The 72,089-nt window shown below is 42.2% G+C and overlaps 1 pseudogene; it reads left to right on the top strand.

Moving 5' to 3' along the window:
• The first annotated feature begins 42,235 nt into the window (after window positions 1-42,235).
• Window positions 42,236-54,638, top strand: LOC148032043 (uncharacterized; annotated as a pseudogene).
• The last annotated feature ends 17,451 nt before the right edge of the window (window positions 54,639-72,089 follow it).

Genomic DNA, 72,089 nt, shown 5'->3' with positions numbered 1-72,089 from the left:
CCTTGCACCCAAGCGTCCTCCCGCTCCAAGCAGCACCCACGGAGAGACCTCTCGCGGTGGGTTCGGTCCATATACCCGGCACGGCTAACAACCCCCTGGGATAGGGCCAGGCAAGAAGTCGGAGGTAACTGAACCTACCTCTCCCTCTAGGATTTTAACCTGAAGCATAAAGTGTTTTTCCTTGAATTAGTTCCTTGAGCGAAGAAGTTCAAACAATATACCTAAATGTACAATCACCATCATTTCAAAGGTCATTTGTACGACCAACTGATAAGGTGTGATTCCTTTTTCTCGGATGCTCCCAGCATTCGATCTTAGATCATTCGCAACTTGGCAAGATTCCAAGGGCTTGACAAGCTAGGTTGCTTGTTTCCCCCTTTTCCTTTAGGTTAGTGTTTGTACCCTATCGACCCTAATTATCCTTACCTTAGGTCTCCTTGCAAAATAGATCATGGTCAACCCCGTTGTCCTTGGTTGGTCAACTTGCTAGTTATCTCCTAGATCCCTTGAAGTACCTATGTACCTTTATCTTTGATCTTAATTGATCAAGATTGTCTATCCCCTTGACCATGGTTAGTCAAGATGGTTTTATTTAGAACATTCCCTACTCTGTCTTAAGTATAATCTTCTTAAGCCCTGTAATGGGCCATAGGAACCCTCCCCTAAAAATTTAAAAGAAAAAGAATTTTTTTTAATCATTAGTTTAAATTTTTTTACTCCCTCCCCCTCTCTCCCCGTCGATAGCACGTCAGGGAGAGAGAGAGAGGGAGTGACGGTGCTGGGGGGCATGCAGCCCCCCAGGTGAGAGGGGTGGCCATGCCACCTACCTTCTCCTCTCCCCTATATAAGGGGAGGCTTCTCACCTCCCCTAGCAGAGAGAGGAGGCTACACCACCACCCTCCCCCCCGTCAACTCTACTATACCACCCTCCTGGCCGTCCAATCGAAGTCCCCCCTGCAATCTGCTGCAACACTAGCCTCTGCCGACGTGCTGCTCCGCCACCCAGCCTTCCTCATGTCACCCCTTCATCTGCGCTGCACAGGGCCACAGGGGTTCTTTGACTATAGCCTCCCTCCCAGGTTGCCACTCCTGGGCCCTCCAAACAAGTCGCTTCCCTCCTTGGTTGCCATCCAGACCGGCCCGTGAGGAGAGAAGGAGAAGGAGAAGGAGAGGATAAGAAGGAGTGAGGAGAGAGAAGAAGGAGTGGGGGAAGAGAAGGGAAGAAGAGGGAGAGAAGAAGGAGGGAAGAGAAAGAAGGAGGGAGAGAGAGAGAAGAGGAGGAAGAGGGAGAGAGAAGGAGAAGGAGAAGGAGAGAAGAGAAAGGAGTGAGAGAGAGAAGAGGAGGAAGAGGAAGAGAGAAGGAGAGAGGTAGAGGAAGAAGAGGAAGAGGTAGAAGGAAAGAGGAGGGATGTAGTAGTAGAAGAAGAAGAAGAAGAGTAGAAGGAGAAAAAAAAAAGAAGAGGGAGAGAAGGAGAAGGTGAGAAGAGAAAGAAGGAGGGAGAGAGAGGAAGAGGAGGAAGAGGAAGAGAGAAGGAGAGAGGTAGAGGAAGAAGAGGAAGAGGTAGAAGGAAAGAGGAGGGAAGTAGTAGTAGAAGAAGAAGAAGAGTAGAAGGAGAAGAGAAGAGGAAGAGAAAGAGAGGGAAGGAGCAGAAGGAGAAAAGAAGTGGGAGAAGGAGAAGAAGAGAGGGAGAGAGAGAGAGAGTAGGAGAATAAGTGGAGAAGAAGAGAGAGAGAGAGAGAGAGAGAGAGAGAGAGAGAGAGAGAGAGAGAGAAAGTAGGAGAATAAGTGAAAAGAAGAAGAAGAGACAAAGGGAGAAAGAAAGAAGGAAAGGGAGTGAGAGTTGGTAACCGCAACAAGCCACACCCAAACCATTCCCTCGGAAAAGGACCCCATCCAGCGATCTTTCCCACCCGAATGTGTCAACCCAAAACCCTTAAGGTCTAGACTGCCCAATCTTCGCGAGGTGAATGGCTCCCAAGAAAAAAGTCGCGGGAAGCGTAGGCATCCAGGCTACCGGTAATGCTGGAGAGGCGAGCGGAGCAACCAACGCAACAAACACGAATCAAACCCAAGTTCTAAGCTTTAAAATCAATTAGGTATTATTTCTCATGGATGAGATGAATGGTTTGTGACGTGCAAGGTACAAGAATGAGTCTTAGGGTTTTGTTTACTCTAAGTACTAAGTTGCATGCGCGAAACGGTAGAGTTTAGAATTCACATAAAATGATAAGGTTATCGCCTTACCTCACATGAAATGATACCTTTACCCACATAAAATGATAGGGTTATCACCTTACTTCACATTAAATGATAGCTTTTTAACCAGTTCAGTAGATGAATAGTCATTTAGAATTCACGTTTCGCAATCATGGTTAAAAGAAACACATGAAATGTTAATTTCTGTTCATGAGATGCACTTGCAATGTTAGACAAAACCCTAGACTTCATATACGCAAATCACATGTGATCTGGTGCATTGGAACTAAGAACTCATTGCCAGAAATAAAGAAATATAAAAGTCATTTAGGAGGTACAACTATACTAAAACGCACAATGTGCATGATGGTTAAGGTTGATTGGGAAATCCTACATAGAACCACACTAAGAAAATTGGAAGGATCGCATGCATCTAGACTACATCTTGAAGGTCTAAATGAAGAATCAAGTGTTGCCATGTATGTTCACTTAGCTTGGTTGGAATTAGAGATTAAAAGAACCTTGGTCGAGTTGCGAATAAGGCATGTCCATTGCCTTGACTAACCAGCTAATGCTTGAGTTAGGGACTAAGATACCCTAAGGTAAAACCCAAGGGAAAACAGGCAAGTATAATTCAACTTATGAAGACCATTTGCTTGCATAATCTTATTTGAAATTATTGGGTTCCTGTCAAGTCGCAAAAAGACCCAAGATCGGATGCTGAGAGCATCGGAGGAAAAAGATGAGTCACACCTTAGTAGTCATTCATACAAACGACCTCCAAAATGTCCGTGCTTGTACTTAGGCACATTATTTGATCTCTCTGCTCAAGGAACTAATTCAAGGAAAGCACTTAATGCTTCAAGTTGAAAGCATGGAGGGAGAGGTAGGAACAGTTACCTCCGACTATTTGCCTGGCCTTATCCAAGGGGGTTGTTAACCGCGCCAAATATATGGACCTAACCCACCACGAGAGGTCTCTCCGTGGGTGCTACTTGGAGTGGGAGGATGCTTGGCTGCCAAAGGGAGGCTCTGGCTCTAAATCCCTTGCCTTCGGATCCCGCGCAAGAGGCCGACGTGACTCGAGATGGGATCTCGAGGCCCGTGTACTAGTCAACGAGCAAAACTTGGAGCAACAATCCTGTAGATTGCTGGGATAGCCTTCAGGCATGATATTGGATGTACTCCAGGATTTTTATAAATAAAGTGCAGTTATTAGAGAAAAAGGAACTTGCTTGGCATTGTTTTTGTGTCAGTGCCTAAGTTACGTGAAGGAACCCGTGATTAATTTGTATAATTAAGAAAGCTGATTTTGCATGTCAATACGTAATGTGTTAGGTAACTAAATAACTAAAGCAAACTAAGAAAAGTGCGATGGACATGACTTGGGTCCATCCTATGGAGGGTGGTCCCGGTTAGCTGTGTATTTTTCTCAAATGTTGGGATAATAAGACAATGAAGACCTAGTATTAGTAGATGTAGAATTTGCGGGTTATTCTGTTTTAGAGAAAAGGAATGGGACTATGCCATAGGGTAGAGAGGTTGACCTTCGCATCCCTCTTCCCATTCTCCATGAAACAAGTGCAGCATGAATCCACTTCAACTCTGTTGTTCCTATGAAAGGTGGTACAACTAGAGCTCGACATTAGCTTCTTCCTAGAGACTTTGCTGATAGGAAAGGAACCCTCACCTCAGGTCAATCCCAAGTGGAAATGGCTAGACACTTCCACTCAGGGAAAACTTGGGAAGACCTGGATCGCAAACCCTGTATCATTCCTTGTGAGTGTCATGCGGAGCCTTCTAGACCCTCCTCCCGATGGGCTGCTAAGACGTGTCCCACAAGCGGACACATTACAGTTGGTATCAGAACGAACCAACGGGATCTAAGATTTACAAAGGAACTTAATGGAGGAAAGTATAGTGAATCAGGGCATAGCCAGGGAAGGTGAGTGGAATAGAGCAGTGTTTTCTATTGAAAATAGTTCCTTACTCACTTATGAATGTTGGGGTTGCAGAGTCACGAAGCATGGAACAAATTCTTGGTGTTCCAGGTTATGTTTATGACTGCAATGCATGCTTCGGATTATCGTCAGAGGCTAAGCATGATGAATATTCTAGACCGCATCTACAACCCTTCACCCCTGTATACGAAATGGAGATGGACGGGAAAATCAGGAATATACTACATAGCAGCCCACCGACTTGCGTACCTTCAGACCAACCTAAAGAGAATCAAGTGGATGGAGGATTTAAATATTGTGAAGCTATTCACCTTTGTCGAAGCTCATGCAAACGCAACCCTGCATGTTGGCGGTTAGCAAGTCATGCAGAACAAGTATGTGTATGAAGAAGTGACTTGGGTAATCCCTGCCGACAGAATCAAAATGCTAGGGCGTTATGAGAAGAACGGATATCAAAGGAAGGGATACCCCAAGCTTCCTATAACTTATCGATTCCTGAAAATCCATGACCCCACTCCATATTATTACTCAATCCCTGTAGCCGATTGTAACACGATCCTATTTTTCCTAAACTGATGAACCAATCAACTTGTTCTACTTTCCCAAAATAAATGTACTCAAAGGGCTATACCCTCATGAATGAATAAGACTTTTTACTATTTTCTATCCTGATTGTAAATGTTGGAAAAGGAGTTAAGTGATTAGGTCACTTGGCTAAAAGATGTGCAAGTCACAATAATGTGATACGAGGAACGAGTGATAAGTTGTTAACATAAAGAATATTATTGCCTAGGTGCAACCCCAAGTGCAGGTTCCAAGTTTGACCCTTGCACTAAGTACAACTGTGATTCAAGAGAAGAAGTTCCTTCTCAAACAAATCAAGCCACCTGAGTTCGATGGCAAGGGAAGGACTGTTCAAGCTGATGCCGAGATCTAGATCGAGTCCATGGAGGACTATTTTGAGGCAGCAAGAACTGCACTTGCTAACTAAGCTATGCTTGCCAAACTTAAGCTTACAGGCGAAGCAAGACTTTGGTGGAAACAATGGTGCAAAGACCAAGCGATCTCGGAAGGGACAGTCACTTGGGAGAAGCTTAAGGAAGTTGTGCGAGGGAGGTATCTATCACCTGCCTACCGCACAGAGAAGATGAACGAATTCTATGAATTGAAACAGCTCATACTATCCCTTGATGCATATTATTCAAAGTTCAGTTTTCTCTTAAAGTACACGCTAGGAATGGATATGAGACAACAGGTGTCGAAGTTTTGTGCTGGGTTAAATCCACCCATAAACACCCGCTTAGAATCAATGCACCCAACGGACCTACAAGACGCACTCATTCAAGCTGCACCAATAATACAGGAGATGCAGACCAAGCCCAATAACAACAGGACTTGGCCTTACAAGGGTCAGAATAAGGGAATGTATAGGGCTTAGACTAAGAGAGTATAGGGTCAGAATCAGGGACAAAGGAAGAAAGCTAGGACCAATGCTATCAACAACTTTGTTCCTACATGAGGTAATGACCGCAATCTACGTTGCTTCCATTGCAACGAGCCTGGACACTTCAAGAGGCAGTGTCCCAAGCTTAGCAGGGGACATCGCCAAGGGCCATTCCAAGGAGCCGCCCATGGCCATGGAGCCACCGTCATGGCCAGAGGGAGAACCTCCAGTGTTGCCAACAAGGAGCTGGGCAATGAAGAAGATCCATCCATGGATGATGACATTGAGAGGGCAACAGTTCATGCCGCTCTTCACAAGAAAGGTCCGAATCACCAATTCTTCGTGATTACAAAGGTAAAAGCTTCAAAACCCTATTTGATTGTGGCAATACACATTCCTTCATTTCACTGATCTGTGCAAAAAGGCTAGGGATAGCCACAATAGATGCACCTACTTTACTTGTGGAATTGGCCAATGATCGTGAGATCTCTTGTACTGGGCAAACTACTAAGGTGAAATTCCTACTGGATGGGAAATCGACTTCAGTGAGATTTAGGGTAATGAACCCAGGTGTCCACGAATGTTTGCTCCGAATGGATTGGCTAATACCCAATGATGCCCACATCCACTGTGGAAAGGGCCAAGTCTCCTTCCGAAATTCTGAAGGGAAACTAGTTACAACTCAAGGAGAGGCTGGTAAGCCAAAAATTTAGCTGGCAAAAGCAACACGGATAATAAAAGGAGTTAGGAAAGGCCTACCGGTCTATTTGATTAAATTGAACAAGCTAGATGACAGCAACCCTCCCACGGCAGGAAATAAACATGAAACCAAGGTAGAAGCATGCAAAATCTATGCACATGGCTGAGCCATTAATCTCAAAACTGAAAATAAACCATAAATCTTCCACTTAATAATGCACTGATTCGTTATCTTCATCATCTTCATCCATAGCTTCAACCATTATACAAGAACAAAAGGGAAAAGAAGAATTTCTACACAAAAGACAGAGGAGAGAGAACAACTTTTTTGCACCACCAAAAAGAGAATGTGCAATTGGACAAGAGAGAGGGAAGGGAAAGAGGCACATAACCACTCGTGCACTCCACCCCACCTCTTCCCCAAAAAGCACATCCCTTTGTATTTTTATTATTTCTTTGAAACTTTGATACATTTGATATTATAAGACCTTTGGCCTTTAATTTTGAGTATTCCGACCCTTCACAAATGCATGCACGTAACACTTTTGTGTATATCATTTATTTATGATGAATGCATGTGTGTGTGGATGTGGATGTGGCCCCCTCATATAGGTGTGTATTTTAGTGATTTTGTAACAATGTACTTGTTATCTTTTTTACAAAATATGAAATTATGATATATGCATGGACATTTTTGTGCCTTGTTTTTATTCTTCTTTTGGTGTCATCATTCCTCCCACACTGAAATGTGAAGCGTCCTCGCGAACCTTGCCAAAGAAGAACCATTGTCTAACACAAAACAACTTCCAAAATTGTTAGTAAAACAACTTCGATCATAAGGCCTAGCCATGGTAGGGTATGGGACTCCAAATCCATGACCACCAGAGTAAGGGAACTCCTGCCTCCATCACTCCCACACTGAAAAACTTGTATAGTCTTCAAAGGATAGGCTTTTGTCTTCAACAAGGAATCACAAGCACAACTTTCTCCATCCCAATAGAGAAAGAAATAAAACTCCATCATGTAGCCCCAAGGGAAATTCGTTAACAGGAGAAAGAGGAAAGCATGAAAACATGCTATTGTGAAAATGGATTTTTTATTATTAAAGGATATATTTTAAGATTCTAACTTTTATGTTAGAATGTGATTTCACAAAATGTAGTTGCAAGTGGCCCTTGTAAATACAAAGATGGGGAAGGTAAAAAGAGGTTGAAGTGGATAAATAAAAGCATACAAGCTTGAGGTTAATGAGAGAGATAATGAAAAGAAGGCAAGGCTAATGAGGGTCTGTAGTAGTAGGGGCCTCTCATAAAGTTGTATAGGCAGAAAGGGAGAGCATGGAAACAACCCTTACTCAAATAGTATACACTAGTTCCTTAAATGTTATGTTTTCAATTTATCCCTCATTTTTTTAAAGGGTAGTTTATTGAATTAAATGCTTATGTTTAAGTTAATGGTTTTCTCTTTTTATAAAAATGGTTGAGGGTTAAGAAAAATAAGATATTGCGTTAGGGCTAGGGATAAGGTAAGCAAAAGATATGATGCGATGTGTTGGGGCACAGGGGTGGGATGGCATAGAAGTTGGGTGCCGAGTCGATTGTGGTGGGATAACTGGCAAGGCTGGAAGGCATCGAGGGGTTGGGTGTTTGGTGGAGAAGGGAAGGCCTCCGCAGACAACCACACATCTTCTTCTTCCATTCTTCCTTCCCTTCCATCTTCTTCTTCTCTTCTCTTCGACCTTGTGCTCTGATTCTTCTTCTTCTTCTTCCCCGTTTGATGCATTTTTTTCCCTTTGATTTCTTTCTTTCTCTAGTCCATGATAGTCATGGTCTCGGCCAAGTTGATTACACGGCTTCTCAAGAGGTAGGGGTTTCTATGAGGGGGCACTGCCTGGCCTTGTCCTTCTTTTGGCTGTGGCAAAAGTAGAAGCACATCATGCAAGGGGTGTGGATAAGCCCTTTCATCCTGTCGGTTTGTGTGTCGGGATTAAGGTTTGAGTTTGGGTAGCGACACTGCGCCTTCTCTGACGACTGCAGGAATGTGGATTATATATGATGAGCAAGGCCCCTGATGATGAGTTAAGTACACCAAGTGATGCGACACCCGACGATGGATTATTTTAAGATAAGGGATGATGGCACGTGATGATGGAATACGGCTATTAGATATGCGACAGTGATGGCTGCGGACTGTTAGACTAGCTGTGAATTAGTGATGTTGTAGTTATTGCTAGAAGCTCCAGAAGTTTTGTAGCGTCCATCGGTGAAGGATGTGTCGAGGGTTGTTGAGGATGTGAGGGGGGACTTGTCTCTGAGGGAGCTGAGGGTTTCTCTTCAGCCGCTTTAGGAAACGGTGCTTCAGGCGAATGTGCAGTAACCCGAACGGCATTTAGTATTTGCACTAGAATTGGCCACCTCCCCCTATTCAAGATGCCATTCGTATACTGGGGAAGCCCCTCTCCATTTCCTTCCTCTCTCTCTCTCTCAATATCTCTCATCGTTGTATGTGTCCGTATGGTGGCTATTGCCGTTGCTTGGGATTCTCCTTCCCTTTTTTTTTCATTTTCATCTTCATCTTACATTGTTGATCCCCCTTGTGGTGTGGCGGCTGCTCCTCTGTCATCATCATCGATTATTTCACATCCTCGCTCCCTCTCTCTTATTCTTCTTCTACCTCTTTTTTCTTTCTTCTTAGAGGTATGTAGGCTACGTTTTTATTAAGCATCAAAATTGTTGGTCTTCTTTTAACCAGATTTTGTGGTTGCGCCTGTGAGAAGGGTGCCAAACTCTCCCTTCCCTCCTTGAAGATGGAGGAGGGAGCACAGGGCTAGATCCCATCATAATCATCAGAGAAGGCAGCCCGAGTTGATGTCAAGGAGATCTCATTCTTCTGGGGAGCTTTCCAAGCAGGCTGTGTCTATGGGCACCAAGGCCATCACCAACTTCACGAGCACCTCTTGGCCTTCTTCTTCTTCTGCTTTATTGTTGCTGCTGGTAATTTGATGGAAAGCACTGATGTAGGCAGCGATGGTGAATGCACGGACAATGGTGTTGGAGGCCGCATCACTGATGACGATGCTGATGTCGATCAGATGTTGAAGTGTGCTTATCTTTAACCTGTTTTGATGCTAGATGGTGAAAGGGCAACATTTTTCTTTGTTTCTCTTTGTCTCTTTGTAGGCGCATAGTACATATGAGAAGGAACTCCAGTGCTTCGGCACTTTTGATAAGCCTCAAAGACATGAACCTCAAGGAGAAACAATGCACCAATGAAATGATTGCAATGACTGACGGAAGACAAGAACCTCTCTCTCTGTGCTTCATGTTGTTCACATGGTCCAGTAGTGCCACGCTCTTTCACTTGAAGCCATCAACAATGTCTAACGGCATCAAATTGTCCTCTGAGGCCTTCCCCTCCGATTTCGACAAAGGGTTCCCCATATCAAATGAGTCTCTGATACTGCGACTGTTATTGCTGCTCTGCCTCTCCCATATATAGATACACCAGCCCTCCCCCTATCATAGCCCCTCTTTATTTTTTTCTGCACCAATCCTTCTCCTTTCCCCCTTTCCCCTTCTCTCTGTCTCTCTCCCCTTCTCTTTCTCTATCTCTGGCACAATGTGGTAATGGCCACCTTCTCATCCCTCTCCTTCTCTTATGTTCCTTTTCTTCTTCTTCTCGTTCCTCTTGGAGACATGGAGATGCTGCACTGCTATTTCTGCTACACGTCTTCTTCATCTTTCCATCCTTCTCATGGGCTTCCATCTCATCCTGCACCTTCTTGTACTTTGGGACACACAATTTCTTCATTGCTTTGTATCATATCTTTAAGTCTTTTTTTTTTCTCTTCCTTTGGTGTTTTGAGATCATCTTCTTCCCCGGCTGCGCACCAAAAATGACAACAACCCTCCCACTGCAGGAAATAAACATGAAACCAAGGTAGAAGCATGCAAAATCTATGCACATGGCTGAGCCATTAATCTCAAAACTGAAAAGAAACCATAAATCTTCCACTTAATAATGAACTGATTCGTTATCTTCATCATCTTCATCCATAGCTTCAACCATTATACAAGAACAAAAGGGAAAAGAAGAATTTCTGCACAAAAGACAGAGGAGATAGGAGAGAGAACAACTTTTTGCACCACCAAAAAGAGAATGTGCAATTGGACAAGAGAGAGGGAAGGGAAAGAGGCACATAACCACTCGTGCACTCCACCCCACCTCTTCCCCAAAAAGCACATCCCTTCGTATTTTTATTATTTCTTTGAAACTTTGATACATTTGATATTATAAGACCTTTGGCCTTTAATTTTGAGTATTCCGACCCTTCACAAATGCATGCACGTAACACTTTTGTGTATATCACTTATTTATGATGAATGTATGTGTGTGTGGATGTGGATGTGGCCCCCTCATATAGGTGTGTATTTTAGTAATTTTGTAACAATGTACTTGTTATCTTTTTTACAAAAGATGAAATTATGATATATGCATGGACATTTTTGTGCCTTGTTTTTATGCTTCTTTTGGTGTCATCACTAGATCAAAATTAAGAATCTGGGGAAGAACCTTCATGGTTAGAGGAATACGCAAACGTATTTCTTGAAGAGCTAAAAACTTCCTCCTCAAATGAAAGTCGACCATGAAATCAAGCTGGCGCCAAGAGCTGCACCAATCACAAAGAGATCGTATAGGATGTTCATCCCAGAAGATATTGAACTAAAAGAGCAACTCAAGCAACTGTTAGACCAAGGCTACATCCGTCCTAGCAGTTCACCATGGGGAGCTCCAGTACTGTTCCAAAGGAAGAAAGATGGAACACTTCGGCTATGCATTGACTACAAAGGTTTGAATCAATCAACCATTAAAAACAAATACCCCATTCCAAGAATAGATGAACTACTTGACCGTCTTCAAGGTGCGAAGATCTTCTCTAAGATAGATCTCAGATCTGGATATTATCAGATAAGGATTAAGGAAGAAGATATCCCGAAGACTGCATTCAGCACAAGGTATGGACACTTTGAATTCCTAGTGATGTCATTTGGGCTCACAAATGCTCCTGCTACCTTCAATAGGTTAATGCAAGATATCTTTAGGCCATATCTTGATGACTTCCCCTAGTCTACTCTAAACAAGAAAAAGATCATGAACCCCAGCTTCGCATTGTTCTTGAAACAATGAGAGCACACAAGCTTTATGCCAAGAAGAAGAAGTGTGCATTTTTCAAGAGACAGATTGAATATCTGGGATTCATTGTATCAGCGGAAGGAATTTCAGTAGATCTAGCCAAGGTCAGAGACGTTTTGGAATGGCCAACACCAACTTCTATCAAAGAAATACATAGCTTTCTTGGATTGACAAGATGGTACATGATCTTCATCAAAGATTATGCTTTGATTGCTCCGCCTCTGACTGATCTACTAAAGAAGCAAGTAGCAATTGTATATAGTCACCTACCGAACAGACTAGCTTTGACAAGCTAAAGCAAAGCTTAGTATCAGCACCCATCTTGAAACTTCCTAATTTTAGTAAGGAGTTTGAAGTGGTAACTGATGCTAGCGCACTTGCCTTAGGATGTGTGCTTATGCAAGAGGTCATCCAGTAGCATATTCTTCAAGGAAATTGAAGAGCCATGAAAGGAATTATACTACGCATGATCTGGAGCTATTGGCTGTCATCCATGCTCTCAAACTTTGGAGACATTACTTGCTAGGTAACAAATTTTCCTTAGTGACGGACCACAAGAGTCTTAAATGGATCTTCATCTAGAATGAGCTCAACATGAGGCAACGTCGATGGATTGAAGTGCTAGAAGAATATGACTTTGAAATCAAATACAGGCCTGGAAAAGAGAATGTGTTGCCGATGCACTCAGTCGCAAGGCATTTCTAAACTCTCTTATTTTGCAAGATCCATCAACAGCAAGGTCACTAGCCACAAAAGTATCAATGCCAAACAACCCAATTCTTGAGCTAGCTAGAGAAGAGGTGTGTCATGTCCCAGTCTACCAGAAATTTCTAAGGGAGATCCCCGTCAAGGGTCAAGACTCGAAGCTAAAAATGAAGTATCAAGAATTCTCTATCAATAGTGGACTTGTCTACTTTAGGACAAGATTATGTGTCCCTGTAGGCCAATCTCTTAAGCAGAAGATACTTTGGGAAGCCCATGACTCCCCTTTCTCAAGACATCCTGGCTATGCTAAGAACCTTAATGCGGTCAAGAAGAGCTATTATTGGGATAGGCTCAAGGGTGATGTTATCAAATATGTCATGGAATGTTTGTCTTGTCAACGCATTAAGGCAGAACATGTCAAAATGCCTGGGAAATTGCAACCACTTGGCATTCCCCAAATGAAATGGAAATTCATTAGTATGGACTTTGTTGTTGGCCTACCCCAAGTTCAGGGAGGATACAACTCTATTATGGTTGTAGTAGATATGCTCACCAAGGTTGCATATCTCATCCCTGTCAAGACACACTATAAAGCCTCAGACATCGCAAGATTATTCATCAAGGAAATATTCAAACTGCATGGGTTACCAAGAAGAATCATTAGTGATCGTGGCTCTCTCTTCACATCACACTTCTGGAGGGCTATCTTCGAGGCCATTGGGACTCAACTCTATTTCAGTACAACTTACCATCCCCAAACTAATGGTCAAATGGAACGAGTCAACCAAGTCATTGAAGATATGCTTAGGGCATACTGCTGTCGCAAACCTAAAAAGCGGATTCAATATTTGCCACTGGTTGAGTTTACTTACAATGCTTCTTACCAACAAAGTATTCAGATGACCCCTTTTCAAGCATTGTATGGGAAAGATTGTCATACTCCTTTAAGCTTCTCGGATCCAACTTTGAGGGTAGAAGCTGTAAGGCAGATGGTGGAAGACATGGATGACCAAATCAAATCAATAAGACAGGACATTCAAGCTGCCAAGGATAGACAGAAAGCTTCTGCGGACTTGAAATGGAAAGATAGATCCTTCGTTGAAGGTGATATGGTCTTCATCCGCATACGCCGTAAAAAGAGTTCATTGTCCTTGGGTGATGCCAGGAGGCATATTCCACGGTGGATTCCGTGAGGTTTTACGGTGGATTCCGTAAACTTTGATGACCGGGGCTCATACACAAAGAGGATTCTTTGTGCGAGAAGTTGATGGGGATGCCTGTCCTTTTCGGGCGTTTCATTAATTTAGTGTGTACATGGGTGATTCCATAGCGGGTGATTCCGCAAAATGCATATTAAATTAATAAACGTTTATGAGTTTAGAGTGTGCACTCGTAATAAATTAAGGTTATGATTTATTTCTAACCAGTTGATTTATTTGCGTAGCTGAAGACTGCTAGGTATTCACTTTTGTCGGTTTAATTGTATTATTTTACTAACAATTGTGAATGCTCCAGTTGATGTGTAGAGATAGCAGCAGTGGCGGAGGAAAGCATTGGAGTCTAGCGAGTATTCGACCTATGGATTATATTTTGATAGGCGCCACGCCTATATTTTGTTATGTCTATTGAGGCATCGATTATTTATTATTATTTTGTATGCGCCTATGCGCACGGATATGTTATTTCTATTTGGGACATTGTGTTGGGCGTGCCAGACTCTATGGGCACCGTCCATTAGCTTTATTTCTATTTTTTGTAAAAGCAAACTCAAAAGCTAAAAGCTTGTCATATTTTTGTAAATTGGGCTATTATTGAGCATGAAGATGGAAATATACATAAAATACATGCTTTGTGAAGCGCTCACACAAGGCATGGGGGGAGATTGAACCCAATTGGTCTCTTGCTCTTGTCGTTCATGCTTTTTACATTGTATTTTGTGCAAAAAGTAGAGTTCATTGTTCTTGGGGACCTTCCGGGATTCACTATGTGAGCATACTGCGACCGATCTGTGCACCATTGGGAGAATACAAGAAGCTAAGTCCAAGGTATTGTGGACCTTATAAGATCACTAAGTGCCTAGGACCTAATTCTTACATACTACAACTGCCCGCAACCCTAAAGGTTCATAATGTATTCCATGTTAGCCTATTGAGAACTAATCCGAATCATATACTTGATGATCAGCAAATTGTAATGCCTAGCCAAGGAGTCCTTGAGCTACGGCCTGATAGAGTCCTAGATGTGAGGGAGAGGCATTTGAGGACAAGGACCTTGAGAGAATACCTTTTCCAAAGGAAATATTATCCCGAAGAGGATGCCACCTGGATGGACGAATATACTCTCAGCCAACAATACCCCCAGGTCCTCTCGAGATGAGGACATCTCGATTCCTCTAAGGGTGAGAGAATGTAATGGGCCATAGCAACCCTCCCCTGAAAATTTAAAATAAAAAGAATATTTTTTTAATCATTAGTTTAAAAAAATTTTCTCCCCCCTCTCTCCCCGCTGAAAGAATGTCGAGGAGAGAGAGAGAGGGAGTGATGGTGCTGGGGGGCATGCAGCCCCCAGGTGGGAGGGGTGGCCATGCCACCTACCTCCTCCCCTCCCCTTATATAGGGGAGGCTTCTCCCCTCCTATGGTAGAGAGAGGAGGCTACGTCGCCACCCTCCCCCCCGTCAGCTCTTGTACCACCCTCCTGGCCGTCCAATCGAAGTCCCCCCTGCGATCTGCTGCAATGGCAGCCTCTACCGACGTGTTGCTCTGCCACCCAGCCTTCCTCACGTCACCCCCCGTCTGCGCTGCATAGGGCCATCTGGGTCCTTCGGCTCTAGCCCCACTCCCTGGTTGCCACTCCCGGTCCCTCCAAACAAGTTGCCTCCCTCCCTGGTTGCCATCCAGACCGGCCCGTGAGGAGAGAAGGAGAAGGAGAGGGTAAGAAGGAAGGAGGGAGAGAGAAGGAGAAGGAGAGGATAAGAAGGAGTGAGGAGAGAGAAGAAGAAGTGAGGAGAGAGAAAGAGTGGGGGAAGAGAAGGGAAGAAAAGGGAGAGAAGGAGAAGGAGGGAAGAGAAAGAAGGAGGGAGAGAGAGAAGAGGAGGAAGAGGGAGAGAGAATGAGAGAGGTAGAGGAAGAAGAGGAAGAGGTAGAAGGAAAGAGGAGGGACATAGTAGAAGAAGAAGAAGAAGAAGAAGAAGAGTAGAAGGAGAAAAAAACAGAGAAGAGGGAGAGAAGGAGAAGGTGAGAAGAGAAAGAAGGAGGGAGAGAGAGAAGAGGAGGAAGAGGAAGAGAGAAGGAGAGAGGTAGAGGAAGAAGAGGAAGAGGTAGAAGGAAAGAGAAGGGAAGTAGTAGTAGAAGAAGAAGAAGAAGAAGAGTAGAAGGAGAAAAGAAGAGAAGAGGAAGAGAAAGAGAGGGAAGGAGCAGAAGGAGAAAAGAAGTGGGAGAAGGAGAAGAAGAGAGGGAGAGAGAGAGAGAGAGAGTAGGAGAATAAGTGGAGAAGAAGAGAGAGAGAGAGAGAGAGAGAGTATGAGAATAAGCGGAGAAGAAGAGAGAGAGAGAGAGAGAGAGAAAGTAGGAGAATAAGTGAAAAGAATAAGAAGAGAGAGAGGGAGAAAGAAAGAAGGAAAGGGAGTGAGAGTTGGTAACCGCAACAAGCCACAACCAAACCACTCCCTCGACAAAGGACCCCATCCAACGATCTTTCCCACCCGAACATGTCAACTCGAAACCGTTAAGGTCCCAACTCCCCAATCTCCATGAGGTGAATGGCTCCGAAGAAGAAAGTCGCAGGAAGCGTAGGCGTCCAAGCTACCGGTAATGCTGGAGAGGCGATCAGAGCAACCAACGCAACAAACATGAATCAAACCCAAGTTCTAAGCTTTAAAATCAATTAGGTATTATTTCTCGTTGATGAGATTAATGGTTTGTGACGTGCAAGGTACAAGAATGAGTCTTATGGTTTCCTTTACTCTAAGTACTAAGTTGCATACGCGAAATGGTAGAGTTTGGAATTCACATAAAATGATAAGGTTATCGCCTTACCTCACATGAAATGATAGCTTTTACCCACATAAAATGATAGGGTTATCACCTTACTTCACATAAAATGATAGCTTTTTAACCAGTTCAGTGCATGAATAGTCATTTAGAATTCACGTTTCGCAATCATGGTTAAAAGAAACACATGAAATGTTAATTTCTATTCATGAGATGCACTTGCAATGTTAGACAAAACTAGACTTCATAAACGCAAATCACATGTGATCCGGTGCATTGGAAATAAGAACTCATTGTCGGAAATAAAGAAAGATAAAAGTCGTTTAGGAGGTACAACTATACTAAAACGCACAATCTGCATGATGGTTAAGGTTGATTGGAAAATCCTACATAGAACCACACTAAGAAAATTGGAAGGATCGCAGGCATCTAGACTGCATCTTGAAGGTCTAAATGAAGAATCAGGTATTGCCATGTATGTTAACTGAGCTTGGTTGGAATTAGAGATTAAAAGAACCTTGGTCGGGTTGTGAATAAGGCATGTTCATTGCCTTAACTGACCAGTTAATGCTTAAGTTAGGGACTAAGATACCCTAAGGTAAAACTCAAGGGAAAAAGGGCAAGTATAAGTCAGCTTACAAAGACCATTTGCTTGCGTAATCTTGTTTGAAATTATTGGGTTCTCGCCAAGTCACGAAAAAACCCAAGATCAGATGCTGGGAGCATCTGAGGAAAAAGAGGAATCACACCTTAGCAGTCGGTCGTACAAACAACCTCCGAAATGTTCGTGTTTGTACTTAGGCACATTATTTGATCTCTCTACTCAAGGAACTAATTCAAGGAAAACACTTAATGCTTCAAGTTGAAAGTCTGGAGGGAGAGGCAGGAACAGTTACCTCTGACTGTCTACCTGGCCCTATCCAAGTGGGTTGTTAACCGCGCCGGGTATATGGACCTAACCGGCCGCGAGAGGTCTCTCCATGGGTGCTACTTGGAGCAAGAGAACGCTTGGGTGCTAGGGGAGGCTCTGGCTATAAATCCCTTGCCTCCGCATCCCGCACAAGAGGCCGACGTGACTCAGCCTCGAGATGGGATCTCGAGGCCCGTGTACTAGTCAATGGGCAGAACTTGGAGCAACAATCCTATAGATTGCTAGGATAGCCTTCGGCCGTGATATTGGATGTACTCCAAGATTTTTATAAATAAAGTGCAGTTATTAGAGAAAAAGGAACTTGCTTGACATTGTTTTTTTGTTAGTGCCTAAGTTATGTGAACGAACTCGTGACTAATTTGTGTAATTAAGGAAGCTAATTTTGCATGTCAATACGTAATGTGTTAGGTAATTAGATAACTAAAGCAAACTGAGGAAAGTGCGGTGGACGTGACTTGGGTCCGTCCTACGGAAGGGTGGTCCCGGTTAGCTGGGAACTTTTCTCAAATGTTGGGATAATAAGACAATGAAGACCTAGAGTCAGTAGATGTAGAATTTCCGGGTTATTCTATTTTAGGGGAAAGGAATGGGACTATGCCAAAGGGCAGAGAGGTTGACCACATCCCTCTTCCCATTCTCCATGAACCAAGTGCAGCATGAATCCGCTTCGACTCTGTTGTTCCTGTGAAAGGTGGTACAACTGGAGCTCAAGCTAGCTTCTTCCTAGAGACTTTGTTGATAGGAAAGGAACCTTGACCTCAGGTCGATCCCAAGTGGGAACGGCTGGACACTTCCGCTTGGGGCAGACTCGAAAAGACCTAGATGGAAAACCCTGTATCATTCCCTACGAGTGTCAAGCGGAGCCTTCTAGACCCTCCTCCCGATGGGCTACCAAGAGGTGTCCCACAAGTGGATAAGCGGCCACGTTACAAGCCCTCTTAATAATGCTCATAGGCACTTAAGCTTTTACCTATCCCTCTTAAAGTCACCAAGGACTTTGACATGGGACTCATGGATCTCAGTCCCATTTGGTAGATTACAACAACGTTAAATTTTCCCAACAACTTTAATGCACACAACGTAATGCCATGCCTTCACTTCAATGCTTACAATTTTGATATAATCCATACGTTATTTTATGCCACACATGCATAAGTACTTTCTAGGTATGCAATCTTAACATTATTCTCTATGTAATTAAACTTAATCTATAACCTTCTTGAATGATGTAACTTTGTGTGATCATTGTATGAGTCTAGTTGTACTTTAATCTTTTCTGCAGATTATTACATGTACCTTAGAATCCATCTTGTGATATGGAGATACACTTTATTTCTTTCAATGTCCTCTGAAGTGCATTTTAAGTAAGAACTTGTGCAAGGAACAATGCACTTTTTGCAAGAATTCTTGCAAGACATTTTTGGTAATTTACGATGCAATTATCTAATCAATTTCACCTATTATGATGTCATCTTATAACGGAAATTATCTTGCTTGTTACATACATCATAACTATGTTCATACCTAGGAAATTATCGAAACACACAATTAATGTGATGCATGTGAATATGATCTTTCACCGTGATAGTTATATCCTATGATTTAATAATAGAGCAACTTGGGTTTGGAGTGATGCCGTGATTCCAGTGGTATTGATGCCTGATGAACCATTCGCGGTTGTGGAGCCACCTTGTTTCAAACCTCCATCCACACTTGCAAGGTTTCCATCCATCTTTGTGGAACTACGCTTTGGGGCCATACTCGCTAGAGGGGAGCTTCGGAGCTCTACCCCGAGACCTATGGACCGCTTATTGATCAAGTGTTTCAAGCCAAGCGGCCATGGCTACCTCTCACATAGCCTACGTGCAATGCCTACCTTACGGGTGTAGTGAGCTTACCTTGATGCTCGATCGAGCTACCTTCTCTCTCTTGCACTTCGGTAGCTCCATGATCCTTGTGGCAAGCTCAAACAACCTCAAGCCCTCTCCATCAAGCTCCATCCTACATAGTCACACAAGAAAAGAGAAGAGAAGAGAAGAAGAGAAGATGACGAGAGAAGATGGGGAGCTTCTTCTCCATGATCCCTCACTCTCTCACACTCACTCCCTCACACTCCCTCAATCCCTTCAAGCACAAGCAAGAAGGCAAGAAATAAGAGAAGAAGAAGAAGAAGCTTTGGCCACACACAAGAATGAGCTTCTCATTCACTTTTGAACTTTATATACATGCCCTACTTTTTGGGCGGTCATCCCCACTTTTTACATGGCCGGCCATTAGCCTAGCCCTCATTTCCTATTTCCCACCATTCTAACTTATTCCATTCCCAACTAATGCATACAATTTGCATAGGAGTGAGCCCAGCACTCTTTTTACAAGGATTCGAGAGCGCCTTCACATTTAATGGCATGATTTTACTCTTTTCTTTTCTCAAGGCGACACTGAAGCCTTTTGGAGAGGCCTTCATTCAAATTTTTAGGGTCTGACCTCCATCCGGGGTGCCTTTTCCTTCCTTTGTCCTGTGCCCTTTCGGTTATCTCCTTCTTCCATTTTTTTGCACCTCTGCTCCATTTTTCGATCCTCTGTGCTACGATAAACATTACCCCCCTCCTAGCTGAGTGCCAGTCCCATGGCACTAGGGTGGGGAGCAGTAGGGTAGGTGGGGTTGTTGCTAAGTAGAATTGGTGGGTAGATGACCACAATTAAAAGGTGTTGTTGTGAATGAGAGATGATGGAGTTTTGATTCCTGATGATTGGGAGAGATTCTGATGTGCTTTGATCTTCATGAAGATGCTCGGCATTTGTCACACAGTTGTAACTTCCCTTCTGCGAGACGACTATCAAAACCGAGGCTCCGTAATCATTTGGAGAATATGTGGTTCCAAGATCTATGCCAATGGTGGGTCCATCACTGAGTTTTCCATCTGCTTGATTTGGTTGATTCATGGTGGCCATCAATAGGTAGATGGTCAGCCACATCAAGCATGTTGGTCCATTTAACCGTCTGAGTATGTAGAAGCTCCTGAAGCTATTGTAGTGGTGTTTGTCCGACTTATGGAAAAATTCATGGTCATTAGCAGATGTCGTGGATGGTCCTCCTTAGCTGGGTCGTCAGTCCTGAGTCATGATCATAGCCTGCAAGAGAAACTTGTGCACTCCCTAAGGGGTGTGTTTGTCTCACGGTGTAGTGTAAGTGCATGTGCAGTGGAACAAGGAGATGGGTCTAACCTTGGGTAGGCCCTTGGTAATGTTCCACACTTAAGGACAAAGTTCATGTGTTGTTGGAGGTGCAGTGTAGAACTTAGGGTGACAGGTCTAGAAGTCCTCCCCTTGATGTGCCCTAAGTGTGAAGTTGGGGGAGGGGCTAGGGGTGAACCCTAGGTGTAGTGAGCAAAGTGAGCCCTCGTGCTGTCTTTTTTTTTTTTTTGGAGAATTGCATACAAAGAAGGCATTCTAGCTAATGCTTATCACCTTCAGCCGCCGTGGAGCACAGGGTGGTCGCAAGCATTGGGATAGAAATGCGCGACTTTGTAGATATTCTTTAATAGTGGCACGGGCCTTCAAAGGTGTGGATGACAAGAAGGGATGATTACACCTCGTGAAGCGGGTATCATTCATATTCTCTAAGATTTCTAGGCAAAAGGAGGGAAGCAAGGTTGCCCTCATCATTAATCTAGTCATAGCCCTACTATCTATCCCTAGGTTGATGTCAAAAAAGAGGGGAGGGAGGTGGGCTTCCTCGACTGTAGGTCTCTGCATTAATAGGAATTTGATAAGCCTAAGATAATCATAGGTGGTTAGGAAGGCTGGATCCGGGCAAGAAGAAAAATCTGCAAGGAAGCAGTTGATGGACAGGAGGAGATCCTCTACTCTAAAAACTAGGCATTCCTCAGGACTCCAGGCATTTACGTTATATATTCTAGGAAAGTCAAAATTCCTATTAATGGTTCGGTCATAATCAACTCCATGCCTACGGGGGTAGGGCATGTAGATGGGGTCATTGCGTTCTTTAGGAAGTGAGCTACAGAAGGCAGTCCATGCGTCAAAATTGGCATCCCAAATCCTCCTTCGCTACTTCGGCTATGCCTTGTAGCCTTGGACGGTTTTGGAAACCTTGTTTACCTTGTCCTGCTAGTAATCTGCACGCTCTTGTCTCCACCTCGTTATTATGAGGCTCCTTTCTTCTATCCACCTGTTCACAAGATCATTGGCCAGGTCCTTGATCTTGGCTAGAATGCTTAGAGGCAACGCACAGTCCAGAGAGTGTGGATAAGCAAATGAAAGCTGAAATGGTCTCGTCTGGAACTCCTGATTACACCATATGATCAATTCCTGAGGCCAATTGATAGGGTTGGGATCCCCTCGTAATGGTACCGGCTCTTCAGAGAATTGTCTGGGCAGTGATTATGCTCTGCGTTGTGCTTCCTCTGCCAGTTTCTACCTTCTTCTTCTGGCTGCCACAATGCACTCGGGCATGTAGGCATCTTTGGGCTCTTCAGGCAGGAGGTCTAGTAGAGGCGGACTGGGCATTCCTTGTTGTTCTTCTTTAGCATCTTGCTCCAAGTCCGGACCCTCTTCGACATTCTGCTTGGCCACTGTTGGGGCCACTTGTGGTGGTGGTGTTGGTTGCTCCTGTTCTTTGAACCCTAGTTCCTTAATCTCAACAGTGGAGAGGCTGGCATGGTGCAGGTAGTGAAATTGCTACTCTTTCATGATTCATGTGCCTGTTGGAAACTCCCATTCTTGAAGGGCATATCTTAGTGCTCGGGTAGTCAGTTCTAGCTTCCTTCTTACCTTCTCCACTGAATCATTGCCCTCCGCTTGGGTAACATGTAGTATTGTTCTGAGAAAGGCTTGCCTTTGTGCGTTGGCACATACATTGACTGCTTTTGCCCTAAATTCAGCAAGCACTCTCTCCCACTCAGCCACCACCAAGCGTTTCATTAATTGCCTAACCCTTTCAAAGTTGTTCTTTTCCCACTCGTTGGCTCTCTCGTCCATCTTCCTTCTTCCCTCTTCCAGCTCACTTGCCAAGGTGGTTACCACCTGCTGCTATTCATTTGTTAAGACCCAGAGTTGGTTCCACTCCCTGGATTTCCGAGCCAACTGTTCTTCAATAATTTCTTTTGCTTGATTTGCAATGCATGTTTTGCCTCAACAATTAGTTCTGACTTTTCTTGCGCTAGCTGCTCGTGGCTTTGGATCTGCTCAAGGTGCAATCTTTGTTATGTGAAGGCCATGGCCATGAGGGCCTCTGTGTCTTCCTTGGCAATCTCCAATGCACCTTGCAATCATTGTGCCTCTTGTTGCAGCCCTTGTGCTTCTGCTCTGCGAGGATTGCCGGCCTTTCGTATACTAGGAACTCTCTCTCTCCCCCCTAGTCTGTCTTGTTCCTTGAGTTCATACCATAGCTTTACTATAGTATCCTCTTACCGCTCGCTTGGCTTGCCTTCTTGAGCTGCTAACTGTCCTCCATACCTTTCTAGTTTGGCAGTTCTCTGTTCCAGGTTAGCATATTGCTGCACTAACAACTTTAAGCTCCTCTGCTCTGCCACAAAGTTTTGCTCTTTGTCCTCCAGACTTTGTCTCAAGAGGCTCTCATTGCCCTGGGCTTCTTTCATTTTTGCTTCCAGTTGATCTTGCAACACTTTTACCTCCCTTTTTCAGTTGACTCCTTGCCCTGAAACTTCTAGCCTCAAGGCTACCAAAGTTTCCTTTTCCTTCTCTAGCTCCATGAGGGCCACCTTCTTTTCTTCATTTTCCTTGTCCAACTGTGCCAGGAGCTCAGTCACGTAAGCATCATAGTCCACACCAGGTGGCATGGGAGTAGGGGTCGTGGTGGTTGACGCCTCTAGCTTTTACCGTTTTGGATCTTTCCTAGACTCAGCATCTGCAGCAGCAAGTCTTTTTTATCCGATTTTCGGTACAATCTCAACCACTTTACTGACAAACATCTGCATCATGCTCATCAATTGGGCCGTGTCCAGAGAGGGAGTGGTTTGCGGGGCGGTTGTGGTGTTGGTTGGCACCGGCACGAAGGAGGAAGGCAAGGGGTGCAACAGGGACTTGCCCTTGCCTACAATCACTGGGCCGCTTCTAAGCTGCCACTTGCTTCGGCCTCATGGTGGGGACTCAAAGGGTTGATCTCTCCTCTTCCATGGGTTTCTTCAACAAATATGCAAGTGGCCTCTGCCAACTCAGCCAGTTCTTTCATCTTTAGCTCGTTGGCTTCCTCCTCCGCCCTTCTTTGCCTCTCTTCTTTTGCCCTTTTTGACTCTTCTCTAGCTCTTTCGAGTTCTTCCTCTTCCTTTTTCCTTCATTACTCCTCCACCCTCCTTGACTCTCTTTGGGCCCTCTTCACCTTGGCCTGCTCCTCTTTGCTCAATCTTTCTGTAATATTCCCACTCAAAAATATTACTAAACTTGACTCCCCACACGCCGCGTAATACCTGTGCAAGGTTACCTCCCGTATCATAATTACCGCAGCTTGATCCGTACCCCGCACGCACAAAGATGAGGCCTCTGCATTGTGAAATCGAGTCCGGGGGTTCAAGACTGTATAACTGTGGGGAAACACCCTTTTGGAAGGGGGAAAAATGGATAATGATGCAAATTAAGCAAAAAAAATTTCCCCCAGCCGATGCATGGCTGGAGGGAAGAGAATGGGAGAAGGAGGTGATGTGGTGAAGTTGGTGTATGGGGGGAGAGCCATGCACCATCTATGTGGTGGCTTCCCTCTCCCCCCCTTAAGCCTATATAAACACCCATTAGTGGGGGATATGGGGAGAAAAAGAAACGGTTGTCGTGCTAGAGAACTGATGGGATAGGAAGAAACGCTATTGCCGCCGCCATGAACACCGCCAGGTTGAGAAACGCCAACCCATAGCGCTGCTGCCGCCGCCATGTTCCCCCTACCACCCCATCAACAATCTCTTCTTTTCCCCAATCATTGGCCTCCCCACGACGTCTCTGCTAGTCCTTAGAAGCTTCTCTAAGAATCTTCTAAAGGATAAGGCCGTTGGGCCTTGTTCCTACGCACCCTCCCTAGTTTTTAAACCGGGCTCGTAAAAGCCCTATTCCCACAAGCCTTCTCGTAGAGCTCCAATCCCACAAGCCTTCCCATAAGCCCAAATCCCACTAGCCCCGGTTTTTTTTTAAAGATCCGCAATTCAGTGAAGGAATCTCATGCGTACGAGGGAGAAGGCAAATCTTGAGGCTATTCGGAAAATGTGTAGAAGCGAGGGTAATCCGTGGAGTTCAAGTCCTCAACGATGGCTCCCAAGAAGTTGCAAGGCGTGCCTGCGGGAGGTTCTTACCCTAACATTCACGTGGACATCACCACCGATCCACAAACCCAGGTTCCATGAATTTATTTTCCACATAAAGAGATGTTTTAAAGCACTTATGCATGTTTCTAATTCACCTAGCATAGGGATAATGCATTTTTCGCTTATCGTTAGTTCAAGTAATAGTGATAAAAGTACATTCGATAAATTATATCCTTGAAAGATAGATAAGGATTGGTGCATGCCATGAAATAGGATCGTCTGCATTTCCAGAATTGTCCATCTTAAGAGATTAGCTGCATGTTGCTATTTTGGTGCATTTCCAAAGTAATGAGTCTAAACGCCTATTACTTAGGGCAAAGGAATGAAATTGTTAAGTGCATTTTTGACTGGACATGGAAGGAATAAGTGTATGTTGCATTTTAGGAAATATCTTTCTTGTAATGATTCATGAGGAAAAGTTGTTAACACCCGTAGGATGTTATCCGAAAAGAAATAGCAGAGCACGAGAATGATTCTATGGACTTGCATGTGGCATGTGCTTGTAAAATGGAATAAGTTAACACTATCTTTAGTCTTGCATGAACTTCATTAACTACGTTGTAGCTAGGAGAAGGTTGCTTGTTGCATATTGTCATGTGAAAAAATCATTCATCAAGAGTTGCATTTAGGAAAGGGTTGCATGTTGCACATTTGTCGTGCGTAAATTTCATTTCATCGAGTGGCATTTAGAAAGGATTGCATGGCTTATCAAAGCATGAAACTCAAATGCCTAGACAAAAAGATTGTAGGCATGATTCTTTGATATAAGTCCTAGTAGATCCTATGAAAGTTATTCTGCAAATTATCATGCGTTTTGAATTTTAGCAAGAAAAGACAAGGTTATTGCGAATCTAGTGGTACTTACAAGTAATGAATCGCATGTTTACATGTATTGTGACATTTTGCAACTATTTTTCTCATTTAGATCAAGTTTATCATCTCTAGGAAAGGCTCGTCCTTGTCACAAGACAAGTAGATCAAATTATCTAAGTCATCTAACCCACAAGGGATTCATATAAGCATGGTTCAGTCGATATGATAAATACCCCAAGTGCTAACTAGGGTTTAGCACGTTAAGGATTCGGCCTAGTTTCGCACTTGTTGCCAAGTCGGAACCCTCAAACCCAAAGGTCCTACCCACATTCACGGAATGTTTGGGTCAATTGGACGCTCATGCAAATAACAATCTAGGGTCTCAACCCTAAGGATCGACCGACTTAATGTTAAAACTCGGTTTGAGTTTGGAATCCCTAGGACCGTCAGCCTAGTGCAATTAGGATTGGGTTGGGTAAGAAGATACCCTAAACCCTGCTTCTTGTCTAAACATAATTCCTTGACCAGGAAACGCCGTTCAATAGGTGAAATGATCCCATGGAATAGATGCGACACTTGTGCAACAAGTTGCAACATCGCATGGCCTTGTGGTTTGATCACAAGAGAGTTTTGACATTCCTTGGAATGAGGTTGGCAAGTTCTTGCGCAAGTTTAACTTGCAAGAGGATGAGTAATCATCCTGCTACATCACCTTTCTTGGGGACAATTGCCAAGTTAAGGGAAGTTATGTATTTGCTTGGAAGCAAAGGATCAATCAAGTTAGAGCAATAGGATCGCCATGATTTGCTATTAATTTATGAAACCTAAGGTGTTGGTTAAGTTGGGTTAAGAGGATATGACCTTAACCTAAGGACAAAAGGGTGGACAAACAAACCCTTGGGGATCTTGCCAAGTCCCAATTGATCTCGGATTGAATGTTGGATGCATTCGAAGAGAAGGATTTACTCCTTAGCAGTTGGCCAAATAAACGACCACTGGATTGATTGTGCTTGTAACAGTTTAGGAGCACTGTTTGCATTGTTTGCTCAAAGAACTAAAAGATGAAAAGTTAATTAATGCTTCAGGTTGAAAGCCTGAAGGGAGAGGCAGCATCAATTACCCCCGACTGTCTGCCTGACCCTAACCAAGGGGGTTGTTAGGCGCGCCGGGAACGAGGACCGAACCCGCCGCGAGAGGTCTCTCTATTGGGTACTACTTGGAGCAGGAGGACACTTGGGTGCCAGGGGGCTCTGGCCGTAAATCCCTTGCCTTCTGGGCCTTGCACAAGAGACCAACGTGACTCGGGATTGGATCTCGAGGCCCGCATACTAGTCTACGGGCAGAATCTTGGATTAATAATCCCTGTGGATTGATGGATAGCCTTCAGGTGGATTATGGATTGCCTTCGGGCGGATTATGGATTAGCCTACGGGATGGATTATATGGATGTATTTCAAAGATAATAAGATAACATGTTGAGAAGGAACCGGTTTGACACTATTTTTCTATGTCAAGTGCTAAGGTTAGTGAAGGAACCAGTGTCTTATTGACTAATTAAGGAAGTTGTTTTATGCATGTCCAACTAAATGTGGTAGATAATTAGAGAACTAAAGCAACCCTGAGGAAAGTGCGGTGGATGTGGCCATGGGTCCATCCTACGGATGGGTGGTTCCAGTTGGCCGGGAACTTTTCTCAATCGAAATGGATAGCAAGGAGCTCTTCTCAAAGGAAATGAACATCAAGGGGACTATGCCGGATGGGCAGAGAGGTCAAGCTTTGCATCCCTCTTGTTTCCCATTCTCCTTGAACCAAGTGTAGCATGAATCCGCTTCGACCCTAACGTTTCTACGTAAAGTAGTTTGGGGTTCAACGCTAGTTACTTTATAGGTACTGGACCAATAGGGAAACCCTGATGTAGGTCGGTCCTAAGTGGAAACGGCACGAATACTTCCGCTACGTGGTAGACTCGGGAATTCCTATATTGCAAACCCCGTAACATTCAATGGGAGTGCCGGATGGAGCTTTCTAGACTCTCTTCTTGATGGACTACTAAGACGTGTCCTGAAAAGGAACAGGTGAACACGTTACAATTGGTATCAGAGCAAAACCAACGAAGGATCTGTCTTTATAAAACTTAATAAGAAGAAGTAAAGCAAATGTTGCTATTAAGAACATTTCCTTACTTATCGATGCTATCTTGCAAAGTCATGAAGCATGGAATAGGTTCATGGTGTTCCAGGTCATGTTTATAACCGTGATGCATGCCTTGGATTATCGACAAAGGATCAATATGATGAACATCCTAGACCGTATTTAAAATCCATCGCTTCTGTATGTGGAACAGAGATGGACAGGTGATTCAGGAATCTATTACATAGCTGCCCACCAGTTTGCGTACCTTCGAACCAACCTAAAGAGAATCAAGTGGTTGGAGGACTTGAAGATCATGAAGCTGTTCATCTTTGTTGAGGCTCACATAAATGCAACCTTACATGTCAAAGATCGGAAGGTCAAGCTGAACACCTATGTGTACGAGGAAGTGACCCACATAATCCCCGCTGACAAGATCAAGGTGTTGGGACGCTACGAGAAGAATGGGTACCAAAGGAAAGGATACCCTAATCTTCCAATGACTTATCGATTCCTGAAGATCCATGACCCAAATTCATACTACTACCCAATTCCCGTAGCTAAATGTAACACAACCTTATTCTCTCCGAATTAATGTATCAGTTTGCTCTATCATCCCAAGAAATATTGTACTCCAAAAGGGCTATGCCCATAGGAATGAAATAAGACTTCTTTTTATCAATGATTGTCTTGTCTATGAGTATTGATAAAAAGTTAAGTGGTTAGGGTTCTTGGATAAAGTTGAATTGGGTATGAAATATAATAGAAACGATTAGCGAGATGTTAACATTAAGAATCCTTTACCTAGGCACAACCCCAGGTACAAGTTCCTAGTCCAAACCCTACACCAAGTACGGCCGTGATCCACGAGAAGAAGTTTCTTCTCAAGCATATCAAGCCGCCAAAATTTGATGGGAAAGGAAGGAGTGTCCAAGCTGATGCTGAGATTTGGATAGAGTCCATGGAAGATTACTTTGAAGCGACCGGTACTACACCCGCCAACCAGGCAATGGTCACCAAGCTGAAGTTCACCGACAAAGCCAGACTTTGGTGGAAGCAATGGTGTAGAGACCAAGGAATTGCGAGAGGGTCTGTTACCTGGGAAAAGCTGAAAAAAGCTGTGCAAGGAAGATACTTACCACCTGCGTACTGCACGCAAAAAATGAATGAGTTCCATGAGCTGAAACAGCTGTGTTTGACTCTTGATGCATACTACTCAAATTTCGTCTCACTTTTGAAGTATGCGCCACAAATGGATATGACACAATAGGTGTTGAAGTTTTGTGCCAGATTAAACCCACCTTTGAATACCCGCCTCGAATCAATGCGCCCAACAGACCTTCAAGACGCACTCATTCCAACTGCGCCCATAATTCAGAAAGTGCAGGACAGGCCAAGAAGTAACAAGACTTGGTCTTATAATGATCAGAAAAAAGGAGTATATAGGTCCCAAGCAAAGAGAGTTCAAGGTCAAAATCGGGGACAAAGGAAGAAAGCGAGGACCAACAATGTCAATAACTTTGTTCCTACCCATGGAAATGGCCACAACTTCCATTGCTTCCATTGCAACAAGCCCGGTCATTTTAAAACGCAATGTTCCAAACTTGGCGGAGGACAACGTCAAGGACCTTTCTAAGGAATCGCTCATGGCCAAGGAGCTGCCACCCGGGGCTGAGGAAGAACCGCCAGTGTTACCAACATGGAAATGTGAGAAGAAAAAGACCCCACCATGGAAGCAGACTTTGAGAGGGTAACAATCCATGTAGCCCTTCACAAGAAAGGCCCGAATCGCCAGTTTTCGATGATTCAGACACCATCGGATTATCAAGGTAAAGGCTTCAAAACCTTGATTGATTGTGGCAGTATGCATTCCTTTATCTCACCAGCTTGTGCAAGAAGATTAGGAATAACACAATAGAAGCACCTACCTTGCTTGTGGAATTAGCAAATGGTCATGAGGTTACTTGTACCAGGCAAACTGCTAAGGTGGAATTCTTTCTGAGAGGAAAGTCGACTTCGGTCAAATTCAGGGTCATGAACCTAGTTATCCATGAGTGTTTGCTCAGAATGGATTGGCTTAAACCTAATGATGCCCACATTCATTGTGGAAAGGGCCAAGTTTCCTTTCGAAACTCTGAAGAGGAATTGGTCACAACTCAAGGAGAGGTTGGAAAGCCGAAAATTCAATTGGCCAAGGCATCTCGGATTATAAAGGGAGTTAGAAAGGGAGTACCTGTCTACTTGATTAAGCTTAACAAGCTAAATCAAAATCAGGAGTCTAGTGAAGAACCTTCATGGCCAAAGGAGTATGCGGATGTATTTCCTGAAGAGCTAACAGAACTTCCACCTCAAAGGGAAGTTGATCATGAGATCAAGCTAGTGCAGGGAGCTGCGCCAATTGCAAAGAGGCCTTATAGAATGTCCATCCCGGAAGCAATTGAGCTGAAGGAACAACTCAAGCAACTGTTAGATTAGGGCTACATCCATCCTAGTATTTCGCCATGGGGAGCACCAGTGCTATTCCAGAAGAAGAAGGATGGAACGCTTCGACTGTGTATTGATTACAGAGGGTTGAATCAATCAACCATAAAGAACAAGTACCCTATTCCAAGAATAGATGAACTTCTTGACCGTCTTCAAGGTGCAAAGATCTTCTCCAAGATTGATCTCAGGTATGGATACTATCAGATAAGGATCAAGGAAGAAGATATCCCAAAGATGACATTCAACACAAGATATGGACACTTTGAGTTCCTAGTCATGTCATTCGGGCTTACGAATGCACCTACCACCTTCAACAGGTTAATGCAGGATATCTTTAGGCCATATATTGATGACTTTGTACTCGTCTTCTTTGACAATACCTTCGTCTATTCCAAATAGGAAGAAGATCATGAACCCCAGCTTCGAATTGTCCTTGAGACAATGAGGGCACACAAGCTGTATGCCAAGATGAAGAAGTGTACATTTTTCAAACGTCAGATTGAATATGTGGGATTCATCGTATCAACAGAAGGAATCTCAGTGGATCCAACCAAATTCAGAGATGTTTTGGAATGGCCAATACCAACAACTGTCAAAGAAATACGCAGTTTTCTTGGTTTGACAGGGTGGTACAGGGTCTTTATCAAAAACTATGCATTGATTGCAGCGCCTCTAACGGATCTATTGAAGAAGCAGACATCGATTGTATAGTCTAGCTTTGATAAACTAAAGCAAAGTTTGGTATCAGCACCTATCCTGAAACTTCCGGACCTTAGTAAGGAGTTCGAAGTTGTAACAGATGCTAGCACACTTGCTTAAGATGTGTGCTTATGCAAGAAGGTCATCTTGTAGCATACTCTTCAAGGAAACTGAAGAGCCATAAGAAGAATTATGCTACCTATGACCTAGAGCTGTTATGTAACATGTCCAGTATTCCCTTCAGGACACGTTTTAGCAATCCATCGGAAAGGAGGTCTAGAAAGCTCCGCCCGGCACTCCCATGGAATGTCATGGGGTTTGCGATCTAGGACTTTCTGTGTCTGCCACGTAGCGGAAGTATTTTGGCCATTCCCACTTAGGACTGACCTGAATCAAGGTTTCTCCTAATGGTCATTTCCTAAACGGCAGCTACGTCGAACCTCGAGCGAACTACTTTATGCAAAAACGCCAGGCCCAAAGCGGATTCATGCTGCACTTGTTTCAAGAAGAATGGAAAATGAGAGGGATGCAGAGCTCGACCTCTCTGCCGTAAGGCATAGTCCGATTCCGTTCCCCTAAAATAGCATAAATCTGGGATTATTATCACCTAGATTTTAGGTCAACGCCTTTGTTATTCATTTCCTTTGAGAAGATCTCCTTGATGTCCATCATGATTGAGAAAAGTTCTCAGCCAACCGAGATCACCCATCCGTAGGACGGACCCATGGCCACATCCACCACACTTTCCTTAGGTTGTTTTAGTTATCTAATTACATACCACATTTAGTTGGACATGCATCAAGTAGCTTCCTTAATTAGCCCATTAGGCACCAATTCCTTCACATAATCTTAGCACTTGACATAGAAAAGCAGTGTCAAACAAGTTCCTTTTCAACAGGTTATCATATTTATCTTTGGAATACATTCATAAAGTCCAGCCCGTAGACTTATCCATAATCCGCCCGAAGGCTATCCAGCAATCCACAGGGATTGCTAATCCAAGATTCCATCCATAGACTAGTATGCGGGCCTCGAGATCCAATTCCGAGTCACGTTGGCCTCTTGTGCAGGGCCCAAAAGGTGAGGGATTTATAGCAAGAGCCCTTCCTGGCACCCAAGCGTCCTCCTCCTCCAAGTAGAGCTCAACGGAGAGACCCCACTCGGAGGGTTCAGTCCACCTTCCCCTTGCGGCTAAAAATCCCCTTGGTTAGGGTTAGGCAGACAATCGGGGGTAACTGAGGCTGCCTCTCCCTTCAAGTCTTCAACCTGAAGCATTAGATATCTTTTTATCCTTTAGTTCGTTGAGCAAACAAAGCAAACAGTGCTCTTTAAACTGTTACAAGCACAATCATTTCCAGTGGTCGTTATTTGGCCAACTGCTAAGGAGTGAATTCTTCTCTCCAAATGCATCTAGCATTTGATTTGGGATCAATTGCGACTCGGCAAGATCCCCAAGGGTTCGTTTGTTAACCCTTATGTCCTTGGGTTAGGGCCGTACCCTATTAACCCAACTTAACCAATACCTTAAGTTCTATTAACAAAAAATATGTTGCTCCAAATTATTGATTGGTCTTTTGCTTCCAAGCAAATATCTAATCCCCTTATCTTGGTCACTTTTTCCCAAGAAATGTGCTATATCAAGACGACTACTCATCCTCTTGCAAGATAACTTGCGCAAGAATCTGCCAATCTCTCCGAGAAATTGGCCATTCTCTTATGATCAAACCACAAGATCATGTGACTCTGCAACTTGTTGCACAAGTGTCGCATCTAATCCATGGGACTATTTTACCCATCGAATGATGTCTTCTAATCACGGAATCATGATTAGATAGGAAACAGGGTTAGGGTGTCTTCATATCCAATCTATTCCTAATTGCACTAGGCCAACATCATCGGTCCTAGGGTTCCAACTCAATCCAAGTTTCATCTTTTTAGCGAGTGAACCTTAGGGTAGAAACCCTAGATCGTTTCTTGCAAGTATGTCCTATTGTCCCTACATTCAGTGAATGTGGACAGGTCTTTAGGGTATGAGAGTTTCAACTTGGCAATAAGTGCGACTAGGTCACGTCCTCAACGTGTTAAACCCTAGTTAGCACTTGGGGTGTGTTGCATTGACTTAATCATCCTAAGCAAATCCTTTGTAGTTTAGGTATTTTGGGTAATCCAGATTACTTGTCTTACGACAAGGACGAACTATTCCAAAAGATTTTGTCTTGATCGAAGAAGGGAAAAACTAGTTGCATTACGTCATAATTCATGTAAGCATGCGATTCATTTCCTCTAGATTCGCAATCCCTAACTTTTCTTATTAAGACCAAGCACAAGTTAAAATTCACATAACTTCTATTGATCCTACTAAGACATGCCTTCACAATTTATAATACTAAGCTTTTAGGGTTTTAGGTTACAACGAACCATGCAGCCTTTCCCTAACTTCATTTCTGAATGAAATATTCATACGCTGAATGAGCCTTACAAAACCTTTCCTAACTACTTATGTAGTTGATTGAGATTTATGCCAATTGACTAGAGTTTAACCTACTTCATGCAGCCTAGAATCATTTCCATGCCTTGCAAATTCCTACGGTTGTTAGCAACCTTCTTTAATGAATCATTGAAAAGAAAGAGATGTCTAATAATGCGACATGTGATTTAATCTTTCCATGCATAATCGAAGTGTACTACAATAATTTCAACTTTGTAATTATGGCCATTAGTTGATCTAGATTCGTTATTTTGCAATGCATAAAAACAACTTGCTAAGAATGCATAGACATCTTATGTTCTTTTTTTCGTTCGTTTCATTGAAAATACAAATGACCGATTCTTCAATCGTGAGTTATTTCCTTTAAAATAGCCAATGTATTACAATCGCAAAAGTGCATCTTACTTCCGTGAATTAACCATGCATGATTTCAATATTTCGATGTAAATCAAAAATAGGAAGAAAACTTGGACTTGTGGGTTCGATGAAATATCCACATGAATGTTAGGAGATGATCCTCCTGCAGTTGTGCCTTGTGCCTTTTTAGGGGCCATCGTGAATTCGACCTTCTTGCCTTGGCCGTAGTCTTATGATATTGGCCCGTCTCCCTCGCATGCGCAGTTCCCTTTGAGGTACGGCTTCCTTGACCGAAGTACCGACTTGTAGAATTGGGCTTTGGAAGGCCTTAGGGTTCAAAGCTTGGGCCTTCTTTCTTTAAAAATCCTGGGAGTTTAAGGAAATCCTCTCCAATGGCCTTATGGGGAAAATCGAGTGGGAAGGGTTTAGAGAAACCCCTCTTCTTCCTACAAGAACCGAGGCTAGGTTCTTAGTAACTTCCTTTGCTTCGAAGCCAGGATGGGCTTCTTGAGAATCTAAAGGAAAGACCTTTAAAACTGGGGGTGAAGATTTTTGCTTGTGGTGGATGCTATGGGAAGGGGACTTAAAAATTCCGAGGTTGGAATGAACTTACGGAGATCCAATATGAAGGCTTTAAATTCTGGGAATAAAATGGCCTTCACGGGAAGGGGGCTTAAATAAAAGCCCAGGGAGAAATGGCTTGTTGGAATTACAATGGGAAGGAGGGCTTTAAATCCGGAGGGTAGATTGGACTTAAGGAGATCCAATGGGAAAGGGAGGTTTAAAACTAGCTACTATGCCTTTATGGAAATCCACGGGAAGGGTTTTATAACTATATCCGTGTTGCTTTTGCCAACTGTATTTTTGGCTTACTAGCCTCACCTTGAGTCGTGACTAGTTCCCCTTCAAAATTGCAAAACAAGACTTGGCCCTTCCCACAGTGGATGTGGGCATCATTGGGTATTAGCCAATCCATTCCGTGTAAACATTCGTGGACACCTAGGTTCATTACCCTGAATCTCCTAGAAGTTGGCTTCCCACCTAATAGGAATTTCACCTTAGCAGTTTGCTTAGTACAAGTAACCTCACGACCATTTGCTAATTCCACAAGTAAAGTACATCTATTGTGGCTATCCCTAATCTTTTTGCACAGATTGGTGAAATGAAGGAGTGTGTACTGCCACAGTCAATCAGGGTTTTGAAGCTTTTACCTTGATATTTTGATGGAGTTTGAATCACCCAGAATTGGCGATTCGAACCCTTCTTGTGAAGAGTGGCATGAACCATTGCCCTCTCAATGTCAGCATCCATGGATGGATCTTCTTCATTGTCCAGCTCCTTGATGGAAACACTGGAGGTCCTCCCTCTGGCCATAACGGTGGTTGCTTGGACATGAGTAGCTCTTTTTTGACCTTGGAATTGCCCTTGGCTATGCCCTCTACCAAGCTTTAGGCACTCCCTCTTGAAATGTCCAAGCTCGTTGCAATGGAAGTAACGTGTGTTGCGATCATTGCTTTGTGTTAGAACAAAGTTTTTGACAGTGTTGACTCTAGCTTTCTTTCTTTGACCCTAATTCTAACCCTGCGCTCTCTTAGTCTAAGCCTTAGACATACCCTTATTCTGATCTTTGTAAGGCCAAATCCTGTTGTTCCTTGGTTGGGTATGTACCTCCTGTATTATTGGAGCAGTTCGAATGAGTGCATCTTGTAGGTCCATCGGGCACATTGAATCCAATCACGTGTTTATGGGTGGATTCAACCCAACGCAAAATTTTGACACCTGTTGTGTCATATCCATTGGGGGTGCATACTTTAGGAGTGAAACGAACTTTGAATAATATGCTTCCAAGGATAATCCTAGTTGCTTCAAGGCATAGAATTCATTCATCTTTTGTGTGCGGTAGATAGGTGGCAGATACCTCCCTCACACAACTTCCTTAAGCTTATCCCAAGTGACCGTCCCCTCCGAGATCACTTGATCTCTCAGCACCACTGTTTCCACCAAAGTCTTGCTTCGCTTGTAAGATTAAGTTTGGCGATCATGGCTTGGTTACCAGGTGCAGTTCCCACTGCCTCAAAATAGTCCTCCATGGACTCAATCCAGATCTCGGTGTTGGCTTGAACAGTCCTTCCCTTGCTATCAAACTCGGGTGGCTTAATTTGTTTGAGAATGAATTTCTTCTCTTGAGCCACAGTTGGACTTAGTGCAAGAGTCGGATTTGAAACCTATGCTTGGGGTTGCGTCTGAACAATAAGATTCTTTATGTTAAAATCTTATCATATGTTCCCATATTACATTAATATGACTAGCATAGCTTTTAGCCAAGTGATTTAATCACTCAACACCCTAGCTAACATTTACAATCAAGATAAAAAGTCTTATTTATTCATGAAGGCATAACCCTTGAGTACATTTATTTTGGATAAGTAGGACAGGCTGATTGATACATCAGTTTGGGAAAAATAAGATTGTGTTACAGGGACGGAATAATAATATGGAGTGGAGTCATGGATTTTTAGAAACTGGTAAGTCATAGGAAGCTTGGGGTATCCCTTCCTTTGATACCTGTTCTTCTCATAGAGCCCTAACACTTTGATTCTGTCAGCAGAGATCACCCCGGGTCACTTCATCATAGACATACTTGTTCTGCTTGACTTGCCAACTGCAAAGTTGCGTTTATGCGAGCTTCGACAAAGATGAACAACTTCACAATCTTTAAATCCTCCATTCACTTGATTCTCTTGAAGTTGATCTGAAGGTACGCGAGTCGGTGGGCTACTATGTAATATATTCCTGAGTCTCCCGTCCATTATACAAGGGCGAAGGATTATAGATACGGTCTAGAATATTCATCATGCCAAGCCTTTGACAATAATTTGAAGCATGCATTGCAGTCATGTACATGACCTAGAACACCAAGAACTTGCTCCATGCTTCGTGACTCTACAACCTAGCATCCATAAAGTGGGTAAAGAAATGTTTTCAACAAAAAACACTACCTCTGTTCTACTCACCTTCCCCTGTTTATCCCCTTATTTCCTTTATTTTCCTCCATTATGTACCCTTATAATCTTTCGATCTCGTTGGTTCGCTTTGATACCGCTCTGATACCAACTGTAACGTGTCCGCTCATCCACCTGTGGGACATGTCTTAGCAGCCCATCAGGAAGAGAGTCTAAAAAGTGCCACCTACCAAGGAATGTCACAGGCTTTGCGATCTAGGTCTTCTCGAGTCTGCCCCGAGTGGAAGTATCCAGCCGTTCCCACTTAGGATCGACCTGAAGTCAGGGTTTCTTTCCTATTAGCAAGTCTCTAGGAAGTAGCTAGTGTCGAGCTCTAGATGACCCACTTTGAGTAGGAACAACAGAGCCGAAGCGGATTTATGCTGCACTTGGTTCATGGAGAATGGGAAACGAGAGGGATGCGAAGCTTGACCTCTCTACCCATAAGGCATAGTCCCATTCCGCTCCCCTAAAATAGAATAAATCGGGGTTCTAACTCTACTGACTCTAGGGTCTGCACAGTATCATTTTCATGTCTTTTAAGAAAAGTTCCCAGCTAACCGGGACCACCCTTCCGTAGGACGGAACCCAAGTCGCGTCCACCGCACTTTCCTATGTTTGCTTAGTTATCTAATTACCTACCACATTATGTCTGACATGCAAAAGCAGCTTTCTTAATTAATCAATTTAAACACAGGTTCCTTCATGTAACTTAGGCACTAACACAAAAACAATGTCAAGCAAGTTCATTTTTCAAATATCTTATCTTTATTTATCATAGTCCTAGAATACATCAAGTATCATGCCCGAAGGCTATCCTAGCAATCAATAGGATTGCTGCTCCAAGTTTCCACCCATAGACTAGTACACGGGCCTCGAGATCCCATCTCGAGTCACGTCAACCTCTTGTGCGAGATCCGGAGGCAAGGAGTTTATAGCTAGAGCCTCCCCTAGCACCCAAGTGTCCTCCTGTTCCAAGCAGCACCCACGGCGAGACCTCTCACGGTGGGTTCGGTCCATATACCCCACATGGCTAACAACCCCCTTGGATAGGGCCAGGCAGGCAGTCAAAGGTAACTGAGCCTACCACTCCCTCCAAGCTTTTAACCTGAAGCATCAAGTGTTTTGCCTTGAATTAGTTCCTTGAGTAAAGAAGTTCAAACAATGTACCTAAGTGTACAATCATGATCATTTCAGAGGTCGTTTGTATGACTAACTACTAGGTGGGATTCCTTCTTCCCGAGTGGTCCCAGCATTCGATCCTGGATCGTTTGCGACTTGGCGAGTTTCCAAGGGCTTGGCAAGCTAGGTTTCTTGTTTCCCCTTTTTCTTCAGGTTAGGGTTTGTACCCTACCGACCCTAATTATCCTTACCTTAGGTCTTCTTGTAAGTTAGATCATGGACAACCCCATCGTCCTCGGTTGGTCAACTTGCTGGTTGTCTCCTAGATCCCTTGCAGTACCTATGTATCTTTATCTTTGATATTAATTGATTAAGATTTTCTATCCCCTTGACCATGGTTGGTCAAGATGGTTCTGTTTAGGACAGTCCTACTCCGTCTTAAGTATAATCTTCTTAAGCCCTCTTAATAATACTCACATGCGCTTAAGCTTTTACCTATCTCTCTTGAAGTCACAAAGGACTTTGACATGGGACTCATGGATCGCAGTCCCGTTTGGTAGATTACAAACAACGTTGAATTTTCCCAACAACTTTAATGCACACAATGTAATGTCATGCCTTCATTTCAATGCTTACAATTTTGATATAATCCATACGATATTTTATGCCACACATGCGAAGGTACTTTCTATGCATGCAATCTTAACATTATCCTCTATACTTTCTATACCACACAGATTTTGATGGATACACCTAGATAGTTTATTATGTGTATATATACATAAAGGGATGTCCACTCACTTATAGGCCATTGGCCTTTTTCCTAGTAACCTCCTAGTTAAAGGACAATACACCTTTATGGGAGTATACTAGGAAAGTGAAGATACTGCCCAATTCCCATAAGCACTCTATAGTGTGCAAAGCCCTTATGAAGGTAAGATCCTCATGAGAATATCTATAGGGTTATCATCTGGATGGATCTTGATAAGCTCACTATACTTATCCTTAAGCACCTCCTTAATGAAGCGATATTTCACCTCAATGTATTTCGTATTTGCATGAAATACATGGTCCCATTCTAACTGAATGAAAAATTGACTATCACAATATAATTTTGGCACCTCTCTTGTAATGCTCAAGTCTTTCATTAGATGTGTAAGACACATAGCTTCCTTGCACCTCACTGGCTACAATATATTTACCTTGGGGATAGATAAACCATACATTGCTACAATCAAGAGACCCAAGAAACTATACCACTCATGAAAGTGAAAACAAAACCTACATCAAATCTCATGAAGTCTACACTTCTTGCAAAATAAGCATTTATATATCCACAAATAGATGCATCATTTCTTTCAAACCATATACACAAAGATAGACCGTTGGTTCGCTCTGATACCAACTGTAATGTGTCTGCTCATCCATGTAACGTGTCCACTTGTTTGCTTGCAGGACACGTCTTAGCAGCCCATCGGAAAGGGAGTCCAGAAAGCGCCGCCCGGCACTCCCATGGAATGTCACGGGATTTGTGATCTAGGTCTTCCCGAGTCTGCCACGAAGTGGAAGCATTCTGGCCGTTCCCACTTAGGACCAGCCCTAATGGTCAAATTCCTAGAACGATAGCTAGCGTCGAACCCCGTGTGAACTACTTTACGCAAAAACGTCAAGGTTGAAGCAGATTCATGCTGCACTTGGTTCAAGGAGAATGGGAAACGAGAGGGATGCAAAGCTCGACCTCTCTGCCCATAAGGCATAGTCCCATTTCGTTCCCCTAAAACATCATAAATCGGGAGTCTAGTATTCTAGACTCTAGTTCATCATTCCTTGCTGTTCATTTCCTTTGAGAAAAGTTCCATGCTTTCAATTTCGTTTGAGAAAAGTTCTCGACCAACCGGGACCACCCATCCGTAGGACGGGGGACCCATGGCCACATCCACCGCACTTTCCTCAGGGTTGCTTTAGTTGTCTAATTATCTACCACATTTAGTTGAACACGCATAAAATAGCTTCCTTAATTAGCCAATTAGTCACTAGATCCTTCACGTAATCTTAGCATCAACATAGAAAAACAGTGTCAAACAAGTTTCTTTACAACAATTGATCTTATTTATCTTTGGAAAACATCATATAATCCAACCCGTAGGCTAATCCATAATTTGCCCGAAGGCAATTCATAATCCGCCCAAAGGCAATCCAGCAATCCACAAGGATTACTAATCCAAGATTCTACCCGTAGACTAGTATGCGTACCTCGAGATCCAATCCCGAGTCACGTCGACCTCTTGTGCAGGGCCCGGAAGGCAATGGATTTACGGCCAGAGCCCCCATGGCACCCAAGTGTCCTCTTGCTCCAAGTAGCACCCAATGGAGAGACCTCTCGTGGTGGGTTCGGTCCACGTTCCCGGTGCAGCTAACAACCCCCTTGGTTAGGGTCAGGCAGACAGTCGGGGGTAACTGATGCTGCCTCTCCCTTCAAGCCTTCAACTTGAAGCATTAATTATCTTTCCATCCTTAGTTCATTGAGCAAAGCAATACAAACAGTGCTCCTAACTTATACAAACACAAACAATCCAGTGGTCATTTATGTGGCCAACTGCTAAGGTGTGAATCCTTTTCTCCAAATGCATCCAGCATTCAATTCGGGATCAAATTGCGACTTGGCAAGATCCCCAAGGGTTTTTTTGTTTGTGTACCCTTGTATCCTTAGGTTAGGGTCATACCCTATCAACCCAAATTAACCAACACCTTAGGTTTCTTAAGTTAAGACAGTAAATCCTGGTGACCATGTCGCTCTAACTTGATTTTTCAATTGCTTGCTAGGCAATTCATAGTTACCTTATCTTGGCAAATCAACCCAAGAAGGGTGATGTAGCAGAATGTCTACTCATCCTCTTGCACAATAGGCTTGCACTAGAACCTGCCAACCTTGTTCCAAGGAGTGGCAAATCTATCTTGTGGTTAAACCACAAAGCCATGCGACGTTGCAACTTGTTGCACAAGTGTCACATCTAACTCATGGGATCATTTCACCCATCAATGGCGTTTCTTGGTCAAGGAATTTGTTTAGTCAAGATGTAGGGTTTGGGGTGTCTTCTTACCCAACCCAACGCTAACCTTGCTAGGCCAATAATGTTTGGGCCTAGGGTTTCTATGCTCAATCGGAATTTTAATATTAGGTCATTCGATCCTTAGGGTAAAACCTTAGATCACTGTTTGCAGGGGTATCCGATTAACCCAAACATTCTGTGAATGTGGGTAGGACCTTTGGGTTTAAAGGTCTCGACTTGGCATCCTAAGTACGATACTAGGCAGAATTCCTAATGTGCTAAACCCTACCTAGCACTTTGAGGTGCTCATTTTACCATCTAGTCATGCTTTCACGAATCCCTAGAGGGTTATAGCATTACAAGTGATTTAGCTAAATTGGTCTACTTGTCTTGCGACAAGGAACGATCCTTTCTTAGAGTTGCTAAACCCGTTCTAAAGGTGTAAATAGTTGCAAGACATCACATTACGTGCAAATATGCAATTCATTACCTCTATGTACTATAAGGTTTGCAATAACCCTTTCTTTTCTTGGTAAAGTCATGACGAATGCCAATTTGGAGAATAACTTGCATAAAACCTACAAGGATTTACATCAAAGAACTATGCCTACAACCTTTTTGTTTAATGCAATTGAATTTCAGATATGACATGCAACCTTTCCTAGATGCAACTTCGATGAACGGAGTTTATGCATGACGAATATGTAACATTCAACCTTTTCTAGATACAACTTCGTTAAATGAAGTTCATGCATCATGAATATGTGACATGCAACCTTTAATCCATTCTACAAGCATCTTCGCATGCAACGTGCAAGTCTATGGTTTCATTCTTATGTTATGCAGTCCTTCGGACAACATCTAACGGACGTTAACAACTTTCTCATGCGAATCACAACAAGGAAGTTATTGCCTAAATGCAATAAACGCTTGTTCTTCTAGCAAGGGAGACAAAGGTGAACTTAAACAGATTTTTCATCCATTTAAACCTAAGCAATATGTGTTTAGGCTTGTCATTTTAGAAATGCACAAAAAAAGCAACATGCAACTATGCTCGTAAGACGGATAAGTAATTTACTTTCATGACTTTGGAAATACAAACAACCCAATTGCATGACATGCACCACCCCTTGTCCATCGTTCAAGGAGATAATTTCTCAAATGTACTTTTATCTTTACTACATGAATTAACAACAAGCGTAAATGCATTCTTCCTATGGATTTAAGTGTGCTTAAAGCATTTCTTTATGTGGAATTAAACTTGTGGAACCTGGTCTTGAGGGCTCGTGGGAATGTCCACGCGTATGCTCGGGGAAGAGACCTTCGCGCGTGTGCCTTGCGACTTCGGCTTTGGAGCCATCGTAGACATAGAGGATTTGGACTCCAGGGTTTGTCCTTGCCCTTTCGCGATCTCTAGCTTCCCTCCAAGCTTTGGCAAACAACCTCGAAATCTGTTTACCTCTCCCTTACGCAGGAATACGACTTTACAGGGTGTGGGTTTTAAGACCCCGGGAAAGCTCGTGGAAACAGGGCTTATGGGAGCCCAACCTCAGAAGCTTCTCAAGAAGCTTCTAAGAAGTTTCTACTTCAATAGATTACATGGGAAGAGGGAGTCGTGATGATGGAGAGAGTGAAGAAGACGACAATGGCGACGAATTCGATGGTGGTGATGGTGAGGAAGATTAGGCGGCAGCAGCGTGGCTGCAACGGGCGGCAGCAACGATGTGTGGTGGCGGCACTCTTCACGGCAGGCGACAGTCCTTCCTCAGACAATACAACAGCCTCCTGTCTTCTCCCTCTAATCGTGTCTCCCCCCAAGGCTAAGGGGGAGGTTGAATAGTGTAAGGGAGGGGGGAGGATCCACCACGTGGAGGCATTCGTGCCTCCCCTCCCTCATGCATCCACACCACACTCCTCCTTAACTCACTCCTCCACACACTCCCTCTCCCCCTGCCATGCATCGCCTGAGGGGAGGGGTAATTAATAAAAAATTTGCACTACTTTAATCATTTATCCTTTTGCCTTTATGTAAGGGGTGTTTCTTGTGCGGCTTGCGGTTTTAAGCCCTGGCCTCATTTGCACAATGCGGATGGGCTTATTATTGCGTGTGTGGGGTGAGGACTTTGTCACTATCATTATTCCGTTGTGGGAGATGACTTTGCATGGCTTTTGCGTGGGCGTGGGTGATCAAGGTTCTTTAATATTTCAAGAGGAAATATTACAGTCCACTGTGGGACATGTCTTAGCAACCAATTAGGAAGAGAGTCTAGAAAGTGCCACCTGGCACTCGCAAGGAATGTCACAGGCTTTATGATCTAGGTCTTCCCGAGTCTACCCCGAGTGGAAGTATCCAACCGTTCCCACTTAGGATCAACCTGAAGTCATGGTTTCTTTCCTATCAGCAAATCTCTAGGAAGTAGCTAGCATCAAGCTCCATATGACCCACTTTGAGTAGGAACAACAGAGTCGAAGCAGATTTATGCTGCACTTGGTTAATGGAGAATGGGAAACGAGAGGGATGCGAAGCTCAAAGTCTCTACCCATAAGGCATAGTCCCATTCCACTCCCCTAAAACAACATAAATCGAGGTTCTAACTCTACTAACTCTAGGGTCTTCATAGTATGGCTTTCATGTCTTTTGACAAAAGTTCCTAGCGAACCGGGACCAGCCTTCCATAGGACCGGATCCAAGTCGCGGACCCAAGTCATGACCATCGCACTTTCCTCAGTTTACTTAGTTATCTAATTACCTACCACATTATGTCTGACATGCAAAAGCAACTTCCTTAATTAATCAATTTAAACACAAGTTCCTTCACGTAACTTAGGCACTGACACAAAAACAATGTCAAGGAAGTTTCTTTTTCAAATATCTGATCTTTATTTATCATAGTCCCAGAATACATCAAGTATCATGCCCGAAGGCTATCCCAGCAATCAATAGGATTGCTGCTCCAAGTTTCCGCCCGTAGACTAGTACACGGGCCTCGAGATCCCATCTTGAGTCACGTCGGTCTCTTATGGGGGATCTAGAGGCAAGGAATTTATAGCTAGAGCCAACCTTGGCACCCAAGCATCCTCCCGCTCCAAGCAGCACCCACGGTGAGACCTCTCGTGGCGGGTTCGGTCCTATACCCAACACGGATAACAACCCCCTTGGATAGGGCCAGGCAGGCAGTCGAAGGTAGCTGAACCTACCACTCCCTCCAAGCTTTTAACCTAAAGCATTAAGTGTTTTTCCTTGACTTAGTTCCTTGAGTAAAGAAGTTCAAACAATGTACCTAAGTGTACAATCATGATCATTTTGGAGGTCGTTTGTATGACCAACTGATAAGGTAGGACTCCTTCTTCCCCAATGCTCCCAGCATTCGATCATGGATCATTCGCGACTTGGCGAGATTCCAAGGGCTTGGAAAGCTAGGTTGCTTGTTTCCCCTTTTTCTTTGGGTTAGGGTTTGTACCCTATCGACCCTAATTATCCTTACCTTAGGTCTCCTTGTAAGTTAGATCATGGACAACCCCATCATCCTCGATTGGTCAACTTGCTGGTTGTCTCCTAGATCCCTTGTAGTACCTATGTACCTTTATCTTTGATCTTAATTGATCAAGATTGTCTATCCCCTTGACCATGGTTGGTCAAGATGGTTCTGTTTAGGACAGTCCTACTCCATCTTAAGTATAATCTTCTTAAGCCCTCTTAATAATACTCACAGGCGTTTAAGCTTTTACCTATCCCTCTTGAAGTCACCGAGGACTTTGACATGGGACTCATGGATCTCAGTCCCGTTTGGTAGATTACAAACAACTTTGAATTTTCCCAACAACTTTAGTGCACGCAACGTAATGCCATGCCTTCATTTCAATACTTACAATTTTGATATAATCCATACGATATTTTATGCCACACATGCGAAGGTACTTTCTATGCATGCAATCTTAACATTATCCTTTATATAATTATTTACACGATCTATAACCTTCTTGAATTATCTAACTTTATGTGATCATTGTATGAGTCTAGCTGCACTTTAATCTTTTCTGCAGATTATTACTTGTACCTTAGAATCCATCTTGCGATATGGACATGCACTTTTTTTCTTTCAATGTCCTCTGAAATGTGTTTTAAGCAAGAACTTGTGCAAGGAGCAATGCACTTTAGGCACGAATTCATGCAAGACATTTTTGGTAATTTACGATGCAATTATCTAATCAACTTTATCTATTATGATGTCATCTTACAATGGAAATTATCTTGGTTTTTACATACATCACAATTAAGTTCATACCTATGAAATTATCAAACACATAATTAATATGATGCATGTGAATATGATTTTCACCATGATAATTATAACCTATGTTTTAATAATAGAACAACATTGGTTTGGAGTGATGTCTTGATTCAAGTGGTATTGATGCTTGATGAACCCTTCGCGGTTGCGGTGCCATCTTGAGTCGAGCCACCATTCACACTTGCAGGGTTTCAGGCTATCCTTGTGGAACTACTCTTCGGGGCCATACTCGAAGACATGTGTACGAGTGGTAGAGTTCTCGCACTCTCCTATGCCAAATTCTCACCGCCTTTCCTTGAGTGGAGAAAGAGATTGAAGGGGAGTCTATTTCCACAATAAATATAAGGATGTGGGTTCTCCCTTTAAGAGGGGGGAGAAGAAGCTTCCAAAAGCTTCTCTCTCTCTCTCAGGCATGGCGTGTAGAACGAGATACTACCAGGGTCAGAGCTCTGATATTACATATGAGCACACCGGAGGACAGAGCCGCTTTCTTTCGGAAGCGGATTTCGCTCCGAGGGATGACTGGGGCTCCCATCTTCATGGATGAGGACCTGACTCAGATGCAGATTGCACACAGACGAGCATGCATGCCACAGATACTCCAAGCACATAGAGAAGGCCGTAAGGCCTTCTATCGAGATGGCCGGGATTTTATATATGGATGCCCCACCAAATAGGGGGGCGTGGCCTATGAGACGGGGCAGAGGACTGTACAGGAGACCCTGATACGTGTGGCAGTTTGGAACTGGAACGGCTCCCTATGGTCACAACCGGACAAACTTGAGGAGATTTTACCCGACCATGATGTTATATGCCTCACAGAGACACATGAGAACCCAGAGAGAGGGCTTCCACGCATTACAGGATTTGAGTGGGTATCTGCATACCGGGCTACTACTAGGTAGAGTACATCTAGGGGCTCGGGAGGGGTGGAAGTTCTATTCCATCAGGGGATACAGAGACATATCCAGTTAGTGAGACGAGATGAGGAGGCCAGTTACATATGGATCAGAGTGTAGATATCAGATGAGAGATGGATCTATATGGCAGTATGCTACTTTTCACCACGAGGGTCCAGACATCCTACTACGCAAGGTGATATTCAGGCCAGAGATTCCCCCTCCCCTTATTCACAGTTCTTAGAGGACATTATTCTGTATTCTAGTTTGGGTGAGGTCTTCCTTATGGGGGACTTCAACGGGCGCACACAAAGCCGACAGTGTGAGAGTTTTGATATCGAGCAGCCAGAGATCATGAGAGCATTAGACCCTGAGGAGTTGGGGATCAATCGGGAGTCAGCAGATACTGGGCCAAACGCCACAGGGTATGGATGGCATTTACTTGAGCTTGGTAGTAGACATCATCTCGTTATTTATAACGGGATGGCACGATGGCCATATTCAGGAGGTCTTACATGCTTCCCACATGGGGGGGGCGAGAGTACTGTAGATTATCTGCTCGGACCGATAGATGGGATGCATACTATCGAGTCCTTCGGCCTTGGGAGACTTCCACTCGGTGTCGATCACACCTTTCTCAGTTTCTCACTCCTCACCTCACTACCATCACCACATGCAGATATCATACCTCACATGTATACTGCCATACACTTCACTCATGAGCTCTCACATGTTTACTCACAGCATCTGGAGGAGCACATCATGTCACTTGATCCATACGCACCCCTTTATACACTGACCACTGATATCACACGCATCCTGCATGATTCTGCTACACTCAGTTTTCCACATCACACATATACGCACCCCCTCGGACCGGTATCATGCCACAGAACAGGTGGTATGATGATGAGTGCAGAGATCTATGTTGACAACTATGCGATTTGGAGGCCAGAGGAGAGACCACACACAGACAGGCGTAGAGACGCATGCACCGCTTGACCCGCCGTAAAAAGCGGAATGGGAGGAGGAGAGATATTGGGATATATACCACCTTCTTATGAGCAGAGATTGTGCAGAGGCATGGAGGCAGATCAGAGAACCACGCTTACCCACACAGATACATGACCCTGCAGTATGGCATGGATACGCACAGAGTTTATATCATGTACCCGCACAGCCGCTGATACCCACACCATGTACACCGAGACCGGGTATTTCATCCTTTTTCACCACTACTATGGTGAAACATGCTATCTCACGGTTACAGCATGGCCGCGCTCGAGACCAATTTGATCTTCAGGCAGAGCATATTATATATGGCAGAGACACATTGGCTCCACTCATTGCTCACCTCTTCAACCGTGCATTGTCTGAGGGGTTCCCTGACTCGTGGACAGAGCACACCATTGTACCTATCCACAAGTCAGGGGATCCCATGGATCCTAACACATATAGGACCATCATGATTGGGCCAGTTTTGGCCAAACTTTATGGCACGGTGATGGAGGAGGAGCTCAGCACGCTGGCAGAGAGAGAGTGCATGCGCACACCCGGACAGGCAGGGTTCAGACAGGCATTTTCTACCATAGACCACATCTTCACTCTCCGTTGTCTGATCGACCAGACACGAGTGAAGAAACAGAGATTGTATTGTTGCTTTGTGGATTTCCACAAAGCCTTTGACATGGTTCCGAGAGAGAGGCTTTTCAGACGCCTACTTGATCTGGGGGTGGATGATGACATGATGTGGGGTATTTATGCACTATATGAGCGGGTTACTGGTAGAGTCAGATGTCCGGGAGGTATATCAGATCCGCTTGTGAGCACCATTGGTGTGAAACAAGGATGCCTACTCTCACCGACTCTATTTGGGCTATACATTGATGAGATAGTAGAGTTTATTCAACAGCGAGCCAGTGGAGGTATAGATCTCAGTGGAGCCACAGTTCATATCTTACTATATGCAGATGACATTGTGTTGGTCTCAAATTTAGCTCAAGGATTACAGCAGCATTTATTAGCATTGGATGATTTTTGCATACAAAGAGGCATGACAGTGAACCTCGGTAAAACCAAGGTTCTTATATTCCATACATCAGCTCAAATACGCAGACATAATATTTTCATGGCAGCAGGAGGGAGTATTGAGGTCACTGGATCATATGTATATTTGGGAGTCACCTTTGCAGCAGCTTCAGGGATTTTCTCGATGACACAGGCAGCTCGTGACCACCTCACTAGAGGATACTCAGCATTGGCTCTTATGGAGCGATAGTGTCATCAGGCACATTTCCAGGAGCCCCGCACCAAGGGGTGGCTCTTTGATACTCTAGCCACTCCAGCACTGATGTATGGAGCAGCTATATGGGGGCCAGGCCTTGCCGATTATGTATGGACATTGATGGAGAGACCTCAGGTGATCATGATATCTAGATTGATTCGCAGCAAGGCCTCAGTCCCACATGACATTGTGCGAGCAGAGCTTGCCACACCGCCCATGCTAATCGAGGCATTATTTCAGACAACCTGCTTCCTACACAAATTTCAGGATATGGACAGAGATCGCATTGCATACAGAGCATATATGGCATCTCAGGAGATGGCTCGAGTGGGGGATACCACATCATGGTATGCACAGACTAGAGCTTGGTTTGACAGACATGGGCTGGACATTGATAGGCTCCCACCTCTTCTATATGATACTCAGGATCCCACTTACACCCTCTCTCTCTCTGAGAGGAACAGAGTCATCAGACAGGAGATATGGCATATTTATATACAGAGGACATGGGTCAGCCCTGGACAGCCACCATTGCCATCGAAGATGGCACATTATTATACACAGTTCTTGAGCATATCAGAGCAGGGATTCATAGAGATTCCGAGATATATGCAAATCTATATGCCACATCGATTGAGAGTTCTTATTGGACAGCTTAGGGTATCATCACATCAGCTTATGATTGAGAGTGGCAGAGCCAGTGGCATCCCATGGGAGGAGAGGATATGCCCCCTTTGCAGATCAGAGGTGGAGAGTGAGGAGCGTTTTGTTCTCAGATGCCCGGCATACTCAAAGTTGAGATCTAGATACACATTGAGCAGCTCACTTCAAGGATGTATGACTGATATGGACCAAAGATCATTTGGCCATTTTTTGGGAGAGGCATGGCACATCAGAGAGCAGAGCACACAACGGGTCCTAGTCAAAGAGGGGCCCACCCACAAGACTATTACACAGTTCTTTCAGACAGACAGAGTGAGAGCTAATGTACCAGCCTCCAGCCAGACCTCCGGGCTCACACTACAGCAGGCTGAGGACCAGCGTACCCGACGCCGCAGGAGGATCCGTGGGTTTCAGACCCCACAGCCACACTGACAGGAGATCCAGAGGATTCTTGATCTACATCGACAGCAGAGTGAGATCCGACGACACTCGACACATTGGATCTTAGATCTCCAGTTTGCTCTTTCTCCACCGCCGATGTACCACATCTTGCATCCAGGAGGGATCACCTGCTATTAGCGACTTCGACGACTACTACTACATCCCAGGATAGTATATCTCCCTGCATCTGTTACATATACACATCGCACCACTTTATCACAGCCGACAGTTGTTCCCCTATCACAGCCAACATTTGTTCCCCTTTTGTAGCCATTATCTGGAGTACCAGAGCTACATACGCACATACACATACACGACACTTATCACACTCACAGCACCGTATTTTCAGTTTTCAGTTTTTAGCTTTTCATTGAGCACTTTTATTTTGGATAGCTAGACCTCATCAATTGTATCACAGTTTGTCTCATAGGCCAGTTTTGGTCTTTAGAAGACGTTAATATAACTTTCTTTCTTTCTTTCTTTCTTCTCTCTCTCTCTCTCTCTCTCTCTCTCTCTCTCTCTCTCTCTCTCTCTCTCTCTCTCTCTCTCGTGTGATGATGATGGGGGGGGTTCTGATTATGGGGGGGAGGGCGCTATTCACAACAAGGGAGGAGAGGGGCTGGTGCGTGCTGATGTGACCACCAGGGGGGAGGGCGCTGCCTGCAGACGATGGGGGGGGGGGGGGGGGGGGGGGGGGGAAGGGCTCCCCTTTATAGTGGGGAGGGGTGGTGTATGAGGGGGGGGTTCTCATGGGGGGAGGCACGGGGGAATATTACAGAGAAGATATTGATGATGGTGACTACATTCCATTTTGCAAGTGAGCCTTCCATCTCTACCTCTTTATTAGTGGTGCGCAAATCGGATGTTGGATGCATAGGTAGCGAGCGTCGGAAGGTCCCCAAGAACAAAAGAACTCTACTTAAGCTCAAAAAACAAAAGTATAGATTTGTACAACATGGAGAAAAATTGGGTACAATCTCCCCCCATGCCTTGTGTGAGCGCTTCACAAGGCATGTATTTATAAATTTATTCATCTCAAAGGGCAAAAATAGCCCAATTTTACAATTAGCAAGCTTTGGCTTTTGTGTTTGCTTTTGTCCAAATAAAGAATAAAGTGGTTAGGCGCCCCAAAAGTCAGCTTTTCCCAAATGCAATGTCCAATAATGAAATATTTAAACCGAGTGCCTATGCACATACAAAATAATAAATGTTTGTCAAGTGCTTCAATAAATAAACACACCTAAATAAATATTAGTGCTACGCCTTTAATGATAAGGCACGCGCCCATCAAAAATGATAATTTCGTCTAGGTAATCTAAATATACGCTATTGCCTAGTGCTTCCCAATGCTCTTAGGTCGCATGCATGCATCCATTGGGCCTCTTCAACAAGATGATTTTTAAACTTGACCAAATATCTAGAGTATCTACATCCAATTCTAGTGCTCATAAAGTCAATATCTAGAACAATTTCAAGTTCAAGGATTTTAGTTTCTTCTTCTAACAAAGGAGGGTTTTCATAGACAGAGTGAATAGGTAATTTGCCTCTAAAAGATCGCGGTAAACTGATATGAAAAGTATTGTGGATTTTCCAATTTGGGGGTAGTTCTAATTTGAATGCATTGTCATTGATTTTGTGAATGATCTTAAAAGGTCCATAAAATCTAGGTGCTAACTTAACAACACGATGTCTCTCAACACTTTGTAATCTTCTCTTTTCAATGTGTAACCAAACATGATCATCAACTTTGAAACTCATGGCTTTTCTTTTCTTATTAGCTTGTTTAGTGTGTGATTGCTAGGCTTTTACAATCATATCTTTAACTTCAGCAAAAATAGTAGCATGCATATTGGCAATATCATCAATAGCTTTAACTTTGTTTGATAATGATGTAACAGGTGTAGGCAATCTATGTCCATAAATGATTTCAAAAGATGCTTTCTATGTAGCTGTATGTGGTGTATTATTGTATGCAAATTGAAGTAAATGCAAATGTGTATCCCATGTTTGTGGTTTTGAAATTGTGTATGCACGCAAAAGATCTAATATTGTACTGTTAGTAGCTTATGTTTTCCCATTAGTTTCAAGATGAAATGCATATGAAAAATCAATCTTTGTACCTAAATTAGCAAACAAATTAGTCCAAAAATTATGATAGAATCTAGAATCACGATCAGAAATAATAACTTTTAGCAAACCATGGTTAGTGAAAACTGTCTTCAAAAATAAATGTGCAGTTTGAGATGTAGTTAATGTTTTCCTGCATGAAATGAAATATGTATGCTTGCTAAATCAATCTACAATAGTCCAAATCATATCATGATTAGCTTGGGTGTTAGGCAAACCACTTATAAAATCCATTGAAATATGTTCCCATGCTCGTTCAGAAATTGGTAAAGGCATTAACAAACCATATTGCTTACCATGGTGTCACTTAACTCTTTGACAAATTAAACATTCAGAAACAAAGTTAGAAACATTAGATTCCATTTGTGGCTAATGTACGTAAAGTAGAAATAATACCTCTATGGCCTTGATATAGGGGACAATGAATTTCCCGCTACACAAATGATCTAAATGGAACAGTTATACACTACCTTTTCTCATAAAACAGAAATCCATCAGAATAAGACAATGAATCAATTGGAATCCAATTATTAGCAACTACTTTAGTCCAATCAGCTTGAAAACTGGGGTCTTGGTCATAGGCCAAGTATCTTTCATAGGGATAAGGGAATCAAAAGATATAACGGAGATATTATGGATAGTTGGTCTTCTACTTAAGGCATCGGCAACAACATTTTCTTTTTCAAGTTGATATTGGATAAGTGGATGAAAACTTTGAATGAAAGCAGCCCATTTAATATAACGGTCAGAGATTTATGGCTAACTAAGGATATGTTTGATACTTTGTTGGTTAGTTTTGATCATGAATTCAGATCCCATTAAATAGTGTTTCCATTGACGTAAAGCTTGTATTATAGCTAACAATTTCTTATCATAGGTAGAATACTTAAGTTCAGAGGGTTTAAGTTTGCAGCTAGAATAGGCTATGGGATGTGAATCTTGCATAAGGACAGCTCCTATTCTTGATCCGCTAGCATCAATGACTACTAGGAAGAATGGTCGAGTAAAGTCAAGTAGTTGCAAAACAAGTGCATGTGTTAAAGCATGTTTCGGTAAATCAAAACACTTTTGTTGATTATCAGACCAGTGATATACAATACCTTTCTTTAATAATTTCGTTAAAGGTAATGCAAGAAATGAAAAATTTCTCATAAATTTTTTATAAAAGCTAGCAAGACCTAAGAAAGAATTCATGCACATTTTTAGGGATCAACCAATTCAAAATTGCTTCTATCTTTTTAGGATCAACTTTAATACCTTCAAATGAAACAATATGCCTGAAGCATTCAATTTGTGTTTGAAAAATTTCATTTTTTTCAGGATTAGCATATAATTGATTCTCTTTCAGTAATTTGAAAACCAAAGATAAATGTTCATAATGCTCATTGTCATTCTTACTGAAAACCAATATGTCATCAAACAAAATAATTACACAATGTTGATGATTCAAAAATATGTGATTCATCATATGACTGAATGTTGCTGGTGCATTAGTTAAACCAAAAGGCATAACAAGGAATTCATAATGACCAAATTGAGTTCTAGATGTAGTTTTGAAAATGTTAGGTGTATCCAATCGTACTTGATGTTATCCAGATTTGATATCTATCTTGCTAAATATTGTGGCCCCTTGTAGTTTATCTATGAGGTCCTCTACCCTAGGGATCGGATATCTATTCTTGACAGTGATCTTGTTTAGGGCACGATAATCAATCCACATCCTATAGGTATTATTTTTCTTCTTAACTAATAGGACAGGTGCACCAAAAGGAGAACTACTGGGCCTAATGAGTCCTTGGGTTGAATTGATTTAATGCGAGCCTCGATATCAAGAAAATTACATGTGGTCACTTATGTGACAATTCAACGAGTAATTTTAAAATTCCTCAAGTCTGAATTTGTTTCTTGATATGAAGCACTATGGTTTAAACCATCCACAACACAAGCATCTCCATTGACTATAACACAAGTCTTATCCAAAGCAAGGAATTAGACTAGTAGATTGAAACACAAATTGATGCTATGAACCAAGTCATTGGAGGAGTCAAGTGGGCACCCCTGCTATAAGTGCACATTATATAACTATATATAAGTGAAGATAACAAAGAATAAGGGTACCATTTGTTTTTTATACCCACTAAACTCTCTTGAATGCTCCTTTCTCAATAGTCTTACACTCCATAGCTCCCACCTTGCATCCCACTATTGCTTCTCTCTCAACAACTAGTATCAAAACATGTTTGAGGGAGCTCATGCTTGGAGCGAGGAGCACAAGGAGTATTGCTTCATCATTGTGAAGATCAAGGATTTGACCTTCTTCTATGAAATTTGTGCTTAGCTATTACATATTGATAGATGTACTATTCTCATCGTATTGAGCTCTACATCTAAGGCAAACATGTACTAAAATTAAGTCTCAAGTGGGGGCTGTAATAGCCCATTTTGGCATTGTTTGAGAAACTACTAGTGGATAAAAATATATTGGCTTTGGATGGTCAAAAAAAGGTTTTGTTAACATGGTTTTTTTGTGTGTGCAAGCAGAAGTCTTGCTTAAGTAGGGGGCAACTTGACCTTTGTAAGTAAGGGGTCTACTTGTCATAAGTTAGGGACTTAAGCAAGGGGCTCAAGCAATGCCTTTTAAGCAAGACCCTTAAGCAAGGGGTTTTACATCTTTGTTTTAGAAAAATAAAAGAGAAAGATTATTTGATGGCTTGAAGCTTAGAGCCTTCAAAAGCACTTTTTTAAAGGTTACCAAGACTATTCTAGATCAATTTGATCAAATAAAAGTTGTAATCTTGTCATCATCAACTAATTTTGCACCCTAGGTTTTTAACTATTCTTTGGTCAAATAGATGCTTAAAAGCCTTAATCTCTCGAGTCTAAGGTTTAAAGTTTTACATACTTTGGCCCATTCACATTGGTGATCTCCAAACTCGTTCTCGAGCATTTTATGTTCATACCCACATTGTGATTAGATCACTTTGGAGAATATTTATGTTCCATATCATGATCGTACAACAATTTGACTAGACTAGCCTTATTGAATATGCAAAGGTATTTTATGTGAAATTAGTATTGGGCAGCTATTTGATGCTAAAAAAATGGTTGAAATTTTTGGAAGAGTTACAAAAAGTTCAAAGGCCTTTGTAAGTGCTAAAGATAAGTTTTTCATTACTTTTATGTTGATATGATATTACTTTAGCCATTGTCCAACTTTGTAGGGTACTTGAATTACAATTGGTTGATCTTGTTTAGCTTGTGGTTGATCATACTTTGGGTGTTTTTTAGCTTCGTAGGACACTCAAATTACAATCAGGTTGGTCTCTTTTGTCTTGTGATTGAGCATATATTGGGGATTTTGGTATGCAAGACATATTGCAACTATTATAATTCTTCAACCACTTCTAAAAATACACTATTTAATATTTAAAAATATTGATATTCTCAAATCCATGTATTTTAATGTAAAATCCATGGCAAGTGGTCCATACAGCATATGAAAAAAGCTTTTGTCACTTGTATGAGGAAAAAAGTGATGCTTCACAAGTATACTACTTGAAGAAACTCATTGATCTCCACATGGAATGGACTTCCATGTCCAACCATCAATGATTTTAATACCATTTTTGTTGAATCAATATTGTAAATCATTTTTCATGATTCAGTTAAGGCTATTTTGTTATGAGTCACCTTGCTTGAGATTTAGGACACTATAGGATAGCCATTAATAACTCCACATCTACAAGTGGTCTTACAAGTGCTAATGTTGAGAGCACTTTGCTCACTGAGAAGGTGAATAGGAAGAACAATCCAAATTCAAAAAGCTCTAGAGCACTCATTGTGAGAGGAAGATCAAATGCTAGGGAAAACTATCATGAGAGAGGCAAGTCAAGGAGTGAGTCTCGTAGCAAGAAGAATGTGGAACGCTTCTTTTGTAATAAGAATGGGTATATAAAGAATGATTGCTATAAGTGAAAAAAAGGTAAAAGGGTAAAAAGTAAAATGAAAATGATGCAAAAAAGAAAGAGAATGGCCATGTTACAAGGGCAATAAGTTCTTGGCGAGAACAAGGATTGTTGCCTCAAAACTTACAAGAGAATACCTTAAAGAAGACGAAGAACTGATTTCTTTATTACAAAGGAATAAAGTAGAACAATATATTTCTTAACAAAAGGTTGATACAAAACAAGATCTCGATACAAGACTAGATTAAAGACAAGAGAAGAACTAGAGATACAAGATAAGACATCAAAAACTAGAGACACATGGCTTGAACTGGAACTATAGACCATTTACCTCACAAGAGCCTCATAATCGGTATTAGCAAGACCAAAGGGCTTGTAGCCCAATACACCTATTTGTACCAGAGTTAAGGGAGGTTAAGCAAAAGCTTCTAGATAATGATATCATCGATGACATAATTATTACTTGACATAAGCATGATGTAAGCAATGCTTATGTAAGTACTGACGCAAGCACTCTTCTAAACCCTTCCAAAATAATTTCTTAGATCTTTCTTGAATCTTCTAAAAGTTTCTAAAACATACTAGGTTTATGTCCATGACATTACTTTAGCCAAGTTCCATGTGGAGCAGTGGGGTTTCCTAATAATGTTGGAGATGCAAGGTGAATGGAGATTGCACAAAGATGGAGAGAGAGAGAGAGAGAGAGAGAGAGAGAGAGAGAGAGAGAGAGAGAGAGAGAGAGAGAGAGAGAGAGAGAGAGAGAGAGAGAAGAGATTCTATGTTTATAGTGCCTCCAATCACTGTCTTGTTAGCAACACTTTATTGTCTTATCATGTAAAGAATAAAGAATAAGTGTTCACATATATAGTTAGGGTTAGCATGTAAGATGTGTGGCCGGTAACGTATGCATTCACCTCAACAATCTCTCGCTTTAAGGCATTGCAATGTGCCTTTAAGGGAGACAAAACAATGAGAGAATATGTGAGATATAATACTCATGAGTTACCCTCACCCCAATGCCCATCAACTCCTTGCAATGTGCAAACTTTTCAAAGGGTAGACACTTGGTGAAAAAGTGTGCAAGGTTATCATCAATATGCACTTTGATAAGCCTAACTTTATTATCCTCAAGCACTTGATGAATGGAGTGATACCTCACTTCTATATACTTGGTTTTTGCAAGAAACACAAGATTAATTGCCAACATGATGGCACTTTATCACTATACAACAATGTTATGTATTCACCAAGGCCCAAGTCCCCCAGTAGATGAGTAAGCTATATGGCCTTTTTTACATATCTTTGAGGCTACAATATACTCAACTTCAATGGTGGATAATATTGGCACACATTTTGCCAAGCAAGACATCCATGAGATTGCACCATTATATAAGGTAAAAACATATCATGTGATTGACTTTATTTTTTCAACATTCCCTACATACTTTGCATTTGTGTATCCAAGTATACCATTAGGACTCTCCCAAAGCATATGCACATATCTCTTGTACCACTCAAGTACCTCAAGATGCCTTTCCTCTTCCCAATGTTTCTTGCAAATGTTTGACATATATCTACTCACTACTCCCACTCCAAATGCAACATCCAAGTGAGTGACAATCATAGCATACACGAGACTGCTCACACATGATGAATATGGAACCATCACCATTTTAGCCTTCTTGTCATTAGATTTGGCACAATCATCAACACTAATTTTCACATACAGAGTCAATGGAGCACTAATTTTCTTTCTCCCTCCATATTGAAACGTTGTAATACTTTGCTAACATGATCCTTTTTTGATAGATAGAGCAATATCTTTGTCCTATCCTTGATACCACGAATATGATTTGCATGTCCCAAATCCTTTATTCCAAAGGTTTCCATTAACCTTTTCTTCAAGGCATCAATGTTATGCTCTTTTTTTCAATATATCATGAATATAAAGGATCAACCACTATCAAGTTGCTATCTTTAGCCTTCTAGTATATAAGCAATGATCAATCTCAGTTATCTTATAGCCATGAGACTAAGATATGGTTGAGCAAGAAGCCCTCTTATGATCACTTAAGAGTGTTTAGTTGTGAAGCTTATGTTTATGTGCCAAAGGAAAAGTGTAGTAAGTTTGAACCAAAATCCAATAAGTGCATCTTTTTGGACTATGGACAAAGAGGTGAGATGGGTTATCACCATTGGGATCTAGAATATAGAAAGACTATCCATAGTGATGACATGAACTTCAATGAGAAGAATATGTATAATTAGTCTCTTAAGGAAGTGGAAACAAGAAAGGTACTTTTTAGGATGTAGTGCCACCTATTATTTTTCCACGTAGGGAAAGTGCCAATGTAGCAAGTGTGCAAAGGGATGGTATAAGTGATGATTTAGCCTAGTAAGTAGGAAGTAGGGAGATTTATTGAGCAATAGGTTGAGAGCCCCATGCTCCCTTATGAAGAGAGAGTGGAGACTAAATTTCCCACTCCAAGTTAGCCCATTGTGCTATGTAAATCCATTCGTCTCTCTCATCCCCCTGAGAGATTTTATCCTTTCATTTATCAACCTATTCATATCCATTAGGTAGGATATTAGGTGTAGTGAGTTCTCTTTTTATCTCATGTGCTTCACAAAATTCTTGAACTCATGAGATATATTCTTCACCACTATCAATCCAGGGACACTTAAGTCCCTTGCCAAACTAATTTTCTGCAAGTTGTAAAATTTTTTAAAAATAAGACAAAGCCTCATCTTTCCTACCTATAATGAAATCGTACACTTTTCTAGTTGCATCTCAATGAATGTGATAAAGTAGGATGTTCCCTTGTAGAGTTTGTAGGCATAGGCCCACATATATTGCTATGCACTTAGTCAAGTAGCTCACTTCTTTTCTTGTTTAAGTTTTAATGTAAGTACTTTTTTTATATACAATGTTCACAAGTAGAAATATTTAAAAAATCAAGAGAAGGCAAGTAACCCAAATGAGATAGCATTTTCATTCCTTTTCTAGATATATGTCCCAACCAATGATGCCACAAAGATACATTTGACTGCTTTATTCCTACAATTACATAGTTTTTGACAAAAGATACATGAAGAGGATACAAAATACAATATTTGGCTCCTTTAGCAATAACAAATGATGCCTTGTGAACTTTTCATAACTAACTTCCAAATGCAGTAGAATATCCTAAGTCATCAAATTGACTAGTAGATATAAAGCTTGCACATGGCATACATTCCAAGAGTAAATGTAGATCCATTCTAAAAGGCAAACTACACATCACCTACACCAACTATATCACATACATAGTCATTACAAAGGTGGATTGATCCATAACTTTTATTGTCATATGAACATAAGCACTCCTTATTATGAGGAGTCACATAAAAAGGTATGCCAAAATCAAGAATTTAATCTCAAGCTAGTTGTTCATCCATTGTAACTAACATAGGTGGACTAACCCATATCTATTATTGTGGTCTAATCCATGGTCCTAGTTCTTGCCTTTATATTTATTTGTACCTCTTTCTTAGTGAGTTGCCAATGCCTAACCATTTCTACCTTATTCTTATGTATCTAATTATAGCGAATAAACTACCCATAACATTATTAAACTTCAACTTACCATCTGAAGTTGAGTTACCGATTGTTATTCTAAAAGTGTTCCATGATGCAAGGAGTACAACAAAAAGATTGCATTAACCTCATCTTCAAACTTCAAACTTTAAGATCACATCTAATTGAATATGATGTTGAATCCATTCCTTCATTTGCAACTCAAACAATCTTTTCATGAGATATACCTTGTTAGAGATAGTTTCCTTCTCATAAGTGTCACATAGTTTCTTCCATAAGTCATGTGTACTGGTCTTATTCATAACTATAAAAATATACAAATTCTGCCAAGTGCAACCTAATAGTAGATTTGGCCAATGTATCAAGATGTGATTTGTAATAAAGCATAAATGCCTTAGTCTAGAGTAAGATAGGGTTAAGTATAAAAGGTGGAGATGTAACATGTGAATTATCTTTTGCCATTATAGAACATTACTTGTTTGAGGTCTCAACCTCCCACCATCTAAGAGGGTGAATACTCTTGGCCACCATAGCTTGGGATGCATACCTTGTTGCAACCACTCATCATTTGATTCTCAGCCAACATTGGTAATACCATTTCATGCCTAGCCACATTGGCTATGGTTTCTTGGCATTTTATGTCTATTTCCTGTATTTTCAGTTTAATGTCTTGCTATGGGAATTAGCTTCTTTACATTGGTATCAGATCATGGATTTTGATCCATGTGAAGTGTCATTTTCATGGTGAATCTGGTTACAATTTAGGCACAGAGTAATTGGAGGACAAGAATTAATTATAGGATTTGATTCAGTTAAAACAGTGACTAGTTAAGGTCTCTCCAGTAAAATGTGACTAAATTTGATGGTAAGTCTTGAAGAATGTCTAAAGAAACAATGGCATATTCATGGTCATTTCGGTGGTACATGGTCAATTTTGGGTGATTTTGAAGGATCATGGACTTAACTGAAGCCTAAATAGGGTTTGGAGAGGTTAAACCGTGGTTACTTTTTGGAACAAGCTTCTATTTCCTCTTTCCAAGCTTCTTGCTAAAAATTGCCATGAAAATCTCTACTCATTTCTCTTTGCCATGGCCATGTCTCTTCATGAGACCTTCAAAGAATGATTCCCAAGGTCTTAAGCAACATGTGGACTACCTATTTGGCCAAGCATCAACACGATATTGATCACATGGAGTAGAAGGGGCTGAACAATTTGCACCATTTTTCTAGCCCATCTCCTCCTGAATAATCAACAATCTTCTCCATCATCCAAGCTTCTCCCTCTCTTGATTGATCATTGGCATCCCTGACATAAAGTACCTACACTCTATTGCTTAATCTTTCACTCTCCTTCAGCCATGAAGCTTCCTTCACAACCCTAGCTATCGTTGAAAGTGAACAGCATGAAGAATCCTCCAATTTCTTGAAGATTTTGCCTCTTCTTGGCTTCTACTAGCTTCCTAATAGCAAGAGCAAGCATCAACATCAAGCATTGGACCGACATTGAGCAAATATTGGAGCTTCCAAGCAAGATTGAAGCATTTTCTTCATCTTAGATTGGGAAAAACAGGGCAGCCATCAATCTTCATCAAATCTCGCTTCATTGAGGCTTCAATTCATGGGGTGTTTGTTGTCTACAACCCCGAAAAGGTTCAATTGAAGGTATTCTTCAAAGACTAGGCTTACATTGAAGAAATTCTTCAAGTTTAAAAGCATTTGCAGCCTCTTGAACATGGCAATGTCTGAAAATTCATGGAATCCATGATTCTAATGAGAATTTACACTCATCAAAGCTCAAAGGATCTTCTCCAACAAGATATTGTGGACTTCTATCAAATCATTGACTTCTTTTGATTGCATGGGAGCAATCATATTGGAGAAAGTTTTCTTGAAGTTGGTCTTATGATCTGAAATCTTGGTCTATTGATGGTGTTTTATGCTAAATGTTTGTAATGTGCCCGTTTGTCCGCTTGCTGGACACGTCTTAGCAGCCCATCGGGAGGAGGGTCTAGAAGGCTCCGCCTAGCACTCACAGGGAATGACACAGGGTTTGCGATCTAGGTCTTCCCAAGTCTGCCCCGAGCGGAAGTGTCCAGCCGTTCCCACTTGGGATCAACCTGAGGTCAGGGTTCTTTTCCTATCAGCAAAGTCTCTAGGAAGGAGCTAGCGTCGAGCTCCAGTTGTACCACTTGGTGTAGGAACAACAACGGAGTCGATGCGGATTCATGCTGCACTTGGTTCATGGAGAATGGGAAACGAGAGGGATGCGAAGCTCAACCTCTCTACCGTATGGCATAGCCCCATTCCTTTCACGGGAAATTCTACATCTTTTGACACTAGGTCTTCATTGTCTTATCATCTCATCATTTGAGAAAAGTTCCCAGCTAACCGGGACCACCCTTCCATAGGACGGACATAAGTCATGTCCACCGCACTTTTCTCAGTTTGCTTTAGTTATCTAATTACATAACACATTACGTTTTGACATGCAAAAATAGCTTCCTTAATTAAACAAATTAATCACGGGTTCCTTCATGTAACTTAGGGACTGACACAAAAACAATGTCAAGCAAGTTCCTCCTTCTCAAGTATCTGTTCTTTATTTATCATAATCCCGAATTACATCCAATATCATGCCCGAAGGCCATCCCAGCAATCTACAGGATTGCTGCTCCAAGTTTCGTCCATAGACTAATACACAGGCCTCAAGATCCCATCTCGAGTCACGTCAGCCTCTTGCGTGGCATCGGAAGGCAAGGGATTTACAGCCAGAGCCTCCTCTAGCACCCAAGCGTCCTCATGCTCCAAGCAATACCCACAGGGAGACCTCTCGCGACGAGTTAGGTCCATATACCCAGCGCGGCTAACAACCCCCTTGGATAGGGCCAGGCAGACAGTCGGAGGTAACTGTTCATGCCTCTCCCTCCAGGCTTTCAACCTAAAGCATTAAGTGTTTCCCTTGAATTAGTTCCTTGAGCAAAGAGATCAAATAATGTATCTAAGTACAAGCACGAACATTTTCGGAGGTCGTTGGTGCGGCCGACTGCTAAGGTGTGACTCCCTTTTTTTCGGATGCTCCCCAGCACCCGATCCTGGGTCTTTTCGCGACTTGGCGAGATCCCAATAATTTCGAACAAGATGTGCAAGCAAATTGTCTTGGTAAGTTGACTTATACTTGCCCTTCTCCCTTGGGTTTTACCTTAGGGTATCTTAGTCCCTATCTTAAGCATTAGCTGGTCAGTCAAGGCAACAGACATGCCTTATTCGCAGCCCAACCAAGGTCTTTTAATCTCTAATTCCAACCAAGCTCAGTTAACACACATGGCAACACATGATTTTTCATTTAGACTTTCAATATGCAATATAGATGCATGCGATCCTTCCAATTTTTCTTAGTGCAGTTCCATGCATGATTTCCCAGTCAACCTTAACCATCGTGCACATTGCGCGTTTAGTATAGTTGTACCTCCTAAATGACTTTTATCTCTCTTTATTCCTGGCAATGAGTACTGATTTCTAATGCACTGGATCACATGTGATTTGCGACTATGAAAGTCTAGGGTTTTGTCTAAAGATGCAAGTGTACCTTATGAACAGAAAAATAACATTTCATGTGTTTCTTTTAACCATGATTGCGAAACGTGAATTCTAAATGACTATACATGCACTGAACTAGTTAAAAAGCTATCATTTTATGTGAAGTAAGGCGATAATCTTATCATTTTATGTGTGTAGAAGCTATCATTCATGTGAGGTAAGGCGTTAACCTTATCATTTTATGTGAGTAGAAGCTATCATTTCATGTGAGGTAAGGCGTTAACCTTATCATTTTACGTGAGTAAAAGCTATCATTTCATGTGAGGTAAGGCGTTAACCTTATCATTTTACGTGCGTAAAATCTTATGCGAATTCAACCTCTACCGTTTCGCGCATGCAACTTAGTTCTTAGAATAAACAAAACCTTATGCACGACATTAATCCTTTCATCCCTTCCACGAGAAATAATTCCTAAATTAATTTTTAACGCTTAGAACCTGGGCTTGATTCGTGTGTGCTACGTTGGTCGTTCTACTCACCCCTCCAGCATTACCGGTGGCTTGGGCACTTATGCTTCACAGGACTTTCTTCTTGGGAGCCATTCGCCTTGCGGAGGTTGGGCAGTCCGTTGACGGGTTTCAGGTTGACACGTTCGGTTGGGAAAAACCACTGGATGGGGTTCATTGCCGAGAGAGTGGTTTGGGTGACTTGTAGCGGTTACTCTCTTTCTCTCTCCTCTTCTTCTTTTCCTCCTCTCCTCCTTCTTTCTCTCTCTCTCTCTTTTCTTCTTCTTTGTTTTTCTTACTCTCCTACTCTCTCTCCCTCTCCTTCTCTTCTCCTACTTCTCTCTTATTCCTCTACTCTCTCTCTCTCTCTTCTTCTCCCTCTCTTCTTCTCCTTCTCCTACTTCTTCCTCCTTTTGCTCCTTCCCTCTCTTTCTCTTCCTCTTCTCTTCTTTTCTTCTTCTACTCTTCTTCTTCTTCTTCCTCTACTACTTCTTTCCTCCCTCTCCCTCTACCTTTTATTCTTCTTCTTCTACCTCTCTCCCTCTACTTCCTCTTTCTCTACCTCTCTCCTCCTTCCCTTCTTCTACTTTTCTTCCTCTACTTCCCTCTTCCTCTACCTCTGTCCTCCTTCCCTTCTTCTACTTTTATTCCTCTACTTCCCTCTCCCACTCCTTCTTTTTCTCTCTTCACCTTCTCTCCCTCTTCTCTCTCTCCCTCCTTCTTTCTCTTCTCTCTCTCCCTCCTTCTTTCTCTTCTCTCCTTCTCCTTCTTCTCTCTCTCTTCTTTTCTCTCCTCACTCCTTCTTCTTCTATCTCCTCACTCCTTCTCTCCCTCTTCTTCCTCTTCTCTATCTCCCTCCTTCTTTCTCTTCTCTCCTTCTCCTTCTCCTTCTCTCCCTCTTATTTTCTCTCCTCACTCCTTCTTCTTCTATCTCCTCACTCCTTCTCTCCCTCTTCTTCCCTTCTCTCCTTCTTTTTTCTCTTCTCTCCTTCTCCTTCTCTCCCTCTTCTTCCCTTCTCTCTCTCCCTCCTTTCTCTTCTTTCTCCTCACTCCTTCTCTTCTCACCACCGAGTTGGATGGCACTCACGGGGGGAGACAGCTAGTTTGGAGGTCTAGGAAGGGTCCCGCAACAAAATAGTCAACGGGGGGTGACTAAGGTCAAAGGTCCCAGGGCCCGTTTCAGTAAGACAGCGGGGGGGAAAAGGTGACGTGAGTCGTCCCCTGGGTGGTGGCAGTACGTCAGCCCCATGGCTGCCATTGCAGCAGATCACGGGGGGGGGGGGAGCGTGATCAGACGGCTAGGGGGTAGGGTGGCTTGGGACAGAGCCCGGGTATAAGGGGAGGGGAGAAGCCTCCCCTTATATAGGGGAGGGGAGGAGGTAGGTGGCATGGCCCCCCCTCCACCTAGAGACTGCATGCCTCCCCCCATCATCCACCACTCTCACTCTCTCTCCCCCTCCCTTGACTGCTATCGGCGGGGAGAGAGGGGGGAGTAAAAAAAATTTTGAGCTTAATGAAAAAAAAAATCCCTTTTCCTTTAGGGGAGGGGTCCTATGGCCCATTACATTCTCTCCCCCTTAGAGGAATCGAGATGTCCTCATCTCAAGAGGACCTAGGGATATTGTTGGTTGAGAGTATCTTCGTCCATCTAGGTGGCATCCTCTTCGGGATAATCTTTCCACTAGACGATGTATTCTCTCAAGGTCCTTAACCTCAAATGCCTCTCCCTGACATCTAGGACTCTATCAGGCCGTAGCTCAAGGACTCCTTGGCTAGGCATTACAACTTGCTGATCATCAAGTACATGATTTGGATTAGGTAGATACTTTTTCAAAAGGCTAACGTGAAATACATTATGAACCTTTAGGGTTGCGGGCAGCTGTAGTCTGTAAGCATTAGTTCCTAGGCACTTAGTGATCTTATAAGGTCCACAATACCTTGGACTTAGCTTCTTGTATTCTCCCAAGGACATTGAACTCTTTTTAGGGCGTACGTGGATGAAGACCATATCACCCTCAATGAAGGATCTGTCTTGCCGTTTCAAGTCTGCGTAAGCCTTCTGTCTATCCTTGGCGGCTTGGATGTCTTGTCTTATTGATTTGATTTGGTCATCCATGTTTTCCAACATCTGCTTTGAAGCTTCAACCCTCAAGGTTGGATCCGAGAAGCTCAAAGGAGTACGACAATCGTGCCCATATAATGCTTGGAAAGGGGTCATTTGGATACTTTGTTGGTAAGAAGCATTGTAGGCAAACTCAACCAGTGGCAAATATTGAATCCACTTTTTGGGTTTGCGGCAGCAGTATGCCCTAAGCATATCTTCAATGACTTGGTTGACTCGTTCCGTTTGACCATCAGTTTGGGGATGGTAAGCTGTACTAAAATAGAGTTGAGTCCCAATGGCCTCAAAGATAGCCCTCCAGAAGTGTGATGTGAAGAGAGAGTCACGATCACTAATGATTCTTTCGGGTAACCCATGCAGTTTGAATATTTCCTTGATGAATAATCTTGTGATGTCCGAGGCTTTATAGTTTGTCTTGATAGGGATGAGATGTGCAACTTTGGTGAGCATATCTACTACAACCATAATAGAGTTGTATCCTCCCTAAACTTGGGGTAGGCCAACAACAAAGTCCATACTAATGAATTCCCATTTCATTTGGAGAATGTCAAGTGGTTGCAATTTCCCTAGCATTTTGAAATGTTCTACCTTAAAGCATTGACAAGACAAACATTCCGTGACATATTTGAGAACTTCACCTTTGAGCCTATCCCAATAATAGCTCTTCCTAACCGCATTAAGGGTCTTGGCATAGCCATGATGTCCTAAGAAAGGGGAGTCATGGGCTTCCCAAAGTATCTTCTGCTTGAGAGATTGGCTTGCAGGGGTACATAATCTTGTCCTAAAGTAGACAAGTCCACTACTAACAGAGAATTCTTGATACTTCGTCTTAAGCTTTGGGTCTTGATCCTTGATGGGGATCTCCCTTAGCAATTTCTGGTAGATTGGGTCATGACATGCCTCTTCTCTAGCTAGCTCAAGGATTGGGTTGTTTGGCATTGATACCTTTGTGGCTAGAGATCTTGCTATTGATGGATCTTGCAAAATAAGAGAATTCAGAAATGCCTTGCGACTGAGTGCATCGGCAACTACATTCTCTTTTCCGGGCCTATATTTGATTTCAAAATCATACTCTTCCAGCACTTCGATCCATCGACGTTGCCTCATGTTAAGCTCATTCTGGATAAAGATCCATTTAAGGCTCTTGTGGTTTGTCACTAAGGCAAATTTGTTACCCAGCAAGTAATGTCTCCAAAGTTTGAGATCATGGATGATAGCCAACAGCTCCAGATTGTGGGTAGCATAATTCATTTCATGGCTCTTCAATTTCCTTGAAGAATATGCTACAAGATAACCTTCTTGCATAAGCACACATCCTAAGGCAAGTGCGCTAGCATCAGTTACCACTTCAAACTCCTTACTAAGATCAAGAAGTTTCAGGATGGGTGTTGATACTAAGCTTTGCTTTAGCTTGTCGAATCTGGTATGTTTAGCAGGTGACCATACAATTGCTACTTGCTTCTTTAATAGATCAGTCAGAGGCGCTGTAATCAAAGCATAATCTTTCATGAAGATCCTATACCATCCTGTCAAACCAAGAAAGCTACGTATTTCTTTGACAGAAGTTGGTGTTGGCCATTCTAGAACGTCTCTGACCTTGGCTGGATCTACTGAAATTCCTTCCGCTGATATAATGAATCCCAGATATTCAATCTGCCACTTAAAAAATGCACACTTATTCTTCTTGGCATAAAGCTTGTGTGCTCTCATTGTTTCAAGAACAATGCGAAGTTGGGGTTCATGATCTTTTTCCTGCTTAGAGTAGACTAGGGTATCGTCAAAGAAGACGAGTACAAAGTCATCAAGATAGGTCCTAAAGATATCCTGCATTAACCTGTTGAAGGTAGCAGGAGCATTTGTTAGCCCGAATGATATCACTAAGAATTCAAAGTGACCATACTGTTGGAGTTCCCACATCTTGAATCTCTCTCTCTCTTGCTCTCTTGCTCCATCTGCCATAGCTCATACCTCTCTTGCTTCCACTTGCTTGTGCTTCCACTTGGGCTTCTCCCTTCAATCCCATCTATTACTTGCTTATAAAAGCATATTTTATTTTTGTGAAACTTATGTCAAAACTGGGCCACTCTTGTGCAAGTTGTAATATCTCTCGAAGTTAAATTAGAAAACCTACAATAGATGTGAGGGTTGCTAACAACCTCTATTCCTTTTTACTAGGTCCAATTAAACTAAGCCGTATGCATAAATTGAGACAAGGATTGGTCAAGAGCCACAAAAAGGGATGGGTTGCCTAACTTTAAGTGGGAAATCCTAATCCTAATCCTATTGCATGATAGGTAAAAAAGTAAATAGAGAGCTTTTTCTTGTGTGTGCAACTTTCTGAGCTTAAGCTTTTTTCTCCTTCTCTTGATTCCACCATAGCTTGTAAGAAAGAGAGAGAGAAAGAGATATTGAGGGAGTGTAAGAGTGAGAGAGTGTGAGGGGCTTGGACAATGAAGCCCTCTATTGCATTCAATTCATCTCCTTCTCTTCTTCTTCTTCTTCTCTATGCATTTTTATACTTCTTGAGGCATCCATATTCATTTGAGAGTGCAAGAGAGTGAGAGAGTGACGAAATGCAAAGGAGAAGCTTCTCCTCCTCTTTTGCTTGTCTATGTTCTTTTGGCAGTTTGAAGAGGAGCACAATGGTGGTGAATTGATGGCTTGGCTTGTAGGAAGCATTCAGTTGGATTGTGTAGCCATGTACTTTTCCCTTCGATGGTGGATTGCAAGAAGAAAGGCAAGTAAGAGTGAGTCAACTATAACTTCATTCTTTCTTGTCTTTCATGGAGAGAGAGAGAGAGAGAGAGAGAGAGAGAGAGAGAGAGAGAGAGAGAGAGAGAGAGAGAGAGAGAGAGAGAGAGAGAGAGAGAGAGAGAGAGAGAGAGAGAGAGAGAGAGATGGCTTGTAGTTAGAGTACAAACCAACTAAGTGAGAGGTAGCTGAGCCATAATGGAGTTGAAGCTCTTGAAAAAATAAGAGTTTCGTCCAATATTCCATCCTTGAACTCTTATTGGGGCCAACAACTTTATGCTTCCATCTCTCCTAATGATGATGGTGGTTCCCCCATTTTCTTGTATTATTTTAAAACAACTATGTATAGTGCATTCCAAGAGCAATTTCACATTATCTATAGGGCTTGCCTTTGGAGCAACCTAGATATTGCCCAATAGTAAATGAATAGCATTGGTTTCCCTTGTGTGCAACTTTGTGATCCTTTGTGCATATTGTAGATAGAGGAATAAATTTATTTAAGAAGAGTGGAGTAAGTGCTATTGTTGGATGGGGCAGTCCATAGTTTTTTTTATAAAAAGGATGCTAATAAATTGTTGCCACTAGGGATCAGACTCACACATGCCTAGAACATTCATCCCCCTTAGATCAAACAAATTGGTGTACTTAGGCATGCACATGTTTGAAACTTGGCAACCACCCATGCTAATGTTTGGGAAATGTTTTTTTACTGAATGATATACAAATGCTTCTCTACATACATTGAGGAGGCTTTTGACAATTTGAATTAGTTTTTTCTTCACGTTCTTGTAAAATTATAAATCAATGCTTTCTCAAGAAGGAAAAATTTCTCCTTGCACTATTTTGAGAAGGCTTTTTGAAAATTGGATTGGGCTTTAGGATGAAGCAAAACCATCATCTCCTAAGCCCTTAACCATGCATTGCAATGACCATCATTAAGCTATGGAGTATATCTCTAGATTATTGAAAACACTTTACCATGCACTGCAATGACCACCATTGAGGTATGGAGTATATGTCCATATTATTGAAGTCATCTATATGTCAAAATGAGTTCTAGACATTTTTCCATGTGGCAAAGGAAGCATTTTTTACTTGTTTTTCCTTACAATGTCCACCATCATATGCCTCTACTCAAGAAAGATCACATACCTAGCTAGGTGCGGTTGGCGGCAAGGGGTTGCTAGTTACTTAGCTAGGTATGTGGTCCCTCCTGAAAGAAGCTCGTGATGTTATCTGAATTCACAAAGTGAGAATGATTGTGGGAATCAACCTTTATTTTTGCAAGTGAGGATCCTATTATCACAAGGAGGGCATTCTTCAAGGTTACCTTTCTTTAGGAAAGGCAAAATTTTTCTAGTGCCTTTCGAGAGCATGGCCATGAAAAAAATGCATTTTAAAAATATTTTTAAATATATAAATGTTAAAAATCTATTATGTAAACTTAAAAGTTACAAGTCTCTACTAAACTAAAAGCACAAACCACATTGTAAGGCTTCAAAAATTATCATAAATGCAAGCTTGGACATTCTTTATTATATTAAGAAAACAATCTTGATGGATCAACACATGGTGTCAAAAGCAACAAGAAGAAAACCACTTTCTTATGTTGTCATCACATTGGGATTTCGATGCTCTTTCTAGCCATCCCAAGCAATGTACATGGCATCCCAATCCACATCACGAGGATTTTTCTCACCATTGTAGGATAAAAACATCAACATATTGAATGTCTCCAAAGTTAAGAAGTTTCTCTCAAGAGACTTAATTCTATTCATTTGAGAAAACCCTCTCTCATACTCCATTCTACTTGCAACAATCATTAGACAAGATTGCCAAAGTTTCTTCATTTCTCCATATAGTTGCTCCCAATTCTCATCAACTCCACATATTGCTCATGCCTCATGCACATGCCCTGGACAAATCCTTTTCAATTGGATCATGAAATCCTCATACTGCAAGTTTGGTGCGCAGATCGGACGCAGGTAGCTCACGTAGCGAATTCCCAAAGGTCCCCAAGAACAAAGCACTCTACTTTTTAGCACAAAAATCAATGTGAAAGCAAGCACGACATGAGACAAGAGACAAATTGGGTTGAATCTCCCCCATGCCTTGTGTGAGCGCTTCACAAAGCATGTATTTAATATATATTTTCAATCTTTTTGCTCAAAAATAGCCCAATTACAAAAATATGACAAGCTTTTAGCTTTTGAGTTTGCTTTCTACCAAAAATAGGAAAATAAAGCTAATGGACGGTGCCCAAAGAGTCTGGCACGCCCAATCTCAATGTTCAAATAAAAATAACATATCCAGGCGCATAAGCGCATACAAAATAATAATAAATAGTCGATGTCTCTATAGACATAATCAAAATATAGGCGTGGCGCCTATCAAAATATAGTCGAAAGATCGGAAACCCGCTAGACTCCAATGCTTTCCTCCGCCACTGCTGCTATCTCTACACATCAACTGAAGCATTCACAATCGTTAGTAAAATAACACAATTAAACCGACAAAAGTGAATACCTAGCAGTCTTCAGCTACATAAATAAATCAACTGGTTAGAAATAAATCCTAACCTTAATTTATTACGAGTGCGCACTCTAAACTCATAAACGTTTATTAATTTAATATGCATTTTGCGGAATCACCCGCTATGGAATCACCCATGTACACACTAAATTAATGAAACGCCCGAAAAGGACAGGCGTCCCCATCAACTTCTCGCACAAAGAATCCTCTTTGCGTATGAGCCCCGGTCATCTAAGTTTACGGAATCCACCGTAAAACCTCACGGAATCCACCGTGGAATATGCCTCCTGGCATCATACCCCCGGGGTGGGATAGCAATTGACCTCAATTGCTATTAGCTCAATGTGGAGCTAACAGAGTGGGGAAAGCATATAAGTCTCTAGCGTGCATCCATTGTGCTTCTTCTACAGGATGGTTCTTAAATTTCACGAGATATCTAGAGTACCTTCGGCCAGTTCTAGTGGTCATGTAGTCAGTGTCTATGATGGCTTCTGGTTCAAGGATTTCAGTCTCTTCTTCTAGTAAAGGTGGGTTTTCATAGACAGGGTGGATAGGTAATTGTCCTCTAAATGGTCTCAATAAACTAATATGAAATGTATTATGAATTTTCCAATGGGATGGCAGTTCTAACTTGAATGCATTGTCATTAATCTTATGAATGATTCTAAATGGTCCGTAGAATCTAGGGGCTAATTTAACAACTGGATGTCTATCGACACTTTGCAGTCTACGTTTTTCTATTCTAAGCCATACATAATCATCAATTTTGAAATTCATGGCTTGTCTTTTCTTGTTGGCTTGTTTGGTATATGATTGTTGGGCTTTAGCAATCATATCCTTTACCTCATCAAAAATAGTGTTATGCATAACAGCAATATCATCGGCACTCTGTATTCTATTAGACAAAGAGGCAACAGGTGTAGATAATCTATATCCATAAATAACTTCAAAAGGTGCTTTCTTTGTAGATGTGTGCGGTGTATTATTGTAAGCAAACTGTAATAAATGCAAATGAGTATCCCATGTCTGAGGTTTAGAGATAGTGTATGCACGTAAAAGATCTAAAATAGTGCTATTTGTGGCTTCTGTTTGTCCATTTGTTTCTGGATGAAATGCAGATGAGAAATCAATCTTTGTGCCTAGATTTGCAAACAGTGTAATCCAGAAATTATTACAAAATCTAGAATCTCTATCTGAAATAATCACTTTCGGCAATCCATGGTTAGTAAAAACAGTTTTCAAAAATAACTGTGCTGCTTGTGATGCTGTTAAAGTTTTCTTACATGCAATGAAATATGCTTGCTTACTAAATCTATCTACAATTGTCCAAATCATGTCATGATTAGATTTAGTATTTGGTAATCCAGTAATGAAATCCATAGATATATGTTCCCAAGGTTTAGATGGAATAGATAAAGGCATTAATAACCCATACTGTTTACCATGATGTCTTTTTATTCTTTGACAAATCAGACATTCAGAAACAAAATTAGACACATCTGCATCCATATGCGGCCAATAAAAATCTTCAGTTAACATGCGTAATGTAGAAATGATACCTCTATGACCTTGATATGGGGGACAATGAATTTCATTTAAAACAAAAGATCGGAATGGAATAGTAACACACAGTCTCTTTTCAAAGAACATGAATCCATCATTATATGACAATGAATCAACAGGAATGAAATTATTTTGAACTAATTTTTGCCAATCAGAATGAAAAGTAATATCCTGGTGATATGTGTCTTTCATAGCAATCAAAGAATCAAAAGATATGATAGAAATGTTATGAATTGCAGG

This window comes from Lygodium microphyllum, chromosome 8 (genome assembly GCF_053477565.2).
Source record: "Lygodium microphyllum isolate KBCC chromosome 8, Lygodium_microphyllum_v1.1.10, whole genome shotgun sequence".
Lineage (NCBI taxonomy): Eukaryota > Viridiplantae > Streptophyta > Polypodiopsida > Schizaeales > Lygodiaceae > Lygodium > Lygodium microphyllum.
The sequence above is the reverse complement of the archived record's forward strand: the minus strand, read 5'-3'. Positions and strand labels throughout refer to the sequence as shown.